Source organism: Apium graveolens, chromosome 6 (genome assembly GCF_009905375.1).
Source record: "Apium graveolens cultivar Ventura chromosome 6, ASM990537v1, whole genome shotgun sequence".
Lineage (NCBI taxonomy): Eukaryota > Viridiplantae > Streptophyta > Magnoliopsida > Apiales > Apiaceae > Apium > Apium graveolens.
Window position 1 is genome coordinate 241,022,201 of NC_133652.1, and position 72,089 is coordinate 241,094,289.

General features: G+C 36.3%; 1 protein-coding gene and 1 non-coding gene across 2 annotated transcripts; one reads left to right on the forward strand and one right to left on the reverse strand.

Annotated features, from left to right (window-relative positions):
- Nucleotides 1-26,977: 26,977 nt before the first annotated feature.
- On the forward strand, nt 26,978-27,050 carry TRNAK-UUU (transfer RNA lysine (anticodon UUU)). The gene has a single exon. It is a non-coding gene; the product is annotated as a tRNA-Lys (tRNA).
- Nucleotides 27,051-30,827: 3,777 nt separating this feature from the next.
- On the reverse strand, nt 30,828-32,185 carry LOC141668191 (transcription factor MYB48-like). Its single transcript, XM_074474927.1, has 3 exons — nt 31,987-32,185; nt 31,763-31,892; nt 30,828-31,632 (listed from the first exon to the last, which is right to left on the reverse strand). Exons 1-3 carry the CDS (start codon nt 32,099-32,101, stop codon nt 31,116-31,118), a joined length of 762 nt encoding a protein of 253 aa, XP_074331028.1. The 5' UTR covers nt 32,102-32,185; the 3' UTR covers nt 30,828-31,115.
- Nucleotides 32,186-72,089: the final 39,904 nt, after the last annotated feature.

Below are 72,089 nucleotides of genomic sequence, written 5' to 3' on the forward strand. Positions count from 1 at the left end.
AAGGTAAAGGGTGACAATGGCAAGGCTCTTGTCACAAAGCAGAAAAGCTGGACAGACACCTCAGACTCTGAAAGTGAGGAAAACTATGCATTGATGGCAAATGCTGATAAAGAAAGTGCTGAGAGCAGTTCTGAAGCTGCTGAAACAAAGGTACCTCAGACTACTTATGCTTTTCATACTGATGATATTAATGAGTTGAGAAGATATCTTAAAACCATGTTTGTTAGTTATAGAGATCAAACTTTAACATGTGAAAGATTAACTTCTGAAAATCTTGCATTTAAGAAAAGAAATGATTTCTTAGAAAAAGAGTTAGTCATATTCCATCAAACTCAGAAGGATAGAGATGATGCTTTTTATGTTAGGAATGAAGTGCTAAAATTAAATGAATCTCTAAAAACTGAGTTAGAAAAGGAAAGAGAGATTATCAGGACTTGGACTAACTCTAGAAAAACAACTCAAAATTTGCTAAGTAGTGGAAACTGGAAAGAGGGCTTAGGTTATGGAGAAGATAAGAAAGATAAAGGAACTGAAGAAATTAAGTCTGTTGATAAGCAAAAGCCAAAGTTAAAACCTGTTAAGTTTGTAACTGTAAAGTCTGAAAATGAAAAATCAGAAGTTACAAAGAAATTAACTTCTGACAAACTAAAACATGTAACACCCCCAAATCCGGGGTCGGGGATTCGGGTTGTCACGAGTTCCATTTCCCTTATCAATACTTAATCTTAACAGTCAACCAACTACTGAGTACTGTGACCCCACAATACACACACACACACCACAAGTTATAGTCTCAGAGATGAATACCAAAAAATAATACAAGTCATTTTATTCCATAATTATAAACCGTTACACCTTAAAAGGGTTTCTGAATAATTTACATATTCCTTGCCATTATTACAATTCATATTATACATAAGTCTGGTTCATCAATTGTTGAAAACCTAGCCTATTGGTAGCTCCTACCTCAGCTACGGCGGCATCAACGCTTCCAGAAAACTGCGGAACGTTTCCTAACCGCTTGCGAATTGGAAGCTTGGTCTTGTTTATCTTATCTATCTGTTATTGTGTGATGAAAGAAGAAAGCAAGGGTGAGCAACAAGCCCACCGAAATAATATGTATAATAATTAACAATATATGAGCATTCTCATAGTACTCGTGAAAGTCTTGGTCAAGAAGAAATGAACCAAGTTTGATATCTTAACGCGACCAAGTCGCAAAATATTCAATATATATGTATATATATACTTTTCAAAATCTTGGAAGTCCTCTTCCATGCATAATATACACAGAGTTCCAGTTTATAACTGTATAAAAAAATATCGTTGCAAGGTGATCTCATATATCTAACCTTGTCCCAACGTTTTTGTGAAAATCTTTGTCATGCATAAGATAATCATTGACCAGATATAAGTTGAAAAGATGAAGTTACAAGATACTCCAATATACTTATATCTTTTCCGAATATTACTTGAACTACCACCATTCAAGTTATAATTAGTTTCAAAAGTTCATCACATAGATGAGACTACAAGACAAGATTTGAAAAGATTCAATCTTTGAATATCATTATAAATAATGAAGTTACGAGATACTTCATTAAGTCCCGATATATATATACACCTATATATATACATTTTATACACTCCTTGAAAACCTCCGTTATGAAAATTATAAACAGAGTGGCCATATCCAATGAATTTGGAAAGAAAAGAATTTTGGCATAAACCTGATATCTTTCTGATCAGGCAAAGATACCAATAAGTAACCTTTTCTACTAGTAGATGGACGAATTCCCCACTGGTCATCACCCTGGTCGCAATAGGACCTTATGCTGGACTGCCACTCAGCCACTTATGCATTTTATGGACTCCCACTGAGCCACTTACACTATCATGGACGCCCACTGAGCCCATGTTGCTTATGCCGACTCGATAGATGGACTTACTTCCCGAACGTTGGGTAAGTAATCAATTTATTTACCAAAACTGCAACCTTGTTGCGAATATAAAATACACCATAGAGCCGGATCCCTCAGGTTTTGAGCGAGTATTTAAATCCCCTTTTTAAAAGGAAGATCTTAAATATAAAAATGAGTTTTGGGATCCGCTCTAACTTTTAAAAATCATTTTGAAGACTCGAAAACACTTTAAAGAGTGTTTGGAGTAATGCTGATTTAATGAAGTAAATCAGTCCCAATATATTTAGAAAATGTTTGAATATTATTATTTAAATAATATTCCCATAAAGAATAATCTTTATACAAATAATTGAAGTAGAAGTTGTAAGACTTATACTTGAAATGAGTATTAAATAACCAAAGATATACTTATACGAAAGTAATATCTTTATTTGAATATCAAAAGTAAGTTTGATTATCGAACATTATTCTTAAATAAAATAAAGAATATTATTAAATAATAAGCGGAGTCATAATACCTCGAATGAATATTATAAATAATATTCATTAAATAAAATAAAGAAGTCAATACATCCTCAAATGACTATCCAATTAATAATCATTAAATAATATAAACTGAGTCATAAGCCCTCGAATGAATATTCGAAATAATATTCAATAATAAAATAAAGGAGTCATAAGTCCTCGGATGAATATTCGAAATAATATTCAATAATAATATAAAGGAGTCATAAGTCCTCGGATGAATATTCGAAATAATATTCAATAATAAAATAAAGTTAAAGTTATCGAATAAACCTTATTCGATTAATAGTTTTGAAAACTATAACCATATATATATAAATATATATATATATATATATTATACTCGGGAACATCGACTCCCGGTTTAGAAATATGTTCACCTTTTGATCCCCTATACTAAGGGTAAATTCAAATACCGCTTATCTCTAGCATAGGTATTATGCAACTGTAAGCATTTTAACCAACAGATATATAATCCAAGAATATGAAACAGGCATGCATATATATCATATCACATGCTACAATATATCGCAAAAATTTGCTAATAACAAATATGCATTTATCGCAGGATCATGCATATACACATGTACATCACAACAACAGTATAACGGGTAGAAAACTTGCCTGAGTGCTCCCGGATAAGCTTAAGCTTAGAGTGGGTCCGATAACCTATGAACAACAACATAAGTCGGAATTAAACCCCGGTCGCTTAAGAAACTAGACTTTAACCATTTAGAGTCCTAACGTTCGCTTTCGCGCTTAACGATTTACTTAAGTCGCTCGAGTACCCTCGGCTCCACCATTTTTAATAAATTAACCATTAAGGGTTTTAAGGTGATTCTTTCGCGAGTACCTTACCAACTGCCTAATCCACTTTACATAATTGTTTCTTACCCCAATTAGTCATTTAAGGTCCTTAACCAAGATTTCAAAGTAAGGCGAGGGGTAATGGTTCGGTCGCGAAACGCCGTTACTTAAAAAGGTCGTTTCTCCTAAACCGTACATCGGAACCAAGCAATCCACATATCAAAACGAAGCTGACGACACGCTCTAGATAAAAATGGCAATGTTACAGATTGTTTGTTGAGTTTTCTTTCCTGAACACTAAGAACAAGCAGTTGAATAAAAATGGACATTACGACGGCTACGTTTACGCGATTACCAATGTTTATAGTACTCCAATTAACCACCAACCAACTCATAACCATCAATACAACAAAACTTCACCTAAATAATACCACATCAGTCCATAACCTCCAAGTTTTTCAACTCAAACAACCACAATCAAGACCTATGAACTATAATCAAGCTTCAATCACCAAAACACTTCCAAATCAAACCAAACTACTAATAATCACAATCCATGCTTCTCATTTCACAAAACCAACCATTAAACTTAATACCAAATAAATTAAAGGCTAGGGTTTGAAGTTTATACCTTCCTTGGGAGGTGTTAAGTTGCTAGGAAGCCTTAGGGAGCCTCTTACAAGCTTGATCTTTCCAAAGAAATCAAGAACACAAAGTTAGGCTTTGAAGTTTCTAAAAGTCCGATTGAAAGAACTATAGAAATGAGGGTCTTACCTTATTTATTTGGAAAAGACTTGTGAACAAGAGTTGTAGGACATCTCAATACCTTTCCAACGAGCTATAGAACACAATATTTGAGTGAGAAATGAAGGAGATACAGCAGTTTTAATGTGCCTGCTCTGTTTTGGCCGAGAGCAATGGAAATGGGGGAGGAAATGCTTTTGCTTTCTTGTGTTGGTGGAATAATGTGGTGGATAATGATGGGTTGTCTTGATATTTTGCTAGGTTAATAATAAACAAAGGAGTTAGTGGAAGATGATCTCACCATTTTCCATGTGTTGGTGATTTGTGGTGAGATGAGATCATCCCTAGTTAACTATATAATTAACTAGCCATTCCTTCCTAAGTATCACTTGGTTTCTTGTTTGATCAACCATCCACTTGCCTTGCCACTTGCAAAGGTATTTACAAGAGTCGTTATTCATTTCTTTGTCCGGTTATCACTCAATCTCGTTGATCGTTTGGTTAAATACCTTAATGGTTTTATTGATAAAATCTTCTTGGTATTTTTAATACCTAAATTAATTCTCCTTTATAATCCTTGAATTTAAAATCCTTCATTTTAATATCAATTTCTTAAATCCCTTAATGTCTGGTGGAAATCTCGGGGAAAAATAAAAGTGCTCGTTTTCGAAATCCGACGGCTTTTACATACACTTATTTTCTTTATGGAATACTAATACGATCTTAGAATTTCCATAACAGTACTCCTATATATCGTGGTCTGATAATTTTTCTTAATCAGCAAAATCACTATTCATAAGGGTTTCAAAAAAATTCCAAAAATTGGGGTTATTACAGTCTCCCCTCCTTAAAAGGATTCCGTCCCGGGGGAATCCTTAGCATTGCACTTTCTAACTCTCGAGTAAATGAATAGGGATACTCTCTTAGCATTGCACTTTCTAACTCTCGAGTAAATTTTCCCACATTGTGGTCCTACCACCAAACTCTGCCTAGCTTGATAACCCTTCTCCTAAGCACTTGTTCCTTTTAAATATATAACCCTTCCTGGTTGCTCCATATAGGTTACGTCGGGTTGCATGTCTATGTGCTCATATGCCCCTATTTGTCTGGCATCCGAATTATACTTCCTTAATATTGATATGTGGAACACGTTATGAACTTGCTACATGTTCGGGGGTAGGGCTAGCTCGTATGCTAACTTCCCAATATGTTTTAGTATATCCAAGGGTCCGACAAATTGTGGACTTAGCTTTCCTTTCTTTCCGAATCTCATCAATCCTTTCCAAGGGTTTCCAAGGGGATACCTTTAAAAACACTAGATCCCCTACTTCCTATTCTTTGTCCTTTCGTGTCAAATCAACATACTTCTTATGTCCATCTTGGGCTACTCCCAGCCGTCCTCTGATTAGATCTATTATATTCTTGGTCCTTTGGACCACTGCTGGTCCGAGCATCTTGCGCTCTACAACTTCATCCTAACATAAGGGAGATCGACATTGTCTTCCCTCAAAGATCTCATAAGACGACATCTCGATACCTGACATACGATCTATTATCGTGAGAAAACTCAATCCGCGTTAAGTGATCATTCCAAATTCTTTCAAGTCTATTGCACAGACTCTCATTATAGCTTTTAGCATTAGAGCTTTTGCTTCTCAATACCCATTCTTTTCCAGTTCGTAATCGCTACTACCTTCCGTTCCTAATATTATACTGGTTATACTTTTGCTCGTTAGCGTTCTATAACCTTTTAATAACCACGTCAACCTTAGTATCACGAATGTGTTTCCATTCCGAATACCACCATAACTTTACTACTCCTTTTTTAGCTGTTTCTATTTTCCAAAGTTTGATCAATCATATAGAAGTAAAAGAATTTGTTGAGAGATCACTATGATCATGAACACTTGTTCTATTGCATAGTTAGTACAGAAGGTGGCCAGCCTTTAGTACTTGACAAGCAATTAAACAACATGTGGTATCCTACTAGGCTTCTATCACATAGATAGATAGTCATTCGGCAATACCTCCCCTTCTGGAAGGGTTGTTCTTCTCAGCTTACATGAAATGAAATGAAGAGAAAAGAACGAACTGAAGAGAATTGTATATACGTAAAAAAATTTATTCCATAAAATATCTGGCTTGGAATCTACCTCTGAACTATAGAGGCTTGTCATAGGAGAACAAAACATATATGTATTTATATCAACATCAAGTATTATAGCATCGTATTTCATATGCCTAAATATTTTTGCTATTCCGTCCATCATTCTATGGACCCATGCTCTTCCTCGAGCTTATACACAATCACCTTTGAAACTCCCTCGATATCGAAAATCGAATCTGGGATCTCATTCTAGACATCATCGTTACTAGAATTCTATGCTTGCATCGCAACCTTCCTCGTATAGTAATACGACTCTCTATTGATAAGAAGGAATAAATATTCAATAGGTAAATAATCGACCTAGTTTTTCTATCAAAGATAACTTATACGTCAACACGACCCGATTAGTGGTACTCAATCTCAACATCCATTCCAATACAACTCTCACGGTTGTAATTAGCTCATTACTCGCAGAATCATTGCTGCATTACTATGGTCCACCACTGACCTACTGTCGTCATTCACTTTCCATGAAATCTTAATATCTAACCATACGGAGCCCATACATATCGTATCGAATTCTTCTAAGGAGGTAATATGATCACCGTTCATGATTCATGAAGAACACTCCTGAACTTGACGTACATTCATGACATGAAGCAGATAAAATTACAGAAGAGTTTCAATCAAAGCAATGATAGCAGGTTAATACCATTCTTAATCATATGCCTTAAATAGAAGATTTAACTCAAGGTTCGTCTAGTCCTTTTTGAAACATGGTTCTGGCTTATCTCAAGATAGTACCTTCTGAGATAGATAGCCCGCTCATGGCGATTACACGAATTAAACCTTTACCAACTACTATTACGGTTGGGTATTGCACAGTCATCAGAAGGAATGTCAATCTTCCAAACCATAATACAACCTTTACGGCTTCAACCATCATCACTGTATTCCTCTGGCACAAGCGCCTATAATTGTCCTCTTACACTTAAATTGTCGGCCACCTCTTTGGCCTTTCTTGATAGTAATATTTCCTTACAATCAATGTCATCTTAACCACTTTCACTAATTTTCTACCTCATTTCCCATCACTGCTTGTGTGAAGATGTTTTCCTTAAAATCTGATGAGTAAAAAAAAATTATCACCATTTTTCCATAAGTTATTGCCTCAGTCTTTAGAGGTTAATCACTGTCATGACTGACTCTCAATCATACTTAGAACATCTTTTATCTTAGGCCCTAATTGCCCTGAATAATTTCAACCTTTACTGGTTCGATCCATATTTTCTCGTGGTTTAACACGTGCCCCACTTGGCATCATTATAATTACGTCATATTTCCTTTATCAATATTTTTATTCTTGAGAATTTTGAATATTACCTTTCTCCTTGTAAAACCTCTAAGGTTATCCTTGAATCGTTCCTCCTGTATTCCCTAGATACAGGGCATATCAAGATACCATTTATTAATACCAGAATTATTGTCTATATACTTCTGAAAAAAATTTCTCCACTGATTCTTAAAGGTTGTTATTACCTTAATCCTTTCCAATCCATACTGTCAAAACTCATACTATCCCTATTAAGGGTGAAATGCCAACCTTTATGCATTCCCCTAGGATTCATTTTAAGTTACCGATGTTCTATCCTTAATTCCACCTTTAAAAGGTACCTGCATCCTTCCATGGATAAATCAAGTCATATATCCCTGATAAGGGTATCTTATTCAATCATTCCCACCTCGATAGTATATGTCTAATTTCATAATAACATCTGTATTCAAAATGGGGTCAATCAATATGGCCTCCAAAAGATAACAACGGTTATCCGCTTGTCTTGCCTAATTTGGTAACGATAACAAGGATGTTCTGGAAGATATTGGTCGTGTTCAACGTGAACTTCTTCTTAATAATTCCTTATTTACTTTTATTGTTTATCTCAACAGTCATCTTAATGTTGGGATATCTTTCATACCTGGCGTCTCCCTTTCTGGGTATCAAGCCACCGGTCTTACACTTCACATTCTTGAAGGTCACTTCCTTCATCCAATTTTCCTAATTTCTTACTTCCTTGTCTCCTCAGTCTATCCGCGTCTCATTATTTATCCTTCGAACTATCTCAAGGTTTCCTCGAATCCTCCCAACTTAAAGGGGGTACAATATATATATCTCTTATGCCTTCAACCATTAATTTTAACTCATGGTGAATCACTCTCATCCTGACGATTACATACTTTTATATTTCTATTGTTACGAGTCTTTAGGGTTTCCTCATACACAACTCCCTTATCATACCTCAAACTCTATTGCCTTTATATTCCTTTCCACTTCAGTTTCTTTTTATTTTCCTCTCTCTTGCAATCATTTCATGAACCCACTAATTATTGACTTCAAACATCACGTCGTTCTGGGATTCTAATCCTCAGAACAAATCTTGACAACTTTTAAAATCTTAGATTCATAATTCATCATACTCGTCCGCCTTTGTTCTGGCTCTAAAGTTTTTACACTATCTCTCTATCTTCCTTAGCCTTTCACCAGCGGGTGGCCTCTCTCTTAGGAGGGTAAGTGACAAAAACAGTCTTTTATGATTCATAACTCATTTAGAATCTCAAATGATTCCTATATTTCCTTTAGTCAGGCTCTTGCCTCGACTGGGTCAACCTGTTCCTTGGAACTCTGAGAGCTTAGCGACTTAAAAGTCATGAAAGAATTTCCTACCGTATTGTTTCCTCAAGGTGGTGGTTGGGGATAATAGTCTAAGTTCTTTTTAGACAGGTCCATGAATTGCCGTATAGGAGTACCGTCTCGGGTCTCCTTTCCTTACTTGACTTTCTGTTTCCTTAGTATGAAATGTTTCATCCTTCTCCCATACTTGGGGTTATCTTATATGTTAAAATCCTCATTTTCCACTTCATTATATTCTGGGTTCCTTATATCTTGATGGCGACCTCCCTGACTATCACGTTCAGGGCTTGCTCTAAATCTTATTCCTCAAACTAGCTTTCATCTAAGATTTCATCTTTAAGCTCTTGAATGTTTGGAACTCAAATTCTGTAGGAATACCTCATTATTCCCTTATCATTTTTCTCGGTATTAATCTTTTATCTAATTGTTGGCTCTCTGCCTTCATTCATCACTTTTTCTGGCACAATATGTTCTTTTTCCGATAATTTGGACTGTATTGCAATCTCCAACAGCTTTTCGGTACCGGCTCCGGTTACCTTCACTTCTATTTCCATTTTCTCAAAATCTCTTATAAACTCTCCCTAAGACATTATCATCTTGAGTCTCTCCTTTTTACTAAGGGTATCAGCCACCACATTGGCTTTCCCCGAATGATAAAGAATCTCCCACTTATAATTCTTAATTAGCTCTAACCGCCTCCTCTGGCATATGTTAAGCTCTTTCTACGGGAAAATGTACTAGAGTACTTATGGCTTAGGTAAATCTCGCACTTCTCTCCATACAAGTAGTGCCTCCAATATTTAGGGCAAAACTATTGCCACGAGCCCAAGCTCATGGGTGGGGATATCGAATTTTATATTCCCTTAATTTTCTTGACGCGTACGCGAGTACCTTGTTGTGCTGTATAAGAGCACCCTAATTCCTTATGCGAAGCGTCAATACAAATCACAAAATCTCCTTTTTCCATCCGGCAATGCTAACATAGGGGCCATCACCAATCTTTGCTTCAGTTCTTGAAAGTTATTCTCGTGTTTCTCTGTCCATTCAAACTTCTCAGCCTTACGAGTAAGCCGCGTTAAAGGGGCTACTATCTTTACAAACTTGAACGAACCTCTGATAGTGACCGGCCAATCCTACCTCTGGTAGTTGCCCTAACCATGGTCATCAATTCCTCAGTGGTCCTTTATTCATTCTTGTCAGGATCCTCCACGGGATCCTCCTCAGTAACAATCCCTTCTAGGACAACATCCTCAACCGCTACATCCTCAATATCAACATCATCTGGTCCTGCGTTAGGACGCTCTATCGGATCCACAATCCGATCTCCAATTAGTAATAAAACATCATCGCGCTGTTACTCCTCAACCTCAGGGTTCGGAGTCCCGCTACCATATACGATAACGAACTACGCTTCTATCGCTACATTTATAAGGGTTCCCATAAGGGTTTTAACTGTCGGTGCTACGTTAGGTAGCCCGACTATGAACTTGGCAAGAGTTCTTATTATCTTAGTGAACTTATTATCTTAACGTCACATCATCTCTGAGGTTTATAACTCTTAGCTCTGATACCATTCCTGTAACACCCCCAAATCCGGGGTCGGGGATTCGGGTTGTCACGAGTTCCATTTCCCTTATCAATACTTAATCTTAACAGTCAACCAACTACTGAGTACTGTGACCCCACAATACACACACACACACCACAAGTTATAGTCTCAGAGATGAATACCAAAAAATAACACAAGTCATTTTATTCCACAATTATAAACCGTTACACCTTAAAAGGGTTTCTGAATAATTTACATATTCCTTGCCATTATTACAATTCATATTATACATAAGTCTGGTTCATCAATTGTTGAAAACCTAGCCTATTGGTAGCTCCTACCTCAGCTACGGCGGCATCAACGCTTCCAGAAAACTGCGGAAAGTTTCCTAACCGCTTGCGAATTGGAAGCTTGGTCTTGTTCATCTTATCTATCTGTTGTTGTGTGATGAAAGAAGAAAGCAAGGGTGAGCAACAAGCCCACCGAAATAATATGTATAATAATTAACAATATATGAGCATTCTCATAGTACTCGTGAAAGTCTTGGTCAAGAAGAAATGAACCAAGTTTGATATATTAACGTGACCAAGTCGCAAAATATTCAGTATATATGTATATATATACTTTTCAAAATCTTGGAAGTCCTCTTCCATGCATAATATACACAGAGTTCCAGTTTATAACTGTATAAAAAAATATTGTTGCAAGGTGATCTCATATATCTAACCTTGTCCCAACGTTTTTGTGAAAATCTTTGTCATGCATAAGATAATCATTGACCAGATATAAGTTGAAAAGATGAAGTTACAAGATACTCCAATATACTTATATCTTTTCCGAATATTACTTGAACTACCACCATTCAAGTTATAATTAGTTTCAAAAGTTCATCACATAGATGAGACTACAAGACAAGATTTGAATAGATTCAATCTTTGAATATCATTATAAATAATGAAGTTACGAGATACTTCATTAAGTCCTGATATATATATACACCTATATATATACATTTCATACACTCCTTGAAAACCTCCGTTATGAAAATTATAAACAGAGTGGCCATATCCAATGAATTTGGAAAGAAAAGAATTTTGGCATAAACCTGATATCTTTCTGATCAGGCAAAGATACCAATAAGTAACATTTTCTACTAGTAGATGGACGAATTCCCCACTGGTCATCACCCTGGTCGCAATAGGACCTTATGCTGGAATGCCACTCAGCCACTTATGCATTTTATGGACTCCCACTGAGCCACTTACACTATCATGGACGCCCACTGAGCCCATGTTGCTTATGCCGACTCGATAGATGGACTTACTTCCCGAACGTTCGGTAAGTAATCAATTCATTTACCAAAACTGCAACCTTGTTGCGAATATAAAATACACCATAGAGCCGGATCCCTCAGGTTTTGAGCGAGTATTTAAATCCCCTTTTTAAAAGGAAGATCTTAAATATAAAAATGAGTTTTGGGATCCGCTCTAACTTTTAAAAATCATTTTGAAGACTCGAAAACACTTTAAAGAGTGTTTGGAGTAATGCTGATTTAATGAAGTAAATCAGTCCCAATATATTTAGAAAATGTTTGAATATTATTATTTAAATAATATTCCCATAAAGAATAATCTTTATACAAATAATTGAAGTAGAAGTTGTAAGACTTATACTTGAAATGATTATTAAATAACCAAAGATATACTTATACGAAAGTAATATCTTTATTTGAATATCAAAAGTAAGTTTGATTATCGAACATTATTCTTAAATAAAATAAAGAATATTATTAAATAATAAGCGGAGTCATAATACCTCGAATGAATATTATAAATAATATTCATTAAATAAAATAAAGGAGTCAATACATCCTCAAATGACTATCCAATTAATAATCATTAAATAATATAAACTGAGTCATAAGCCCTCGAATGAATATTCGAAATAATATTCAATAATAAAATAAAGGAGTCATAAGTCCTCGGATGAATATTCGAAATAATATTCAATAATAATATAAAGGAGTCATAAGTCCTCGGATGAATATTCGAAATAATATTCAATAATAAAATAAAGTTAAAGTTATTGAATAAACCTTATTCGATTAATAGTTTTGAAAACTATAACCATATATATATAAAAATATATATATATATATATTATACTCGGGAACATCGACTCCCGGTTTAGAAATATGTTCACCTTTTGATCCCCTATACTAAGGGTAAATTCAAATACCGCTTATCTCTAGCATAGGTATTATGCAACTGTAAGCATTTTAACCAACAGATATATAATCCAAGAATATGAAACAGGCATGCATATATACCATATCACATGCTACAATATATCGCAAGAATTTGCTAATAACAAATATGCATTTATCGCAGGATCATGCATATACACATATACATCACAACAACAGTATAACGGGTAGAAAACTTGCCTGAGTGCTCCCGGATAGGCTTAAACTTAGAGTGGGTCCGATAACCTATGAACAACAACATAAGTCAGAATTAAACCCTGGTCTCTTAAGAAACTAGACTTTAACCATTTAGAGTCCTAACGTTCGCTTTCGCGCTTAACGATTTACTTAAATCGCTCGAGTACCCTCGGCTCCACCATTTTTAATAAATTAACCATTAAGGGTTTTAAGGCGATTCTTTCGCGAGTACCTTACCAACTGCCTAATACACTTTACATAATTGTTTCTTACCCCAATTAGTCATTTAAGGTCCTTAACGAAGATTTCAAAGTAAGGCGAGGGATAATGGTTCGGTCGCGAAACGCCGTTACTTAAAAAGGTCGTTTCTCCTAAACCGTACATCGGAACCAAGCAATACACATATCAAAACGAAGCTTACGACATGCTCTAGATAAAAATGGCAATGTTATAGATTGTTTGTTAAGTTTTCTTTCCTGAACACTAAGAACAAGCAGTTGAAATGGGCATTACGACGGCTATGTTTACGCGATTACCAATATTTATAGTACTCCAATTAACCACCAACCAACTCATAACCATCAATACAACAAAACTTCACCTAAACAATACCACATCAGTCCATAACCTCCAAGTTTTTCAACTCAAACAACCACAATCAAGACCTATGAACTATAATCAAGCTTCAATTACCAAAACACTTCCAAATCAAACCAAACTACTAATAATCACAATCCATGCTTCTCATTTCACAAAACCAATCATTAAACTTAATACCAAATAAATTAAAGTCTAGTTTTTGAAGTTTATACCTTCCTTGGGAGGTGTTAAGTTGCTAGGAAGCCTTAGGGAGCCTCTTACAAGCTTGATCTTTCCAAAGAAATCAAGAACACAAAGTTAGGCTTTGAAGTTTCTAAAAGTCCGATTGAAAGAACTGTAAAAATGAGGGTCTTACCTTGCTTATTTGGAAAAGACTTGTGAACAAGAGTTGTAGGAAATCTCAATACCTTTCCAACGAGCTATAGAACACAACATTTGAGTGAGAAATGAAGGAGATACAGCAGTTTTAATGTGCCTGCTCTGTTTTGGCCGAGAGCAATGGAAATGGGGGAGGAAATGCTTTTGCTTTCTTGTGTTGGTGGAATAATGTGGTGGATAATGATGGGTTGTCTTGATATTTTTCTAGGTTAATAATAAACAAAGGAGTTAGTGGAAGATGATCTCACCATTTGCCATGTGTTGGTGATTTGTGGTGAGATGAGATCATCCCTAGTTAACTATATAATTAACTAGCCATTCCTTCCTAACTATCACTTGGTTTCTTGTTTCATCAACCATCCACTTGCCTTGCCACTTTCAAAGGTATTTACAAGAGTCGTTATTCATTTCTTTGTCCGGTTATCACTCAATCTCGTTGATCGTTTGGTTAAATACCTTAATGGTTTTATTGATAAAATCTTCTTGGTATTTTTAATACCTAAATTAATTCTCCTTTATAATCCTTGAATTTAAAATCCTTCATCTTAATATCAATTTCTTAAATCCCTTAATGTCTGGTGGAAATCTCGGGGAAAAATAAAAGTGCTCATTTTCGAAATCCGACGGCTTTTACATACACTTATTTTCTTTATGGAATACTAATACGATCTTAGAATTTCCATAACAGTACTCCTATATATCGTGGTCTGATAATTTTTCTTAATCAGCAAAATCACTATTCATAAGGGTTTCAAAAAAATTCCAAAAATTGGGGTTATTACAAAACAGGAAAAGACAACTGAAGTGAACATAGGCTTAATGACAAAGAAGCAGCTTAAGCATAAGCTGAAAGATGTCAAGAATGCAAACAAGGTAAAATCACCTAGGGAAAATAGGAATGGAAAGGAAGGTGTGAATAAAAGCAATGATTATAAATCTGTTCCTGATGCTCCTAGGAAAACATGTCATAATTGTGGAAGTTCTAACCATCTGGTTTCTTTTTGCAGGAAGAATAAGACTATTAACTCCTTACCTTCAAAATCAGGAGTTAAGAGTCAGTCTGTTAGATACAAACCACAAAATCCTTGTTTTCATTGTGGTAGTTTATGGCATTCCATTTATACTTGTAAGGAATATCATAGTTTGTACTATGATTATTATCAAATAAAACCTTCTTTGAAGAAAGTTTCCATTGTTCCTTCTAGTGTAAATTCTGATTCAAAGTCTGATAGGGTAAGTTCTGATAAGAAAAATGTTAACATAAACTCTGATGCTAAATCCGCTGCAAATGTTAACAAACTTAATAAGGCCAAAGGATCCAAGCAAGTCTGGGTCCTTAAAATTAATAATTAGTGGTCTTTGTGATTGCAGGGCAACAGGAAAAATATTCTAGTTCTGGACAGTGGATGTTCAGGACATATGACTGGAAATAAGGCCCTGCTATCAGACTTTGTGGAGAAAGCTGGCCCAAGTGTTTCTTATGGAGATGGCAACATTGGAAAAATATTGGGATCTGGCAATATCAATCTTGGAAATGTCATAATTAAACAAGTAGCTCTAGTCTCAGGACTTAAACACAACCTACTGAGTATAAGTCAAATCTGTGACAGAGGTTATCATGTTGATTTCTTTGAAGAACACTGTGAAATTGTAAGTAAATCTAAAGGCAACGTTGTTCTGAAAGGATACAGGCGTGGTAACATTTATGAAGCTAAGCTTTCAACAAGTACTGATGGTTCTGCAATCTGTCTGATGAGTAGAGCATCAATTGAAGAAAGCTGGAATTGGCATAAGAAACTCTCTCATTTAAATTTCAACAATATAAATGAACTGGTCAAGAAAGATCTTGTGAGAGGATTGCCAAACACAGTATTTGCTCCTGATGGTCTTTGTGATTCATGTCAGAAAGCCAAACAAAGAAAATCTTCATTCAAGAGCAAGACTGAATCATCAATTCTTGAGCCTTATCATCTAATACATGTTGATCTATTTGGTCCAGTAAATGTCATGTCTATTGCAAAGAAGAAGTATGCGTTGGTCATAGTGGATGAGTTCACCAGATACACATGGGTGTATTTCTTGCATACAAAAAGTGAAACTGCATCAACCTTGATTGATCATATTAAACATCTGGATAAAATGGTCAAAGATTCTGTGAAATTTTTAAGGAGTGATAATGGCACTGAGTTCAAGAATTTGATAATGGAAGAGTTCTGCAAAAGCCATGGAATAAAGCACGAATTTTCTGCTCCTGGAACTTCACAGCAAAATGGAGTTGTTGAAAGGAAGAATAGAACTCTCATTGAAGCTGCACGTACAATGCTTAAAGAAGCAAAGCTTCCAACCTATTTTTGGGCTGAAGCTGTGCAGACTGCTTGTTTTACTCAAAATGCAACACTCATTAACAAGCATGGAAAAACACCATATGAGATGGTGAAGAAAAAGAAGCCAAATCTGAAATATTTTCATGTATTTGGATGCAAGTGTCTTGTTCTCAAGACTCATCCTGAACAGCTATCAAACTTTGATCTAAAAGCTGATGAAGGAATCTTTGTTGGATATCCACTTTCCACAAAAGCCTCCAGAGTCTATAATTTGAGAACAAAAGTGGTCATGGAATCTATCAATGTCTCTTTTGATGACAAAAAGATTACTGGTCTTGAAGATTTCATTGACCATGATCAGCTGAGATTTGAAAATGAAGACTCAAATTCTGATACAGAAAATCCTAATAGTCTAAGTCCTGATACTGTAAACTCTGATGGATTAAACTCTGATGTTATTAAAACTGTGGAGACTACGTCAAAGGAAGATGCACCTATGCAGGGGGAGCATACTCAAGATCCTACCACATCTCAAGAAACATCAGAACATGCATCTGGCTCTTCAAGTTCTGATTCGTCAAGTTCTGATAAGCTAAGTTCTGATAGTGCTGAAAATCTAAATACTGAAGAATCCAACTCAGAGAGCATAGTTTCAGGGAAAGCATCAGAAAATGAAAATGAAAATAGCATGGATCATGGGGGAGCATCCAGTTCTAGAGAAAACCTTCCATCTGCGAGGAAGTGGATAAAATCACATACACCTGATTTGATAATTGGAAATCCTGATGCAGGTGTCAGAACTAGAACAGGTACTTCAAATGAATGTCTTTACAATTCTTTTCTCTCTCAGACTGAGCCAAAGAAAGTGGCACAAGCTCTTCAAGATGCTGATTGGGTGCAAGCAATGCAGGAAGAGTTGAATGAATTTGAAAGAAACAAAGTCTGGACCCTAGTGCTAAGACCAAAGAATAGATCTGTTGTTGGTACAAAGTGGGTATTCAGAAACAAAACTGACAGTGATGGCATAATTACAAGGAATAAGGCAAGGCTGGTTGCAAAAGAATATTCTCAACAAGAGGGAATTGATTATGATGAAACATTTGCACCAATTTCTAGGTTAGAAGCCATAAGGATATTCTTGGCTTATGCTGCTCACAAAAAGTTTACTGTCTTTCAAATGGATGTGAAAAGTGCTTTTCTCAATGGAGAATTGGAGGAGGAGGTATATGTTGAACAACCTCCAGGTTTTGTAGATACCAAACATCCAGATTATGTCTACAGGCTTGATAAAGCACTTTATGAACTTAAGCAAGCTCCTAGAGCATGGTATGAGACTTTAGCTCAGTTTCTTCTGGAAAGTGGATTCAGCAGAGGGACAATAGACAAAACACTGTTCTACCTCAACCATGGATAGGACTTACTTCTGGTCCAGATTTATGTTGATGATATCATTTTTGGATCTACAAATGACAAACTTTGCAAAAAGTTTGCCAAACTAATGCAGTCAAGATATCAGATGAGTATGATGGGGGAACTTAGCTATTTTCTGGGCCTTCAAGTCAAGCAGAATGAGGAAGGCACTTTTATTTGTCAAACCAAGTACACCAGAAACTTGCTGAAGAAATTTGGAATGCAAGATTGTTCAAGTGCATCCACTCCAATGGCCACTGCGACAAAACTGGATAAGGATACCGGTAAATCAGTAGATATTACTGACTACAGAGGTATGATTGGCTTTCTACTCTATCTAACTGCTAGTAGACCTGATATCATGTATGCTACCTATCTTTGTGCAAGATTTCAAGCAGATCCAAGAGAACCTCACTTAACAGCTGTAAAAAGAATCTTTAAGTATCTTAAAGGAACAGCTGCTCTGGGATTATGGTATCCTAGAGAATCAGATTTTAAACTAATAGGTTACTCAGATGCAGATTTTGCAGGTTGCAAAATTGACAGGAAAAACACAAGTGGAAGCTGCCAATTTCTTGGAGGCAGATTGGTTTCTTGGTACAACAAGAAACAAAAGTCAATTTCCACATCAACTGCAGAAGCAGAGTATATTGCTGCAGGAAGCTGTTGTGCACAGATTCTTTGGATGAAGAATCAGTTACTGGATTATGGGTTAACATATTTCAAAATCCCTATTTACTGTGATAATCAAAGTGCTATTGCTATGACAGGTAATCCAGTTCAACACTCAATGACAAAGCACATCAGCATCAGGTACCACTTCATCAGGGAACATGTGGATGACGGTACAGTGGAATTGCATTTTGTTCCCACAGATCAACAACTAGCAGATATCTTCACAAAACCACTGTGTGAAGCTACTTTTACAAGGTTGGTAAATGAACTTGGAATGGTTTTAGGTTCTTTCTCTAAATCTGCTTAGTCTTGTTCTGTGTTATCAGACTTTATGCTCAGTATTTACATAATTAATCTCATTGTGTATTCTGTGCTTAATTGATAAATGTCTTTAAGTACTGACTGTTGTCTGATATATGTTTCTAAACTCTGATAAGTGATATGTCTGTTCAAGTAACTATTCAATCCTATGAGGATAATTGTGCTAGATACTGACCTAGTAGTCTTCAATAAACAAATGATTCCATGTAAGAAGTAATTATTTCAGTGGAAACCCTATGACACTAGCAAATTCTGATAATTGAGCTTAGTTAAGTTTACTTTGTATATCTTATTACTAAGTCATAAATTAGAATAATGCTACTCATCTGTTAAGCTCTGATACTAGTAAAACTACTGAATGTACTAAGTGTTGATAAACCTCACTTATCAAAAGAAAAAGCAAAAAGATCAAAGATCAAAGAATAAAATCAGGTACTCCTTTGAGATCTAGAGTAAAAATGTGGAAGGGACGACCCAAGTGCATTGCTGGTATTAAGTAGATATGCATTAGAAAAGCAAAATATTTTCTTGGTGACTTTTCACACTTATGATTACTGGAGAAATACTCTGATAATAGCATAAATTTTGATAAACAGTCGTGACTCACTTACACTGAGAAGCCACTGTAAAATAGAATTTCAAAAGATGCATAAAATTAGCACAAAACAGTTGAGGCGGACTCAAGCATGAACTCATTCATCAGTAGGTTTCAGGACAATGACAGCTCTTTAGCAAAATTTTAGTTATGCCTTATTTCTAATATGTACTGAAGTGAATCAGACTTTACTCTTTGTCTGTTATTTAGCTTAATGCACACACTAATCACTCCATCTGAATGATGAAAATTTCTGTGGTGGTCTATGTTATTTTAGATAAACAGTCATTGTGTCATTACTGCACAAATTCTGAGGACAAGTTCTAGTTACACGTTTTGATGATTAAGTTCTGAAGTCTATAACTCAGAACTTGTATGAGGATTTACTGAGATGGGCATTCCTTTTTCGAGTTAAGAAATTATGTTCTGATGACTGTTAAGTTCTGGTATAGGTCTAAGTTCTGATTTCTCAGTCTAATCCTTTACTTGGCTTATCTGTGAATAAAATTTGATAACAGTCTCAGTTCGAACTAGAATATGTTGAAGTGGAAGATTAATAGTCAATATGATTAGGATTAATGGTATTCGTACTTGAACAGTCCACTGTTTCTTGTTTCTTGTGCGTTTTAAACCATGATTCCTCTTTCCAATGAATGTTATTCTTTTTCAAAGTCTAGGGAGACGAGGTAGAATTAATTCTACCTGTCAGCATTCAATTTCTTTGCATCTCCTGGCATTCTCTTGCCTATATAAGCAACCACTTCACATCAGCCTTCCCATCACACTTTTATCACAAACTCACTCTCGTTTTTCACTTATCATCACAAATGGCTGAATTTGGCTAGTTCTACAATTATGGTGATGAGACTGTTCATGTCTTTTTGAATGGAATTCCAACTCCATACCCTATTACCAACATTCCTCACAATCTCTGGATTCAATTTCCAGAGGTTATCAAACGTGATCTGGTGGCTGTTCGAAGAGAACTTCATCTTCATCGTCTCCGCCAGCAAGAGCGAATCATCTGACTCGCCATTCTGTTTGTCGAGAGTAGGAAGAAGAAGATGACTTAATCTCGTCTTCTTCCTATTTTTCTTCATCATCGGCTTTGTCAGGCTTCTTAGCTAGGACTAAGGCTGTTGATGTTAGGTTTAGAAGCTTAGGGAAAATCTTGTATAAGTATTGATGTAATTTCCATTTCATAATTGTATTGTCTTGATATATTAATGAAAGTTGTTTTTACTTCAAGATTTTGTCTCTGAGTTATTTTATCTTGTGTTGATAAATCCTGATTGATATTCTGATGACCATATAAATTTTGTTTTATATTAAGTTCTGATTCATTTTCAGCACTTACTTATCTAATTTATCTTGGTCATTTTCATGTGATGTATTTTCAGAATATTAATGATGCAGTGAAAAATAATTCAATCAGTGCTAACGGTTTAAATTTTGAATTAAAACTGTTTCTCTTGATACATGGAACGGTTTTTCCTTGAAACTAGGCAAATGGGTAAGTAATGATTCCTGTTTTCTCGAGCCCAGTAACTGTCCGTTATTACTGCATGTCTGACAGGTGTCCAACGGTAACATTTTTGTTCAGAGTATAAGTACAACAGAGAGAAGATTTCTTTAATCTTTTATTTTCTTCATATTTTATCTCTCTCCTTACTTTTACTCTCTTTCTCTTTATTTCTCACGTTGGTTTTTCATACAGACATTATCTCAAACACCTAACAGGCATACTTGAATCTCATTTTTTTCACATGGCACCAAAGGATTTAATCATTGATGGAGCTAAGTTTGTCCCCAACAAATATGCTGCAGTTCTTGATCACACTGAAGCTCCATCTGAATTGCACTTTGTGCAAGATCTTCTTGCACATAGTGAGGTTGGGTATGCATTAACACAGCCTGAATTCTTTTCAAGCCAACAAGTTCTGAGGTTTTGGAGGACTGGACTTTTTGATGATGGTGGTCAACGTGGAACTCCCAGTATTATCTTCCAAGTGGGTGATTCATCCTTTGTAGTCACTCCTGGTACAGTACGCAGGGCTTTACATCTTCCAGAAGATTGTACTTTCTCAATTCCAGAGGACTCAGCCCTTCGGGAGTTAATGGCTGAATTGGGATATGAAAAGAGTCTGACGAAACTTGGACAGTTGAAACGGGCTAATATCAAAAGAGAATGGAGTTTTTTCTTTGATTGTATCACCAAAGCTTTTGGGAACAAATGTTCGAATTTTGATGTTATTCCAATTATGAGTCAGCACATCGGGTATGCAATTATCAATCAAACTCATTTTGATTTTGCAACTGCTTTAATTGGTTTTATTGGGGATAGGATGACAGAGGATCGAGATGTTGTTTATTTTGCTAGATTCTGTCAACTTATTTACACTTACTGTACTGATGAACCTCATTTAGTCAGCACTCAAACCCCACCTTTTAAGGTTGCAAAATGATACTTTAATGACCTGGTAAATGCTGATACTAAGAAAAAAGTGGTTAGACCATTACAGATTCCTAAGTCTGTAAAACAGATCCTGGTAAATGCTGATCCTGATACTTATAGATATGTTTACTCTGATGTTCAACCAACTCCAAACACCCAAAATCCATCAACCTCAGTACCTACCTCTCATTCTACTCAACCTACCCTCAGAACATATCTCAAATCCTATCTCTCCACTTCACAGACTGCTCAACCTTCAACTTCAGCACCTACTGTGAAGCCTTCATCTTCCAAGCCAAAGAGGACAAAGAATGTTCCTCAAACATCTCAAAAGAGAAGGAGGATTGTATTGAGAGATGAATCTGATTCTGAGGAACAGGTTTCTGCTAGAGAACCTGTTGTATCTGAAGCTGAGAAAGAGATTTCTCAGAAGGATTCTGAAATTGGGGGTTGTAGGCTTCTCAAGAGGCTTAGACGAATGACAGTTCCTGAAACTCCCAAGGAATCCAAATCAACAAGGAAGTACAAGAAACAGAGGGCACAAAGGCCAGTTTCAGATGATGAAGAGGAAGCAGCTAAGGAAGGGGATCAGGAATCTCTGATCTCACAAGACAAGGAATTTACTCCAGTCACTTCTTCTCCATCAACTCCATCTCAGGAAGCTGTATCTGACAAGGCTAACTCACCATCTGTGTCTCTTGTTGATCCAGGCACAAGTGCTGATATTGATGTTCAACACTTGGTTGTGTCTGAAGTATTTTTTTTAGAAGCTCCAACAGCAAATAATCCTTCCACAACACCTGTTACTGATGCTGTTCAAACTCCAGAGTTATCAACAACACCTTCTCTGCATCAAGATGCTGATGATCAGACTTTAGGTGAGCATCAGGATATGGCTGTTGATCAGAACTTAGTATCAGATCAGCAATTAGAGGATGCTGAAGCCTCCATTGCTACTCACACTGTTGTCTTATCAGAAGATACTGATTCTTTAAGTTCTGATGCTGCAAATGCTGGAAATACTGGTGAAGCTGCTCCAACTGTAGATGCTGATGAAGCAGGTCCTTCAGAACATACTCCTCAACAGACTCTTCCTAAGTCTGAACTGGTACAGAAGTTTGTTACCGGGGCTGTACCAGTACCTTGGAGTGAAACTCCTGCAGGTCAGGAGTGGACTAAGGAATGGAACTCAGTTTCATGTGTTCCAACTGCAATACATCTTGCTGAGCACTTGACTAAAGCTGATGAAATGTTAAATTCTGATGATTTAAAAACCCAGCTTAGAGTCACTGCATTGAGTATTAAATATCTACAAGGTCTTCATTAAACTACTCATGCAGAGCTACATAAGATTCAGGAGAACTTTATCAAACAAGAACAAGTTTGGAAAATTGATAAGAAAAAGTTCTTTCAACCTACCATTGACAGGATTGCTTATATTGAGAACACTCGAGAGAAACAACAAGCTCAGATTGATGAAATTCTGACAAATCAAGCTTCTCAGCAATCGCAACTTACTGAAATCCAATCCTCAGTGGAATTACTTATCTCTCTTTTACTACCTGCTGATGCCAAAAAGGGGGAGAAGGTAATTAAGTCCAAATGCAACACTAACAAGACACTACAAGGAAAGGATGATGGAAATGATGATCAAGGATACTCTGGAATGGGTAGCGGTCATAGTCAAGGTAGAAGGTTTACATCAAGACAAGCTAGTCACAGGACAAGTTCTGATACTGGGAAAAGAATAAGTTCTACTGCTGGTAAAAGGATAAGTTTTGATGAACTTCTAGATCTTGATGAGGAAATGTCAAGACAGTTATTTCTTCAAGAAAATCCAGGAATGGACTTGGAAAGTTTAAAGGAAGAAGAAGCTAGACTTAAATCAGAGAAAGTCACATCTAAATCTGAAGCTTCTGGTAAAAATTCACTTCCAAAACTCAAAGGCATTGTGATCAAAGAAAGGACATATACTGAAGCAACGTTGGCTAGATCACAATCATAGATAGATCCAAGATCCAAGGGTACATAAAGGTTGGTGAACCTATCAAGGTTTATGTACCTCCTGAGGAAGAAGAAATTACTGATGAAAAGGATGATCTTGCTCTGACTTCAAGAAAAGTTCTTAAAACAACCTCTGACATGGCTCAAGTTGTTCAGAGTCAAGAAATTGTAAGTTCTGATATTCAGAAGAAGCAACTAACCTCTGACAGAGCTCAAGTTAACTTGATATCAGAAAATAGATCAAAGACACTCTTACCAGGATTCACTAAAGCAAAACAGACTCAATCTTTGAAGACTACTGCAAGTGGTTTTGAAGCAAGAGTAGTTACTGGAAAGGAAGCTAGAGATAAAACTGGATTGGGAAGTGCTGATGAAAGAAGAGTACACAACACTACCAATGATCCAACTTTCTTGAGTGAACCAGGTATTGGAGCAACTCCTGAGAGATTGAATCAACTGGAATCTGTACAGATGGTTTACCATACCTACTTGAAAGAATACATCATGTTGTATTTCATGACAGATGGTAGGGTTTATCATATAAGACAAAATGCCATTCCATTGAAGTATTTTGAAGAATTGGAGCATGTACTTTTCTTACTTCAAGTGGATGACAGAATAACAGAGACTGCTGCAAACTACTTAAAAGAACAGATTCAGAGACAGAAAAGGCTTTATTCTGTTAAGTCTGACAGCATATATGTTCCAAAGTACAGAGATCATAATGGTGATATTGTTGATATGAAGCCTAATACTGCACAGATCAGAACATATCTTGGTATTAAGGGACTTGAATTCAATCTGGAGTCTGACAAAGCTTATGTCATAAGACTAGATCAGGAGTTGAGAAAAGCAAAGATCAATGATCTCAGAGCTGCAATCTTTCAAACTGGTGAAGATACTGCAGAGCTTAAAGATGTCAAAAGGAGAATGATTGATGAACTAAGATATGCTGAGAAATATTTGTTGAAGAACTATCTCAGAACAACTCCTGACATCAGAGAGATCAGAAAATGATGAAGCTAAGTCGAAGATCTACAACTGCTTAAATACTGATATTTATACAGACTGAAGTTGTTATCAGAAGTTGAAATTGGTAAAAGCTTTAAGGACTGTAAGTTGTAGTTATCTAGTCTAATTCTCATGCATTTGTACTTAATGTTTTTGACATCATCAAATATCTGTTAAACTTGTATATTATGTTAATTTACAAGTTGGGGGAGATTGTTAGATATATTTGATAATGTCATGGCTAATATGTTTTATGTTTAGCTTTCAGATCTTACTTGAACAGGATAAATCAGTACTTAACTGTTGATCAGTACTTATACTGGAAGTCAGGACTTAAGGATATCAATACTTATGTTATCAGGAGATAATCATCAGAAGATAAATATCAAAACTTAAGTGATGAAGGACAATCAGATAAGGACAGTAGCTGATTAAAGGAAAGAAGATTAAGATAAACATAAGAAGAGATATGCATGAAGAAGGAATTCCGTAAAGAATGGAATACTTGGAAGAAAAGATATCTGATTGATATATTTTAGGAAGCAGAATTATATTCCATATCAATTAGCGATTATCTTGTAACTGTGTAGTATATAAACACAGACATAGGGTTTACACTAAAAGTGTTATCATTATTAGAGAAGATTATTCATTTTAACCCTAGCAGCTCTCGTGATATTTGTTCATCACTGAGAGGTAACAGTTGCATACTGTAACAGAGTTTATTGTTTCAATAAAGTTTGTTTTCTGTTACTTAAGTTCTTAAAGTTCGATTTGAGTGTGCTATACACTGTATTCACCCACTCGACAGTGTGTGTGTGACCTAACACACCCCTAGTGACAATGATGTTAGGTGTAGGGCTAATATTTTAGCTTGTTTTCATATTGAAAATTTTGAATTTTTGGTAGGTTTAATTATATGGTATGAGATTTTGCATGTAGTGAATTTAATTAGTAAACATTTACAATCTAGTGATATGCTTATTGATGTTGCTATTGATGAGATACAAGGATTGATTAATTTTTTTAAAGAATACAGGGAGACTGGATTATGGATGCCATGAAAATTGCTAAGGATATTGTTATAGAAATGAAAATTGATCCAATTATTCAGGTTAAACGTGTAACTCGTAGAAAGAAATATTTTGATGAAACAAATTCTCCAGAAGAATCTTTAAGAGTTAATTATTTTCTTTATTTGATAGATCAGGCAATTTGATCATTAGAAAAAAGGTTTGAGCAGTTCAGTACCTATGAAAATAATTTTGGATTTCTTTTATCTTACTAAAAGTTGAATTCCATGAATGAGAATAATTTAAAATTAGCATGCAACAATCTTGAACTTATTTTAAAGCATAAGGATACCTCTGATGTTAATTGTGAAGAATTATTTTAGGAATTAAAAAAATTAAGAACCATTTTACCAAAGGAGATAACACATGTCTTGGAGATATTGAATTATTTAAAAAGATTTGATTGTTTTCCAAATATTTTTATTGTTTACGGGATATTATTGACTATACCGGTCATAGTTGCATCTGCTGAAAGTAGTTTCTCCAAGTTAAAATTGCAGAAATCGTACTTAAGGTCATCTATGTCGCAGGAGAAATTGAATGGATTAGGATTTTATCCACCGTAAATAGTTTACTAGAAAATATTGATTATAAAAATATTATTAGTGAGTTTGCTTCAAAAAATGCTAGAAGAACAATTTTCAGATAATTAATGTCATCTATGTACTTGTTTCTTTCTTAACACCAGCATTATTTTTACACTTTTCAGTTGATTTTTATTATTGCAAGAACTTTTATATATTTTTATTTTTTTATGAAAATATTTTAAAATTATGAGAGCACATTTTTCAAAATTTACACATGACACTCTAAATGTCAGGCTGTGGCAGCATTTGGAGCATATAGAAAAGGCTTATCCACAGATATAGTAGTAACTTCAATTTCGGAGTACGAGAATCTATGAAAAGCAAGTTTATATTTCAGACAAGGTCTTTGTTCTTTCTAACATACCTCAAAACCCATTTAAACGAGTGCTCTTGCCCAAATCTTCCATTGACAAATGAATAAAAATATTGTAACATATACGATTTTTAAATATTGTGCATTCATAGTTAGAGCAACGGCAGATAGCCCAAATATGTTTTCTAGCATCTTTTTCGAATAATGTGATAACATGTTATTATGTAATATTTTTCGCGTTTTTAAATTAATGTATATCACTAAAATTGTTAAAATATTTCATTTCATTTATTTTCGAAGATTATAATATTTTAACAAGAATGATTTAATTCGGACAATCTGTTATGAACCCAAATATCAATCATATCGATGCGAAGCCAGTTGTATTATTGAGCGTTAGTCAAAATACGTTAAAAAATTAATGTTCACCAATTTAAACAACAAAGCCGTCTTAGCTCAGCTGGTAGAGCGCGTGACTTTTAATCCCGTGGTCGTGGGTTCAAGTCCCACAGACGGCGATGTGTTTTTAAACTATGTGACATCGTAAACTGATAAACATACAAGCAGTGTTCCAGAATTTTTGACCTGCCTAATCCATCCGAGTCGGGGCGTTTTACCGCCGCCTAGACCCATTTTTACAACTCTGCATACAGGTAATACATAGTTTTATTTTTTGACCGTGTGTTTTACCTACTAAACGGATATTAGAATGAAGTTTTGCTGCAAGTCCTTGTCAAAAATTCAAAATCAATAAACTACAGCTATGGTCGGTTGTACAAAATCATGTAAATTAGTCCATGGATGGACCCTTCATGCTTAAACTTTTTGTCCGTTGTGATTATCCAAGAGCCCAGATTAGTTTACATTCCACGTGTCCGTCTCAAATACTGAGGCACCTCCTTGGGGATAATGATAAGTGACCACCACTAAGCGGCAATTGATTTATCAAACAGCTTTGATTGGTAACAAAAAATAAACATTTGTAGTTAACTGCTCACTTACTATATAACAACTGCTACTAAACTACATTCGATATCACTAGGCACTGCAAGAAATATTTTGGTAGACTTTGTCGTTTTACTCTTTTGCTAAATAATTTGTCCATTTTCTTTAGAACTACATGAAAAATGCCTAGAATCGCGATAGGGAACACTGCAGAGGCTGCCCAGCCTGATGCCCTGAAAGCTGCTCTTGCCGAGTTCATATCAATGCTCATTTTTGTTTTTGCTGGCCAAGGTTCTGGCATGGGCACTCTTAATCTTGGTTCATTAATCTTGAATTCACTGATAAAATTCGATACATTGAACAGTTTTTCAGACAACGTGGAAGCAGTAGGTTGCTTGTTGCTAAAACTCCAAAATCCTAGGCAATCAAGTTTTGAACCCAAATTTTTATTCCACGCCAAAATCTTAGATAAACATATATGCGCCACATTACGACATGATATCGGTCTAAAGTCATCAATTTAGAGGGACAATATTCCTTAGGAAATCGAGCTACAGCAGCTGAGTTGACGACCTGAGGTTATTTGAGTGATGAGACAAAAGAGGGCTCTGCCTCGGAGAAATAAGAGGGAGAATATAGGCATGATGCATGCATAAGGTTTCATCAACTTTCCAGATGAAATTCAAGATGTAAGAAAAATATGCGAAAAACGTGTATTAATTATTTGTGTTTAGGTGCCACCTTGCTCGGCAACTTTTGGACTAGAGATGAAGTATGATTGTAGTGTCACATATCAGTTATATATGCTAATAAGAACTAGTATTTTGCAGTTGTGAATGTGATGCTTAAGTTAATTATACATACAACTCAAAAAATCAAACAAGTCCCTTTAAGTTCTAACACTTGAAGCTTTCTACCAAACATAGCGAAGGAAGTTTTATCAAACACTGCAGAGCTTAAACCCTGTTGCCTGTTTTCGATCCAACTCTCTCAAAATTTTATTATTGAACCAAAGCAGCAACGTTTCTGTGTATCAGTTCACCAGTTCTTGCATTAAGAACAGTCTCGGTGTATATTATAAACATTTCTAACTTCTAGGACTATGTAGGCCTACGGGTGGCCCAGCTATAGGCGAGCAAGCCTGTCGCCCTAGGAAGCATGAGTGCGGGTGCGTGTGCGGGGGTGCGTGGTACGGGGATACGAGAATTCGGAAAATCTAAAAATATGGGGATTCGGGTGGGGGGATTTGCCAAATATTAATACATTAAAAATATATATTTTATATATTTTTCAGGAGTTTCAATCAAATTAAACTAAATAATGAACTACTTAAGTTCATTATGAGTACATTATCGTTAAAAATATATATTATTATTATTTGATAATCCAATTGATGCATTTTAGCATAGGTAATTGATTAAATGTTCAAGTATATTTATTATCTTCTCTCACTCGTAGATGAGAGAAGAATCCCCAAGAATCCCCGTGCACCCTAGAATCCCCAAGAATCCGGTGCGCGGTGCGGCAAGTGAGTGAAAAATCCCTGCTTTCCAGCTCGCGCCTAAGGGCCCTTATACTTAAGGACCCCAAAAATTTCAAATTCAAGTATTTTAATGATTTATGTAGATTAGGGGCCCATAAATTGATTTTGACTAGGGCCTCCGGAATGTCAGGGTCGTCCCTGAGTAGGCTGACCATGATTATTTGTACAAAAGAGTTTTTTTTAACCAAGTATGAATATTGATCGCTTTGATGTATTCGATGTTAAGGCAGCTATTATTCCTGCTATGTTACGTCTCATGCATATATTATTGAAGCTATGATTTTATCCTCAAATTCAAGTCACTGAAAATTTAGTGCAGAGGCCTTGCATGTTACAATTGACTACAAGGAGCTCGCCAGGTCGGGAGGAAGCTGTTATCTGCTTGGCACTACATCAAAAGCATCCAAGTAGGACATTGAGAAAAAAAAGATTCAGTTTACTTCTCTTTCTTTCTAAATGAAATCCTCTACACACCAACATCAGTGTCATATTTATACATTCTAGTACAGGTTGTTGATTTCTCCTCACTATAACTTCTGTCACTCAAGCTGAAAGTACTTTTAAGGCCAGATCTCCGGTCATTGAAATGTAATCTTCAAGTATCACTAACACCAAAAATTTGAAGCATTTTAACAATTGTGATCTCCAAAATACACCTCTTCTCCAGACGCCCACGGTGATGAGTGCGTTTTGTCCACTTACTGACTAGTGCATCACATAATACACATTTAATTGGATCACAATCTTTGATTTTTTTTATTAATCAAGAATCTCTCTTATCGATCTTCAGAAGGAAACTGCAAGTGCATCCTTAGCTTTTTTGAAAATTCCGGTCCCATATCAGCTTCTTATATATATTGCTCTGCAGTCTCACTGCAACTTGTAGTAAGCATTAGCATATTCTTTTAATTTTAATTTGTCCAAAATAATTTTTTAAAATTATCTGATGATTTGTAAGTTGCCTCTTTCTCAACACCTATAACTGATCACCTGGCTTTCGTAGTCAAATTATACTTGATAGTTGCATAGTGTCCATCTAGTTTCCTTTATCTTTCCAAGTGATAAATATTCTTGATTGATTAGAATAATGCAAAGCAAGCATTAAATAAAAATATATTTTATAATGGCTATCCACTTCAGTACATATATAATTTTAGGTAGATAAAAAGTACAGAGGGCCACATTCCATAAAGTTCTTGAGCATAGAGTAGCAAAGCTGTTTACAGTACTTTCACTTGGCTTGTTGTATGAATCAACTCCAAACATTGGTTTAGAGGTTAAACTCTACCACTACTTATATAATTAATCAACCACTCATACTAATTAACTTTGGAATATACCAACCCTTTTCTTTCTAAAGAATAAAGATGGCTCACTGATTCCATGCTTATCGCGGAAAAATAGGCCATTTGATCTCTCAATCCCACAAGAGCAACTCAACAATGCTAGAGGTTTTCAAAAGTTTACCAAGTATTGGGACAGAGCATTTTTCATCACAGAATTTCAAGTAAAAACTGAAAACAAGCCATTTATGGATATATAAAATTCATGGACTGAGAGTACTGATCCAAGATAAGATACTGTCTGTAGTAATTGTGTATGATCATCACATTTGCCTCAAGCTCGACGTTTTAATTACTGATGAATCAACTACAATAAAAACATTTAAAACCACCTAAATATTTAAAACGATATTTTTAGAATGCTTTGTGCAAATTATATATCAGATTAATCATTTATTTGAAGGACGCCCTTGAGCACCTTCTGCTTTATAAGGAATTAGCTTGTAATTTGTAGGGTTAAGTAATAAGGCACAAAGCTTGATACAACTTCAAAGACATGTTGTAATACATTGATTTATACATGTGTGAATATATTATCTGCTTTTCACGAGCTTCACTTGTATCTTCCTACTGATGTGATAACAAAGGTAACATGGAGAATACTACTATGCATGAACTAGATGATTACCGTAATTATGACATAGAGCAGAATAGCAAAACCCCCAGGCTATGTACAATCGACGGGAATGGTGCTAAAACATGTCCCCTTTTATTACAGCTATGATGAACTGCTAAATTAATAAATAAACTAGTTACCCTGTGAAATGTGTGCTACCTTGTACAAACAAGGAATGAAATGGATCACTCCTAGGGAAAATCATATTACTATCTTCTTGATCCATCATCCATAGCGAGTCTGGACAATAATCCCAGATCGGAGAAGCTAATATTTCTTCACTAAATCCTCCGAATAGAGGCTTTATGTTCTCTTCTGGAGAGCAATCAATATCATTCCATATCTCATCCATTGAGTACCCTTCAGCTGCACCATCACAGTCATGAGTTTCAGTACTCTTGTTTTTGTTTACAGCATATATATCAAGTCCTACGTTGTCATAAAAGTTTCTCTCCCCGGTCTCCATGATTGGCTTTGAATCAGCTGCTAGACTTGGACTTGCTGATGATATCGACGAAGAACAGTTAGAGTATGATGGAGATGGAGGCATGGGCCTTTTCTTCTCTTGAGCTTCTTTCCTCATGTAAGTTCTCCAATAATTCTTTATCTCATTGTCTGTTCTTCCAGGTAATTTACGAGCAATTTTTGACCATCTGTGGAAAAAATTAATGATGCTTAAATAAAATACGAAACAAGAAAATTTAACATCAATCAATGTTATAAAAGAAATATAGTTATAAAGAAGAGAAATGGTTTGGTCCATGATATGCATAACTTGCGGACCTATTTCCCCATTTGGAGTGAAGCTCAACCACCAGGCGTTCTTCGTGGGGTGTCATCTTTCCTCGTTTAAGACCAGGATGAAGATAATTAACCCACCTTAACCTGCAACTCTTACCTGTTCTTTTCAAACCTACAACAAAACTATGTGGTTAATGTTGCACTTTGAAAAATTGTCCCATGCCCATATAAGCATACCTATTACTTGTCTCCCGCCACCTTCAAACCTGAAACTTTTGCTATGAAATCCCAACGGCGATCACCAAACAAGTTTACATAGAAAACCAGTTGAACATCTTCATGTTCTGTCCATGGACCTTTTCTGATTTCCTCTTGCACCATTTTTTTTCTTTCTTCACTACTTTTCTCTCTGGCCCTCCACTTGCTGTGTAATTATTCGACTTACCACTACATGAAAGCATATGGATCTGTCATGCTAATATTTATACTGGCCCTCCACCTCCTGTCCAAATAATGGTTTCAATCCTAGCCGTGCATGTTGTTTTAGTATTGGCGTATTTCCTATTGTGTTAAGGAATTTTCGTGCATATGATGTAAGCCATTATACAAAAAATATTACAGATAAGTGATTGATATGATGGTCCATCTCTCTGATTATTCAATTTTTGTAAATTTTTAAGCCATTAACCTCAAATCAAATGTGCAATTAACGTTCACGTAGTTCTCTAAGTAATTCATAAACTATTTCATTACTTGTGATTGTTCTATTATTATATACTTCATCAGAGCTAGAAATGATATATTCAATCTTGGACAGTTCATAATAAGAAGAGAAATTTTGTGATACAAGGTTATATGACTTCTGTAGGACGACTGCACTAAGACAGGCTTAAGCGTTTTTTGTCACACACTAATAAAATAAGTAAGGATTAAATGAGACAAACAAACTAATAACAGGATGATTAGCACTGTGATTGCCGATTGGCTATATTAGTAATAAGTCAGTGGTATTTGCAAGAATTTTTTAACTTTTTTTTCCAATATAAGTAAAATTGTAAATTATGTACAAGTTTTGTTGTTTGAACCAAGGAAAGGCCATAATAAAATGATATGCAAAAGAGCTAAATGAAGTAGGAACAGAAAAGGGCAAGTTGCTGAAAGATGGGAAGGCCTGAAATAGCCACTTTGGTAGTATTTTGTATTTATATATTTCAATAATTAAGCTTTAAGATGTGGAGGTAGTATTGCACCGGAGTTCATTTTAACACTATATAGGTAACTTGATTTTCGGAGTTATTCCATTCCTGATCCTAACTAAGATAGGATTTACTTGCTCTAATATTACACTAATAACATGTTAATATTTGAAGTTATACAATATCCAAATGTTAGCACACTTCATAAAGAGTATTAAGAATAAGTTGTCCTCATTAGCCCTCAGACTGAACTGCTTTTGTTATTTGCAAAGAATTTTATTGTATAAGATTATTTAGTTTCTAATAACCTAAAATTAGGTGAAACTTGAAGTTAGTAAACATTCAGTCTAGATTATAATTCATTTAGTGGATTAGTACAAACCTGGCACAAGCTAGTTTTTCTGAGACTAATCGTCTCTGATAAAATATTAACTAACAGCGCATTTTAAAATGATAAGACAGTGATTATGAGTAACGAGGCAACACTAGGAATTATTTATTTAACACTCGTGTCAACGAATTGATATTGATCTTCAGAACCTTTATTAGTAAGAGATAATAACAAGTTGATAGAAACTGATTGCCAACTACGCTCACTAAGTATTGAAATTCACATTATAAAGCAGAAATGAAAAAAAGGAAGAGTAGAAAGCACTTGTGTTATTTGTTTGGTTTTGTACATAAAAAATGAAATGGTGGAGTGAAACTCAGGATAAGAAGCACTAGAGCAACAATATGATAAAAAAGAAGATATTTGCAAATGCGAAATGACATCTAATGACCCAGAGCTACAATTTACTGGAAAGAAAGAGCAGCCTGGTCTGAGGCAGGTAATCGAGCAATTGGAATATGAAATGTGGCTCCTTGCTTTTGGGAAAGAGGGAAATGGACTAAGGGTGACTGTGTTGACACCATTCCTGGTCATTTAACTTGGCCTCATCCCGTCCCTGTCATCAGGAGCCGACAGACACTACGGACAGGGATGGCACAGGCACTTCATCCCATCCCCCCCACCAGCTGCCACAAAATACCGCCTTCTTTCTATGATTGTGCATGTTACTAACACCTCTCAGCATTGATTCTTTGAGAATTTGGTTACAAGTTTCTGGATTATGCTTATAATCAAGCTTATTCTAATGCAAAACCGTGACACTACGTCCTCCCTTGTCACGGTGGAATCATATCCGCGATCATGTAAAGGAAAATAAATTCTGCCCACAATCATCCACTTATGCTCTGCTTATATATATATATATATATATTATGCATATTCCCTCAATTATTCATCCATTACACAACTAGTTTTCCTACTCTCTGTACTAAAAACAAAACAATTCAAAGTTATTCTTTTCCAGTTGAGGTCCATCGAGGGGTACATGATTCAACATCTTAATCTAAATAGTAGTGAAAACATAGTAAATCAAAGGTACGAATCATTTGTGATGGAATCTGTACGAAGAAAGAACGGTCCGAAGCTCTCTACTTGTAGTAGTATACTATTCCGGACGGCAGAATATGGTAAATATTGCACTCATACACCATTGTGGAATATATATAGTATATTTTGCACTCGTATAGCACTCACGATGGGTTATTTGCGATACATCCAAGTTATTTTCCTCTAGTCAACCCGCAGGAGAGTAGATTCTTATAAATCTGTTTAAATTTGGGAAATGAATTGAACCAAACTTTAATAATTTCTTATCCAACCCCAGCAACTTCTCGCCAAACCGAACAATATTCAATAATATTGTCGAACGTATTTCATTAGCAGACCGAACTTTTTGTTATAGAACTCGAACTTGAGCAATTCTTGACTAAACGATCATAAACATTTTCTTGTCCTTCAGGATTATAACACATCAGACCGAACTTATCAAGTTTGCACTAAACACAAACATTTCATCGTGGGTGTTTATAACAATCTATTATTTTTGAACGATTGTTACTGATTTTATCTGATTTTAATTGTACGCGGATTTTAGTGGAGTTATTCAATAAATCTCGTAGAGTTTGATTACTGATTTTTACAAATCCATCAAAATCTCTTTGATTTTGCTAGGATTTGTAAAAATATAAAATACACTACCAAATTCATCAGAATCTACAATTTTATAAAATATAAAAAATTTCATGAAATTTTGAATACCGCTGAATTTTAATGGATTTTTAAAAATCTAAATTGAATACCACCATATTTTAATGAACTTTTTAAAATCTAAATTGAATACCTCAAATTTCAAAAGATTTTTTTCAATTCCCATTGAATACCGTCAGATTTTAAATAATTTTTTAAAATTCAAATTGAATACCCTAGGATTTTCAAAATCCAAAAAAATCCTTTACAATCCCAATTGAATACACGCGTCTAAGAGTTTGGTTCATTTAGATAATTATTGGTTCGTTTAGATAATTATATACTTCTCTCTTCCCAAAATATAAGTTTCTTTAACTTTTTACGCGTATTTTAAGATGAATAAAAACGATACTCCACAAATTATTTTTCAAATTTTTCTTTTCCTAAATAACATTATACATATGAAAATTTAAATTTAAAAAAAAATTACAAAAAATATGCAGAACTATAACTTTTATACACCTTAAATTACTCGTAAAAAGTCAAAATCACTTATATTTTGAGACGAAGAGAATATTACACTAGTATAAAATATTAAGATGACAAGATAAGATAGTAGCGGAAGAGTACATATAGTATAAATATAGTTGTTAAGGACACCTAGTCGACTAGGCGATAAAAACGGGTAAACGTCTGACCCGTCTTCGTTTCTACTGGGTAGTCGATACCTAGGGTCATCTAAGCGGCTCGGCGACACATAATCCGTCCAAAATCCACCTAGACGGTCTTATTTTGACCTGGGCCGATTTGACTTAATTCAGCCCATTCTATTTTTAGGCCCGGTCCAACCCAGTTTTAGATTTATGTTATAAGACCCACTTTCTCCGGCCTTCAACAACTAACTCTAATCAACAAAGAGCGGGGATCTATAAGGTATCATCTTCTTATCTCTTATATATACATATATATATATATATGTGTGTGTATTCTTCTCTTCTTCTTCTTTTCTTCTTTTTTTTACTCTTTTACTCTTTGGTAGTGTATGTAATGGCTGAATCTGGAAAGAGCACCGAATCAATTGATCCAAAAAATGATCCTAAACGTAAGACTAACTCGGCAGATCCCGGTTGGAAGTATGGATATTGGCCTAATCCCGAATGTAAAGAATGTAGTTCTTTACGGGAACATGTTAAATAAGGAATCGACAGACTTATGCCATACATGGCAGCTAATTATAGAGATGTAAGCAAGTGCCCCAATACAATTACTAAAATCATGAGAGAGATGCGTGAATCGTTGATTAATAATAAAAGAAACAAATCTCATATTATATATGGGTGAGGATGTTGGTGAGACTGCGTAGCTGTATGAACAGTTACGTGATAACTCAGCACGATAACAACACTAGAACATGACAGGTTAATAATACTACGTCTACACAAGAAATCAGGAAGAATGAAGACAAGGCAAATACAAAGAATCAGATGATTAGAAGAAAGCCTGAAATCTATCTACAGGTCACTGAAAGAAGTTTATTAATATGATCATGCCTCAGTGAAAAACAAATGTTAAAGACTTTCAAGGTTTCAGAATTGTTGAAGATTCAGTATACAAGTGCTACCGGAAGATTTCAGTGTATTGGCATTGATTGAAGATAGACAGTGTTCGAAATATAGGAATCTGAAGAATTAAAGACATGGTATAGACAAAGGTTAATGAAGACGTTGTCTAGAGTACCAGAAAGGATTCCAGTGAAAGTACAATTATTTATTGACGGTTAGTGTACGAAGCAATAAAGTTGAGACAAACTTAACAATGTAATCAAGGCTATAATACGAAGACCTGAATCGGGGTTAGTCATCTGTGAACCAGACCAGTTGCATTAGGCGTCAACAGCTCATGAAAGGAATCTGAGTATTATTTATAGAAGAATTGTTAAGTTGAGGAACGTACTTGGATTGAACGTTTATATGTTAAAGTACGAGAAGAGGTGCGCGGGTATACAGCTAAACAGCTCAGGGGACTGGAGAAGCTCAAAGTTTAATTGTTAAATTAAATAAATTATTTAATGGACTTTAATATAATTTATTTAATAAACTTAAAATGATTTATCTTATAAACTTTAAATAAGTTTATTTTAAAAATCTAAATTACTTTATTTATAAAAGTTATATTTAAGTTTATTTTATAAATTAATTTAATTACAATTTAAACTTAAAAGAAAAAAGAAAGAAAAAAAGAGAAAAACAAAAACAAAAAAAAGAAAGGAAAAACAAAAAAAAAAAAGAGACAAAAAGAAAGAAAAAGGAAAAAGAATAAAAGAAAAAGATGATAAAAGGTAATGAATAACAAGCAGGCAATTTAGTTTGTTTATGTTTGTTTATGTTAGTATGTAGTTGTCGCCACAGAACTCATATTCCAGTCGCCGCAGAGCTGTTTCACTTTTGGTTAAGTAGTAGTATTAGTTGTGTCACCACAGAGAAGCTACAAAATATACTAAGGCAAGAAGCTCCCTCTCCTGGTCGCCACAAGCCCCCTTGTCGCCACACACTCTTGTCGCGAAAGAAGTTGTCTCAACCTCAGCCACAAATTTTATTGGATAAAAGTCTACACTTTGCAGCAGAAGAACGAGAGCCATTCATTTGTTTTTGGGGATTCAATATTATGTTCATCTTCTCTCCCAAAAGAGAAGTAAAAATGGCAGCATTAATTTACAGAGAAGCTCAAGCTATTTGTTTATCCGTTTAACTTCTCACCGGAGTAACGTTATAATGCCCGATTTAACTCTTGTATATTCTTAGGGGCATTATAATCTTTACCCGGTAATTAAATCCTAGTACAAACAAAAGCTAGATTATTGTATAGGATTTGATTTGTAAATTTTTGTAGTAGCTATGAACATTATTGTTCTTAGATTGTAGCCGGTTAATTTATTTACCGGAGTGTAGTAACACCCTCGAGGATTTATATACGAATACATATTTCCCTGAATATCTTGTGTTCCTTATTTTTATTGTACCAAACATTATTCCTCTAAATAACACGAAACCACTAACCGAGCACTAAATATTTTATCCGCTAAAGATTCGAAAGAATTTTTAATTTAGTGATTATCGTATTCAACCCCCCCCCTTCTACGATAATTCGGGACCTAACAATTGGTATCAAAGCAGACTGATTGATACACAAATCAGGATCCTTAAAAATAATTTTTTTTATTAATTTTTCATTTACATAAATTTATTTTGTAAATTTGATTTAGAAAATTTATTTTATAAATTTAATTTAAATAAGTTTATTGTATGAACTTAATTTAAATAAATTTATTTTATAAATTTAGCTAAATTAATTTACTACTTAAATTTTAGTAAATAAAAGTTTTTAATTTAAATTTATTTTTTATTTTATTTCCAGATTTATGGTTGCTAGGTTAGGAGTTTATTGCTGCCAGAAGCGTACATTTTGCTTAGTCAAGTAAATGAATTCTCTTGTTTATTCACTATGAATTCACACTTGGCTTTTAAGTGAACATAAGGATTTAAACATGTAAATTGGCAGCCCTGTGAGGAAAGAACTTGCAGCTTCGCGTGAGCAACGGTCACGCACGCGTGCGGAAAACCGTTTCCGTTTGGCAAGTGCACGCGCGGATTTTGGCAGCTATACAAATAGTAGTCGCCACAGGCCAACTGATTTTGGCAGCTAAGGCAAGTAGTTCTACAGGAATATCGCCATAGGAGTTTATCCTCCCTGAATCAGTCGCCACAGCCTTTTGTCCTTGCAAGTCGCCACACAGATTAATTCAGGAAAAGGGAGAGACTCTGATCGCCATAGAAAGTTGTCGCCATACAGCTTCTGTTGCGATCTGTATTAATACCAATCAAGGCAGGTCGCCATAGAGTTCACTTAAACATTTTTGTTACCTAAATTTAATTTTTTTCTGATCTATTTATTTTTTCTATAAAATTTAAATTTCTTTAATTTAAATTTTTCTTAGATAATAATTTACATTTTATTTAATTTTTAAGAAAATTCAAAATTCTTGAAAATTAGATTTTATGTAAATATTTATTTTTGATTAATTTATTTTCTAAGAAATTTAAAAATATTGGAAATTTAAATTTTTCTTAAATATTAAATTAAGGGTACTCAAAGTGTTGGTAGACTCAGGATTCCTCCGGGCTTTTAAAGTGGATTTTAATCTTTTGAAGAAAACGAAAACCATGTGCTATTTAGACGGAAGTTATAGATAATAGTTTTCTTACTCCAATGGAACTGATTTCAAGACCTACAGACGAAAATTGTGGAACTTCCTCAAAGGCTTACTCCATAGGGTACCACTGGGTTTTCAGATGCAGGAATTGAATGAAATTTCTACGGGTACAGTTTTTCTCGGAGATTTTAAGACAACTCTACGATTCCAGATTATACAGTCACACAATGGTTTGTACCAATGCTATATTTATCCGGGAATCAATGAGATCATACAGGCAGGAATTGTGGAGGTCAGAGAGAACAGAAATTATGGAGGTCAGAGAGAATAGTGGGGACAGAAAAATATCTCAGTTACATGCATTAAGGTTGGAACCTCGGGACAGAATGTAAGAGTTACTGATAGATGAATCAAGGAAGCTCAGGTAGAATTACTTGAGGGACTGGACGTCAGGGCAGTGTTTTACTTGTCAGGGAAGTTTAGTCACATCAGATTAACTAGGAGTATATAAGCTATATCCAAGGATCAAGCCTACCTATTTTGAAGCAAAGACTCTTACACATTCAGTTCAAGAGGTGATTACAAGACTGAGGTTGGGACATAAACAAGATTTGGTAGCTACAGGTTTGACAAGAATATGTGTCAAGTAACTATCAGGGGTTTTGCTACAACAGAACAAGAAGCTTGACAAACAAGGATGAGTAGGATTTAGTTGAAGAGTTGAGACCAAGGTTGAATGTTTTCTTAGGGAAGCAGCCAGTCGAAACTTATAGTGCACGGGAAAGAGTTGGGATGGATCAGATGACGAGTATCATGAATATCTTGCTTTCATAGCAATCTCTGAAGATGGTCCAACTCACATATCTCAGGTTTCAAATTCTTGAACCACTGCAATATTTTGTTTTCAAATAGTCAAGCATGATAAGTTCATAGTGTTTAAATGTTTAACATTTGCACAAGCATGATAGCATCACACATAGATAATGCTGAACTAGTTCACTAGATTATTTTCTGGTAACTAGGAATGATGTTGTTAGGTCCCAATATGTTTGTAGAAGGGGGGTTGAATACAAACTATACTGTTTAATCGAATTTAGTGTGAAATAAAAATTGAAACAAAATTCAAGTTAATAAAACTATTATTAAACTTGAAAGGTGTTACAATAACGGTATCGATTACAAGGGATTAATCTCAAATTAATTATCACAAAACTAGAATAAATTCAACATGAACTTTTTTCTATTTTTGCAATAAAAAGAATCAAATGCTAAAAACAATTTGAGATTAAGTTCTAGGGATTTTGATCCGCTAGATAGTTACACAAAAACAAGAGAATGATTTCTAGTGGTTTGAATTTAACTTTAAAACTAGAAATTGATAATCTTGAAGTGCAGTAGTGAAGAGATGAAATGTTTTGTTCGGCTGCTGCTTTGTTTGTTCTTGAGTAATTGATTGTCTTTTTTTTTCTGCTTGAATGTGTGCTGCTCATATTTAATAAACCAATCAACAGAACTGATTTCTGACAAGACAATCTGTGAATTGGCATGACTTTCGGTGAGACAATCTCCTGAACTAGCATGACAATCGGTATGACTATCTCCTGAACTAGTATGACAATCGGTATGGCTATCTCCTGAACTAGCAAGACAATCCCATAGCTAGTAGAACTTTCGGTATGAAAATCAATATGAACTAGTATGACTTTCGGTATAACAATCCAGATTATCATACCAGTTCAATTCATAGTCATGCTGAATTAATATTGAATATAAATTCAAAATCAATTCTGAAAATTCATAATATTAATTCAGAATTAATTAATCAATTAATTCAATTAATCAATAAATTAATCTTTGCAGATATAATTTATTTTCTTAATTAAACTATATGACTTAATTAATTAATAGAGAATTAATACTACTCTTCAACAACAACCATTCTTCTGAAAATCACTGTCAATTATGAATCAATTCCACCACTTCAATGTTGACACTCGATGTACTGTCTGGTTCATGAGTGACTAACTTTCATGACGTTTCTTCATGTCTTGACTTTGATAACTTGATTTTCTTCAGATTAAATCCTTGTAATTATCTGATACCCTGACAAGATCTCTGTCACTTGATTAAATCCCCAATCTTGATTTATATCACTGAGGTTTAATCAATTTCTTGAACTTCTTCTAGTGAAGTAATTCCCCAAGTCTGTAGATGAACCTTGTTTCTGAATCCTTTGACAGATGTTACTTTGAGAGATCTCTTTGACGATAGAAACACTATTTACTTGTTACATTCTTATTTGTGTTGAGTTAAATCCTCGAATAAACAAATAGGCTATGACATATGCCTTTCAATCTCCCCCTATTTGTTTGTTAGACAATAACAACAAATACCTAGAGGATAACTCAACTAATAAATAAGAAAAAGATGTAAACAGAAATGCAAAGTAAATAGCAGAAAAGTTCTGGATTAAATTTAACATGTTCCAGATTCCAAATAGATGTTCCTCTAGACTGAACATATCTTCAAGTAGTTTCATCTTCTTTTGTACAACCACATTTCTTGTTGAGAAGCGCATATCTCTCTTGCTTCTCCCCTTATGAGAATCAACTGCTTAAAGAAGATCACCTTTGTTTACCACATCTCCCGTATAATAGAATCCGCAGATAAAAACCAATGGTATTCCCCTTTTGGAAAACAGCTTCTTCCCTTACTAAAAAATCACCTTGTGTTTACCACCTCTCTCGTACAATAGGATCCGTAGTTACAAACAACAATGGTGTGGTGTAGTGTACATATGCTTTATCTTTTTCCTCTTCCCTGCTATTTATCCCCCTTAGTCGAGGAATCCTCCAAACTATAACTTAAGCTTTTATCTCCCCCTTAGAGAAGGAATGTATGCCGTTGTCTGAAGGAGTTCTCATATTTCACTTGGTTGGAAAAGAAATAACAAGTAGTTTCTCTTTCTTCCTCACTGTGAGTGTGTGATTCTGTTTAGTGTACCTCACATGTGTTTTACTCTTCTCTCCACTTATGTTTACACTCATTCTCACAAGTGTATCACTCCTCTCATAGCTCCAAAATTCAGTTGTACCTGCAAGAAAAATCACCTTAGCCATCCTTAAGGAGGTCACAGGTGGTGTAATGGGAGTTCGTAAATCCCATCCTTGTTAAACTCGTCAGATAAATCTGAGTCATAATCTACAATTTGCTAGTTTCCCTTTTAGGGTTCCAGATTTGAATTCTGGGAAGGTAAACAATGATCCAACGAATTCAGCATAAAGATCAAAGTTCCCTTCTAATGTCTGTGAAGACATTTCCTTGTGACTCATCAGGTAATATCTGAATCATTGTCAATAAGTTGCCGATCTGCGCCTATGTCAAATCCATTATCCGCAGATGCATCCAGGGGATTTAAGCCTGGGGAGGTAGACACTGACCACTGACATATGGCTTTTGGATCAATATCCTCTCCTAACACCTGTACAGGCAATTGGTCCATTAAAGAACCTTGAACAATCGAATCTGACCTTAAAATGGTCGAAACTCTTGTTTCCGTCAACTCATCCTTTGTGTGTGTAATATTTCGTTGTGCATCAAGAATTGTTTATGTTTGAGGTGGTGACACTACATCGGATGCCTTGGCCGACAGGCAAATTTCAATAGACGCACTATGTTGAGAGGATGAATCTATTAACTGTTTTTGTGCCTTTTCAGCCATTACATCTTTTTGAGAAGATGTATGGGAGCTATCAGTTGTCTCGGTTTAAATACTACTCATCTTTATAGGAGACAGAGCTGCTGGGTTGACTTCAGAACCTTCCTTATGTGGTGCATTAAGGCACTATCTCCCTCACGCTCATTCATACTCCATTTTAGTGGTAAGAGAGTGTTGGTTGGTTCTGTTTCTGTGTTTGTCTTTACAGTCTGGGATAGAAGTTGTGGGTTTTCAACCTCATGACTGTCAATGAAAGAAGATCATTGGAGGCTGAACTTGTATCACAGAACATATGGCAATAGAGATAAAATGTACTTAAGATCTATAATGAATGAAAATTATACATTTAATCTTTTGAGAGAAATGATGTACAATAGTGATTTCAAAAGATTTTAATGAAATAAGAAATCACTAATGTAGAAAGAAGTTTGATTTTCTCCTAAAACTCACTGCATATATAAAACAATATGTTTGTACCTAGTGATAAGAGAGTTATTAATATGACGACGCTACTAGTTCATATTAAACTGTAACTTCAGTTAGAGTGCCATACCATGTCCTTGACGATTGCTTGAGTAGTATACTAGTTCATACCAACTTGAAGTGAGATTGTGAAGAAGAGATTGCATAGTCCAATAGATCTGCAACTGCAAAGTCCATGAACTGTGGGGCACTGACTTCCTCTTTTGACTCACCAACCAGGAGTACACTTGTACACATCTTACTAGAGTCCAATTCCAAGTGTAATGTGCATCAGGTGCCTGATATGTCGTAATATTCTCAAGTCTCGTCACTGGTGCTATATGTTAGATACTGCTTCCTGATAATAATCTAAAACAATATACATATTTTCAATGATAACATTTCCAGCTTACAAACAGCCATATCCCTCAGTTAAACCTTTGCTATTATCTCCAAAGGTAACCAGTGGGCCAACTTTCTCAACCACATTTGATAGCAGGGCTCTATCTCCGGTCATATGTCTTGACGATCCTCTGTCAAGAATCCACACTACCGGTTCCACCTATTTACTGCCCTGCACTACAAATGGATTAGACCTTCTTCGAAACCCAAACTTGGTTGGGTTCGGCATACTTGTAGAATTGGCCTTTATTAAGCAAAACAACTTTCTTAACTTTTATATTCTCAACTTTCTCAATGACTGAACATTTGACCATGTAAACAGCCTTAACAAATTTCTGTTTAGGCTTAGGCACAAATGTCTCCTTTCTAGTCTTAGAAGGACTAACAGTCTTAGACCTATCATGCTTCCTATTATTCACATGCTGACGAGGAGTAGTCTTATAACTATAAACATGCTTACCATTAAAATAAGCATACATCAAATTGAAAGCACAAGACATACAATCAGGAACACCACATACTTTATGAGAGGGATTAACAACAGGAAAATTATGCATGGTAGACATGGAATTTTTGTTATCCAACTCATGTGTGTCTGAGTTAGTCTCAATTGCTTTCACTACTTTGACTGGAACTTTTGACACACTTGGCTTGGAAACAACCTTCTCATTAGCACGATCTTCAGCACGTATTTCTTCTTGAATAATAAAGGAGGTCTCATCAAATGGTTCAGCAATTGATCCTTTATAGAGGGGTTTATCAACACCCTTAAGCACATGTGGTACTTCCCTACCATTAGCACAGACATGAGGAGGGGAGTTTATGCCTAATTCTCCAATAGCAGCATTGTAATCAAAACCTATTCCAGATGTTTGATTAACAACTTGCTTATTATAGAACTCTTTAGCCTTCGAACAAGAATTAAAGTAAGCTTTAACCTTAGTCTCAAGACCGGTGATCTTGTCTTTGAGAATAGTTTCGAGTTGTCTATAACAGTTAACTCTATTCTCTAGAAAAGATACTTGTTCTTTTAATTTGTCTTGATTAATGTGCACAAGTCTTAATTCATTGACCTCTTTCTCAAGGTCTTTGATCTGCTGACTTAACAGTTCATTATCACGACGAGCACAATCTAAGAAACCTCCTAGATGATAAACTAATTCAGTATCAGTAAACTTTACCTCTTTTCTTGATGATGAAGTATTTCCATCAATAGCCATAAGAGCAAGATTCCCTTCTTCTTCATCTTCATTATCAGTATCATCCCAGCTTCTTCCCTTTTCCAGATAAGCCCTTTCAGAGTTACTCTTCTGATTTGAATCATAAGAGTTCTTCCTTACTTGCTTTGGCTTCCTGCATTATGTGGCAAAGTGTCCCAACTCATTGCAGTTATAGCATCTAATGGTGCTCCGATCAACCATCCCTATTTTGTATCCACCACTGCTAGTGTTAGAGGATGAAGATCCACCTTTCTGGAATTTGTTGTAGTTGGACTTGTACTTGAACTTGGGATTTCTCTTGAATCTGACATTGGAGAATCTCTTGACAATCTGGGCCATTGACTCATCTTCCAATTGCTCCAGCTCTTCCAAGGAGTAAAAATCATCACCTGATTGATTTGTAGTAGGAAGATCATATTCTGCTACTATCACATTTTCTTCAGCCTTGGAAGACTGTACCATTCTCTCTGACTGTTGAGATTGATGTTGTTGTTGTTAACCTTCAGCTACTAGAGCAGTAGACGTGCTGACCACTCTACCTTTCCCGTAGACTTCAATCTGCTGAATCTGCTCCAACTCATAGGTTTTTAACACACCATAGAGTCTATCCAAAGAAATCTCACTCAGATCTCTAGCTTCTCTTATGGCAGTGATTCTATGTTCAAGATGACTTGGCAGTGTTAAAAGGAACTTTTTGTTAATCTCCCTGATTGAATAATATTTTCCATTTATGTTCAGGTTGTTGATCAATACATTGTACCTCTCGAACACTTCAATAATTCCTTCTCCTGGATTGGATTTAAAATATTCATACTCAGAGGTTAGGATCTCTAACTTGTTCTCCATAACTTCCTATGTACCTTCATTAATCACCTCAATAGTTTCCCAGATGTGTTTGGAATTTTTACAGTTCATCACATGTCTATTCATCAAGGGATCAAGGGAATCAACTAAAATTAATTGAAGGCTGGCATCCAAGGAGGCTTCTTCTTTTTCAGAAGGAGAGAAATCCTCAGGCTCTTTTGCATAGGTTCTACCTTTGGTAATTACAACATTATCTTCTATAACCTCTGGTTCAATAACCATCGGAATTTTTGGACCCTTCTTTAACAAGTTCAGATATTTGGGATTTGCAACTTGTAAAAACAAGAGTATCTTCTTCTTCCACATAATATAATTTTCTTTATCAAATAGTGGAATTTTAACGGTTCCAACTTTTTGTGAAGTCACTATGAAATTTTGAATAAATAAAAATTCAAGGAGTTGAAAAATCACAAAAGTCTAGGATCTTGATTTGTTCGTTAATTAGAAGGCTCTGATACCAATTGTTAGGTCCCAATATGTTTGTAGAAGGGGGGGTTGAATACAAATTATACAGTTTAATCGAATTTAGTGTCGAATAAAAATTGAAACAAAATTCAAGTTGAATAAAACTATTATTAAACTTGAAAGGTGTTACAACAACGGTATCGATTACAAGGGATTAATCTCAAATTAATTATCACAAAACTAGAATAAATTCGACATGAACTTTTTCTATTTTTGCAATAAAAAGAATCAAATGCTAAAAATAATTTGAGATTAAGTTCTACGGATTTTGATCCGCTAGATAGTTACACAAGAACAAGAGAATGATTTCTAGTGGTTTGAATTTAACTTTAAAACTAGAAATTGATAATCTTGAAGTGCAGTAGTGAAGAGATGAAATGTTTTGTTCGGCTGTTGCTTTGTTTGTTCTTGAGTAATTGATTATCTTCTTTTTTTTCTGCTTGAATGTCTGCTGCTCATATTTAATAAACCAATCAATAGAATTGATTTGAACTGGCAAGACAATCTGTGAATTGGCATGACTTTCGGTGAGACAATCTCCTGAACTAGCATGACAATCGGTATGACTATCTCCTGAACTAGCATGACAATCGGTATGACTATCTCCTGAACTAGCAAGGCAATCTCATAGCTAGTAGAACTTTCAGTATGACAATCAATATGAACTAGTATGACTTTCGGTATGACAATCCAGATTGTCATACCAGTTCAATTCATTGTCATGCTGAATTAATATTGAATATAAATTCAAAATCAATTCTGAAAATTCATAATATTAATTCAGAATTAATTAATCAATTAATCAATAAATTAATCTTTGCAGATATAATTTATTTTCTTAATTAAACTATATGACTTAATTAAATAATAAAGAATTAATACTACTCTTCAACAGCAACCATTCTTCTGAAAATCACTGTCAATTATGAATCAATTCCACCACTTCAATGTTGACACTCGATGTACTGTCTGGTTCATGAGTGACTAACTTTCGTGACGTTTCTTCATTCTTAACTTTGATAACTTGATTTTCTTCAGATTAAATCCTTGTAATTATCTGATACCCTGACAAGATCTCTGTCACTTGATTAAATCCACAATCTTGATTTATATCACTGAGGCTTGATCAATTTCTTGAACTTCTTCCAGTGAAGTAATTCCCCAAGTCTGTAGATGAACCTTGTTTCTGAATCATTTGACAGATGTTACTTTGAGAGATCTCTTTGACGATAGAACCACTATTTACTTGTTACATTCTTATTTTTGTTGAGTTAAAACCTCGAATAAACAAATAGGCTATGACATATGCCTTTCAGATGTTTAACTTGTGCATATTACTTTAAATGATCTTAAATATGTGTTTGAATATTTGTTGAACATGATTAATTGCTTTAGTGAGATATATGTTTTCCAGCATATAAGACCTTTGTTTATGCTTACTCTATGTATCCTAGTACAATGTGATTTATTCATTTGATTTGAATTGTTTGTTAAGATTTAATAGTTTATATTTGGATTGAGATAGCTAGATGAGATACATCAATAGGATTGGACTAGATAGAATTAGTGATTTACTTGGTAATTCTGTTTGTTCCATATCATGTCTATCTTGCTTAGTTCTTATGTGTAATGTTTCTGAATGAATGTCATGTATTCTTAACTCAATGCTTGCTTATGCTTATGCCATGAATGTATCTCTTAGTACTTGCATTAATTTTAGTAAAAGCATGTTTAGAATTACAATAGGGCAAAGACTGCTAGTCCTCCTTATATAAGGTTGGAACCAATTTTCCCCTAACCTAGAGAAAAATTTGTCAAGGGTATTAAAATGGAGAAAATGGTCAGTCAAAGATAAGAATTAACATGATAAGGTTGCAACTGTTGTTATCTCCGTTTATAATAATATCTCTAATCCATGTGGACCCAAACTGATAAGTTGGGTACCAAGAACTGTTAATCCATTTGTGAGTGCAGGACATAACAGGTTAATTGATTCATATGTATTCTTGGTAATTCATACTCAAGGTATATGATCAAAGAAAGAGCTTCACAATCAAATGTGATATACATAAGCTATTCCGTCAATAATCTTTGGAGATGACAGCAAAGGTTTTCATTACAGGACAAGCTATACAGAAAAGGGATGTCATCATGGATTCAACAATTGCTATTACTGATAACAACTAATCATTGGAGTCACTGATAACAATTGAAGCAACTTCTTGCTGGAGAATCAAGGCACAAATCCTTTTATCAGACAGTTCTGCGTCAAAGGACAAAATGTCAATTCAATGAAGGATTAGTGTCTCATATGGAGCAGGAAGATTGAGAACCTTGCTCCGGTTAAGAGTAAGGAAAGGATATGCTCGTGGCTAGACTCTCAAGAAAGGTGAAGTCAATGGTTTCCACTATAAAGCTTCATTTGACAAAAGTTTAGCTATGACATTAGAAGCTCTCACCCTTGAACATCAACTCAAGGAACTCTTTTGTAAAAAGTTGTTAGTGAGAGGACTGCCTCATCTGGAATTCAGAAGATGATAAATGTGAGGCATATCAGAAAGAGAAGTCAAAGACAACATCACATCAAAGTAAAGATATACCTTAGTGATGGTGGTTGACTACTCTTATCAAACAAAGTTGTTGTTCGTACGTTCTCAAGACAAGACATCACAGATGATGATTGATCGCATCAAAGAAGATCAAGCTGGAAGCAACTGTAAAAGAAATGATCTTGTCATCAGATAATGGGACTGAATTCAAGAAGCAGTTTTGATTAATATCTGTAATATCAAGAATATTTTGAGACATATTCAGCATTGGAAGCTCCGTGTTAGAATGGAGTGGTACAACGGAAGAACCGAAACTTGATTAAAGCTACAAGGGAAATATCAAGCTAATCAAGACTTTCTAAATACCAAAGGGCTGAAGCAGTCAATACAGTTTACAACAAGTAAGATCAAACCTTGATCGGGATGTATACATAAAGACCACTAATGAATTAATGGCCAACAGAAGTAAACACTGGATAACCTCAAAGTGTTTGGAGAGAATGTTCTACAGTTAGGATATTTTTCATGGCTACTCAGTGGATTTTACAACCTACAGGGCATTTGTGGTTGATCAACATAAGATGATTGAAAGTCTAAGTGCACAGTTCAACAACTCCATGCTCCAAGCTGTTACAGGAGAAATTAATGGTATTGATGATTCATATCTAAGCAGTGGAATGGTTGTGTATAATACAACTCATTATTTCAATGAAGCCAGTCAGCAAGGATAAGGATTTTCAGGAAATCCCAGCAACAGCTTAGGGGGAGCAAAATGAAGGATCAACTAGTCAGACACAACACCATATTGAATATTAGAGAACACTAAATAACATATCTGTTGAGACGAAGGGTTTGATGTCAATATTATTCCCAGATTCTAGTTCTTAAGTGATCCAGATGGTGGAGTAATGATTAGCAGGGCTACTGAGTGTGAATGATTATTTCTCTAGTTTTCTATCTGAAGAAGAAACTAAGAAAGTTACAGAAGCTCTGATAGATCCGGATTGATTGGGTGATTGCAAAGCAAGATGAGCTCAATCAGTCAGCAAGCAGATTATAGGGAAGTTGGTATCCAAACCAAATGACAATATTGTAATTGGTACAAGGATAAATAGAAGTCAAATTGGATGACAATGGCATTGTTACGAGGGACAAGGCCAAACTGGATGCTAGGTTATTATCAGGAAGCAGTATCTAACAGATAGCACCAGTGACGAGACTTGAGGATATTACGACATATCAGGCACCTAATGTACATTACACTTGAAATTGGACTCTAGTAGATGTGTACAAGTGCACTCCTAGTTGGTGAGTCAAAAGAGGAAGTCAATGTATATCTCTTCTTCACAAGCTCACTTCAGGTTGGTATGAACTAGTATACTACTCAAGCAATCGTCAAGGACATGGTATGGCACTCTAACTGAAGTTGTAGTTAAATATGAAATAGTAGAGTCGTCATATTAATAACTCTCGTATCACTAGGCACAAACATATTGTTTTATATGTGCAGTGATATAATGATAATGTTATATGTTGGTCTACTAACAAAGACTTGTGCAAGATTATTTGCTAGGTAATTGCAAAGTAGGTATGGAGGAGCATGTTGGAAAGTTGCAATTCTTTTTGAGATTACTTTAAGCAAGCCATTAGAATAATTCTTTTAGGAGCTCAAGCAAGCCAAAAGAACAATTCTTTTAGGAGCACAAATAAACCAAAAGAATGATGGCAATACAAGTAAGTTAAGTATCTTTTGAAGATACAAAATTTGGAAGATTCTGAACATGCCAAGACTACTTACCAACGAAAACCACTAAAGCTTGATCACTGCAACTCAGGTATAATGATAAGCTATAGAGGTATAACAAGCTCACTCTTTTACTCAAATGCTAATTGACAACATGTAATGTTTTCAAGATGCCAATGTGCAAGGTTCCAAGTGGATCCTAGAGAATCCAATCTTATAGCTATTAACAATATTATTAGATATCTTAAGGGACTATCAACTCTTGGAGTAAAGTACCCTAAAGATATTATGCTTAACATGTTTGGCTATATAGATATAGATTATGCAGGTTGTAAGAAAGACAGGAGAAGCATCTCTGAAGCTGTCAACTTAAGTGACAGGAGAAGCATCTCAGGAAGCTGTCAACTTCGTGGAAGAAGATTGATTTCTTGTTTTGATAAGAAACAACCTCAAGTCCAACAACTCTGTGGAACACTCTATGACAAGACACTTTCACACCAGGTATCATTTATTTAGAGAGCATGTCTTTTAGTCAAAGAGTTACTGACATAAACATTTATTAAATCACTTGATAAAGTTAATTTTTCAAGACTGGTTTGTAAGTGTGGGATATCATTCATTGCACATTAGTTGAAAATCCCATCTATAAGGAATTATTAATATAAGTTCACAAGTATTAAATCTTCAATATTTAACGGACTTGTGAATTTATCAGTAATCCAGTACCTCGTACTTAGTGCTATTATCTTGTAATCATGAGTACAATGTCATATAGATTTGTGGTAGTTAAGTATTATAGCATTAAGTTTGAATATTATTTTAATTGATTTAAATTATGACTATAGACAATTCCATTCTATATCAGTCTCATAACTTAAATTATATTAAAATAGTATGCAACATAGTTATTTGTATCTTGTACGAATAATTGTGATACTTTTAGTACTAGTGATATTATTTAGAATTTTTGTTCTAAGTAATCAATGCTTATTTCTAAAATCACTAATATTGAAAGTTGAAGTATTTTCTAAGTTATGTGTATAAAACTCTCAACATTTTATATGCTTAGAAAGTATTTCTAAGATTTCTAATTATCCAGAGAATGATTGCCATGTATATAAGTCATGTATCATATTGGTGATTATTCAAGGATAATTATGAAAATATTTAAGTGCTATTATCCAACTCATATATATTTAGTATTTATTTATTTAATATTTATTTTGGGTTGTTTGGATTATGGAATTTGAAGCAATTCAATGATGTTATTTGCTTCATAATTCAAACTAACTTAAAATAAATAAGCAGCATGATTGATTATAACTAAATTTGTCAACAATTGATATCTAGTGTATTGATTGTAACTTATGTGTTATGAGTTAATTATGAGATTTTGGTTTTAGTGAATTTAGCAATGCTTATATCTCTAAAATTCACTGAAATCAGAATATGATTGTAGCATGAATAGTTGTATGCTAATTTTTGACTTATATCAGTTAATGATATTTAGTTAAGAGTTCAAGTATGAACTAATTGTGAAGTATTACTATTTGTGACATTACTTAGAACTCCTCTAAGTAATCAATGCTTATCCTCAGTCACTTATACTAATATAAAAGTGAAAAATTTCTCTTAAGTACAACTATGGTTAAAATATTTGATTGTTTTATTAGAAGTAACCATATGTTGTCAAGTTAGAATAATTTTTATACTTATTTGCAAATTCCTAAACACTTTGATAATAGATGCAATACTTGATGGATCAAAGTATATGGAACTTAGAATATTTTTCTAAGATTGCATACAAGTCAATGTTGGTTAATGTTTCTATATTTATTGAACCAATATTATTTGAGATATTACAGTTGTTAGGAGTTGACAATTGTATGATATATGAAATTGAATGTTGATGTCTTTTTGATAGATAATTGATATTTAATTCATTGATATCTTATTTAAATATTTAAAATAGGATGCAACATAATTATTGATATTCAAAGTACTTGACAAGTACAATGATATATTGTTAATATTTTGTTGCAGATAATTGTGAGATTTTAAGTTCTAGTGGATTTATATGAGTTGCTATATCTAACAGATTCACTACAATTTGAAATTAGCAGCATAGTTAGTCTTATTAAGATTATTTATCAATAAATAATATTGTTGATTATAATTTTATAAAGATATATTATGCAGCTTTTGACATGAATGAGAATCGCTTAGCCCTAAGTGATCAATGCCTTTACAAAAACTCACTCATATTGAAAGACAAAATCTTTCTTTCTCTTCTTAATACTGCTAGGTCATTAGTCTGTGTCTTATCAAATCATTTATCTTTTTAGGCATAAAAACAGACTTGTGCACTCGAACAGTTTTAAGAGAAAAATCCAACTTCTTTCTACAAATAGTGATTGCTTATTTCATTAAAATCTTTTGAAATCACTATTGTACATCATTTTTCTCAAAAGATTAAATGCATAATTTTCATTCATTATAGATCTTAAGTGCATTTTATCTCTATATTGCCATATGCTCTGTGATACAGGTTCAGCCTCCAATGGCATTCTTTCATTGATAGTCATGAGGTTGAAAACCCACAACTTCTATCCCAGACTGTAAAGACAAACATAAAAACAAAACCAACCAACACTCTCTTACCCCTAAAATGAAGTATGAATGAGCGTGAAGGAGAAAGTGCCTTAGTGCACTACATAAGGAAGGCTCTGAAGTTAACCCAGCAGCTCTGTCTCCTACAAAGATGAGTAGTATTTAAACAAAGACAACTGCTAGCCCCATACATCTTCTCAAAAAGATGTAATGGCTGAAAAGGCATGAAACAATTACTAGATTCATCATCTCAACAGGGTGCGTTTATTGAAATTCGCCTGTCGGCTAGGGTATCCGATGTAGTGTCACCACCTCAAATATAAATAATTTTTGATGCACAAGGAACGGTTACACACACAAAGGAAGAGTTGACGGAAACAAGAGTTTCGACCATTTTACGGTCAGATTCGATTGTTCAAGGTTCTTTAATGGACCAATTGCCTTTACAGGTGTTAGTAGAGGATACTGATCCAATAGCCATATGTCAGTGGTCAGTGTCTACCTCCCCAGGACTAATAAACCTGGATGTATATGCGGATAGTGGATCTGACATAGGCGCAGATTGGCAACTTGTTGACAATGATTCAGATATTACCTGATGAGTCACAAGGAAATGTCTTCACAGACATTAAAAGGGAACTTTGATCTTTATGCTAAATTATTTGGATCATTGTTTACCTTCCTAGAGTTCAAATCTGGAACCCTAAAAGGGAAACTAGCAACTTGTAGATTATGACTCAGATTCATCTGACGAGTCTAACAAGGATGGGGATTTGCGAACTGCCATTGCACCACCTGTGACCTCCTTAAGGATGGCTAAGGTGATTTTCCTTGCAGGTACAACTGGATTTTGGAGCTATAAGAGGAGTGATACACTTGTGAGAATGAGTGTAAACACGAGTGGAGAGAAGAGTGAAACACTTGTGAGGTACATGAAACAGAATCACACACTCACAGTGAGGAAGAAAGAGAAACACCATATCCCATTCCCTATCCCTTAACATGGTTCTTGATACTCCGGGTCTCAAATCTGTTTATGATTGAAATCTAACTCTTAGGGACCTAACATTAACAGATTGGATTAGAATACTTCGGGACCTAACAAGTTGGGAGTTAATAATTGGTAACAATTGGTGATCTCATAGTTGGGAGGTATAAGGACTTGGGAATATTGGTTAACATGATGATCAACAGTGAAGCCATTTTACAGAAATTCAAGGGACATGGTTGATCAGACTATGACTTGTTATTTCTTTTCCAACCAAGTAACATATGAGAACTCATTCAGACAACAACATACATTCCTTCTCTAAGGAGGAGATAAAAGCTTATATAATAGTTTGGAGGATTCCTCAACTAAGGGGGAGAAATATCAGGGAGGAGGAAAAAGGTAAAGCATATGTACACTACACCGCACCATTGTTGCATATGTACACTACACCGCACCATTGTTGTTTGTAACTACGGATCCTATTGTACGGAAGAGGTGGTAAAACACAAGGTGATTTCCTAGTAATCAGAAGAAGTGGTTTGGTTCATCACTATTCTTCATAAGGGGAGAAACTGTTTTCCAAAAGGGGAGTACCATTAGTTTTTATCTGCGGATCCTATTGTAGGGAGAGGTGGTAAACAAAAGTGATCTCCTTTAAGCAGTTGATTCTCATAGGGGGAGAAGCAAGAGAGATATGTGCTTCTCAACAGGAAAGGTGGTTGTACAAAAGAAGCTGCTGATGATTACTTCAAGACTGAGAAGTATTATCTGGCAGAAAGTTGAAGAACCAAGGAAATGAAGATGAAACTACTTGAAGATCAGTTCAGTGATAAAGGAACAAGCATCTTTCATTTCAGTTACTCAAGAAATCTGGAAATGCGGTATTTGATCCAGTAAACTAGTAGCATTATTTACAAGTCCTGGTACATTACTTTTTCTAGTTGTTAGTTGAGTTATCCTCTCTATTTAATTTGTTTGTTAAGTTTAACAATCAAATAGGGGGAGATTGTTGGTGAGACTGCGTAGCTGTATGAACAGTTATGTGATAACTCAACACGATAACAATACTAGAACAGGACAGGTTAATAATACTACGTCTACACAAGAAATCGGGAAGAATGAAGACAAGGCAAATACAAAGAATCAAAAGATTAAAAGAAAGCCTGAAATCTGTCTACAGGTCACTGAAAGAAGTTCATTAATATGATCATGCCTCAGTGAAGAACAAATGTTAAAGACTTCCAGGGTTTCAGAAATGTTGAAGATTCAGTATACAAGTGCTACCGGAAGATTTCAGTGTATTGGCATTGATTGAAGATAGACAGTGTTCGAAGCATAGGAATCTGAAGAATTGAAGACATGGTATAGACAAAGGTTAATGAAGACGTTGTCTAGAGTACCAGAAAGGATTTCAGTGAAAGTACAATTATTTATTAACAGTCAGTGTACGAAGCAATAAAGTTGAGGCAAACTTAACAATCTAATCAAGGCTATAATACGAAGACCTGAATCGGGGTTAGTCGTCTGTGAACCAGACCAGTTGCACTAGGCGTCAACAGCTCATGAAAGGAATCTGAGTATTATTTATATAAGAATTTTTAAGTTAAGGAACGTACTTGGATTGAACGTTTATATGTTAAAGTACGAGAAGAGGTGCGCGGGGTATACAGCTACACAGCATAGGGGACTGGCGAAACTCAAAGTTTAATTATTAAATTAAATAAATTATTTAATGGACTTTAATATAATTTATTTAATAAACTTAAAATAATTTATCTTATAAACCTTAAATAAGTTTATTTTATAAATCTAAATTAGTTTATTTATATAAGTTATATTTAAGTTTATTTTATAAATTAATTTAATTACAATTTAAACTTAAAAAGAAAAAGAAAGAAAAAAAAAGAGAAAAAGAAAATACAAAAAGAAAAGAAAAGAAAGGAAAAACAAAAAAAAAGAAAAAGATAAAAGAAAGAAAAAGGAAAAAGAATAAAAGAAAAAGATGATAAAAGGTAACGAATAACAAGCAGGCAATTTAGTTTGTTTATGTTAGTATGTAGTTTTCGCCACATAACCCATATTCCAGTCGCCACAGAGTTGTTTCACTTTTGGTTAAGTAGTAGTATTAATTGTGTCGCCACGGAGAAGCTACAAAATATACTAAGGCAAGAAGCTCCCTCTCCTGGTCGCCACAGAGCGCCCATGTCGCCACACACTCTTGTCGCCAAAGAAGTTGTCTCAACCTCCGCAACAAGTTTTATTGGATAAAAGTCTACACTTTGTAGAAGAAGAACGAGAGCCATTCATTTGTTTTTGGGGATTCAATTTTATGTTCATCTTCTCTCCCAAAAGAGAAGTGGAAATGGCAGCATTGATTTACAGAGAAGATCAAGCTATTTGTTTATCCGTTTAACTTCTCACCAGAGTAACGTTATAATGCTCGATTTAACTCTTGCATATTCTTAGGGGCATTATAATCTTTACCCGGTAATTAAATCATAGTACAAACAAAAGCTAGATTATTGTATAGGATTTGAATTGTAAATCTTTGTAGTAGTTAGGAACTTTATTGTTCTTAGATTGTAGCCGGTTAATTTATTTACCGGAGTGTAGCAATACCCTCGAGGATTTATATACGAATATATATTTCTCCAAATATCTTGTGTTCCTTATTTTTAATGTACCAAACACTATTCCTCTCAAGAACACGAAACCACTAACCGAGCACTAAATATTTTATCCGCTAAAGATTTGAAAGAATTTTTAATTTAGTGATTATTGTTATATACAAAATTTGGCATTGAGTTGATTCGGGTCAAATGCGGATTACATACGGTCAAACCCGATGCTGCGTTGTGGAAGGATAGGACGCGTCCTGACACATAGGACGCGCATATATTTAAGTTGGTGCCTTATATTTTGGTAATAGTAAGCTTGGATATGGACGCGCCCACTTTTGGTTGACGCGTCAACATTAGGAAAATTACCTGGTAAATGTGATCTTGTGGCAATGAAAGAGGTAGGACGCGCTTGTCTCCACTGGGACGCGTCCTGTGGTTTTGCATGCTATAAGGAATAATTGATGAGGAAACAGGGTTGGATTTATGAAGGTGAGGACGCGCCCAAAGGGTTAGGACGCGTCCTATTTTTTGGTCTATATACTTTTGATGAGTTTAGGGCAGAGCTTGCATGGGGATGAGCAATGGAAGTTATTTTTACTAATGTATTTGTTGCAGGTACTCTTTGAAGAATTCTCTCCTTGAGACGGTCAAGGAGGGGGATGTCCGTGAAAAGCTTGAAGGCCTCCAGGGGTATGCCTGATGATTGAAGGCCTCCTCCTGTATTCAACGGGTGTCCTCGTTGGGGATGCGGGGTTAATTTTGGTGTGTGCTTTGGGAGCTCTGTTCTTGTATTCAACGGGTGTCCTCGTTGGAGAACTTTGGAGTCATCCTGCACTTTGCACTCAAGAGCTTGGGATCATCTGTCCTGCTATCTGGTGGGTTATCCTCATTCGGGGGACAGGGACGCGTCTGGCACTTGGGGTGAACCGTGGCTATACCTGCGTTCATAAATCAAGGGAGATAGTTGTAGCGGAGTGTTATCCTTGCGCAGGAAAAAGGTGCACTATCCGTGAAGTCCTACAATTACGGACGAGCCTTGGGCCTTCGCGGTTGGGCCTCATAGTTGGACATTCCTAAAGCTAGCAGAAGACGGACTTTGGATGGGCTTTTATTGGACCTAGGGATGAGAAGTCTAAGTCCATTAGACTTCCTGTTCTACGAGAACTACGTCAGGCTTGATCCCTATATAAAGGGTACGTAGGCACATTGAGAGAGTAAGAAGTTGAGAGCTGATAAGAGAGCCACCACTTACTCTGATCAATCTCAGCCTAAAACAACCACAATCAACCACACACCGCTTAAGTTTTCGGCAAAGAACCACCGTCACAGATCTTAGTTCCAGCGAGAAGCCTCAATCTTTGTTGTTACCAGATTCCTCCGTCAACTAGTAATAATGCAGAACAATGACGAAATTCCGCGACGCGGTCAAGATGAACCTCGCGTACGGAAAAATATTCAGAACCAAAATGGTAACATGCCACCGCCGCAGCCTCAGGGCGAGGGGCGGCGAGATCCTTCGCCACATCCGGGGGGTAATCAAGGGGAATTTCAGCAAGTCACAGAGCAACCCCAACAGCCTAATGTTCAAACCATTCCTGGGGTAGGGGCATTTAATGTGAACGACCTCAAGAGGTTGCTCAACCATCTTGAGGGAGGAAGAGTAATGGCGACTGCGCAAGCTCCTTCTCCTTTTGCTGCAGTTGTGAGGGAAGAGTAATGACTTGCGTTTCCACGGGAACTCTGATCCTGTGGAGTTCTTGGGACGTTTTAACATTGAAATGGACGTATATCAAGTATCTGATTTGGCTCGATGCCGTCTCTTGGCAGCCACTTTCAGAGAAGGCGCTCAGCAGTGGTTCCAAAAACTTGGTCCAGGTGTAATTACATCCTGGGAACAGATGAAAACTTTGTTTTTGACACAATTCCAAGCCGCAGTGAAGTACACACCACCTGTTACCACACTGGCTAATGTTAAACAAAAGGAAGGAGAAAGTTTGACTTCATATTTCAAGAGGTTTAATGCAGAATCCACTTTGGTGAGGGGTGCAACTGATGAGACGCTGAAAATACTGCTTATAGCTGGGTTGCGTGTGGGGACGGATTTCTGGAAGCACCTGCAAGGGAAGGACCCAGTGTCACTAGCTGATGTGCTTGCGCAGGCGGAGTCGTTCAAAGCAATCGAGCAGTCGCTTGCAGAAACAAAAAAGAATGACAATACCCATAACTCCAAGGGGCGATCCAAGAGAAGGGACAGATCATTAAGCCCAGATTATCAGCGAAATGCCAGAAGCCCTAACAGGGTGAACACTGTGAGCTCGCGGAGAGAATGGAGCCCACCGTCGAACTACGAGAGAAAGGTCAGCAATTATACCCCACTGGCGGCGTCCATTGACCATATCTTTGAGGTAAATAAGGATAGAGGAATCTTCAAGAAGCCCGACCGTCTAACTTCATGGCAGAGTAGAGACAAAAAGAAGTATTGTGACTACCATGAGTCTACTGGTCATGACACCCATGAGTGTCGTCACCTTCGGGATGAGATTGAGGAATTGATCAAGGCTGGATACCTAGGAGAATGGATTGACAAGGTGAAGCGACGCAAGGGACTTGATGACAAGGGTAAGGATGAAAGACAGCCCCCGCGGGCGGAGGATGTTGAAAAAACAGCAGAGGTCAAGTTTCAGAGGGCTGGCAGTATCAGGGCAATTTTTGGAGGACACCCTTTTGTTGGTGATAGTAATCGAGCACTGGAGAGAAACGCGAGAGAGGCGCGACATCCGCCACTCACCAACATCCATAGCTCGGAAGATAGACCCCCGAAGGTCTTTAAGGGAGAGTCCGCTGATATTACGTTCAAGGAAAAAGAATCTAGGTGGGTGCGTCATCCTCACAACGATGCGCTGGTGATTACCATGCTTATTGGGGCAATGAACGTACATCAACACTTCTTGGATAATGGGAGTTCTATAAATATCTTGTACTACAGCACCTACAAAAAGCTGGGTTTCCCAGATAGCGACATGTATTTCGAAGATGCGCACGTCTATGGCTTTACTGGGGAAGCAGTGAGAGTTATGGGTTCGGTCAGGCTTCCCGTCACGCTCGGGGAAGGAGCTTTGTTGGTTACTTAAATCATAGATTTCAAGGTGCTAGATCAGGATTCCGCGCACAATGTGCTGGTCGGCAGACCTTGGTTGCGAGCGTTCAGGGTGATAACCTCGATACACCACTTGATGATAAAGTTCTCAACGCCAAACGGAGTTGGCAGTCTAAGAGGGTCACAGTATGAGTCACGCGATTGCTATCACAAGGCTGTTAAAGAATTTCGTAGAAGAAGGTATGAAGGGAAAGGTCTCCCATTTGAGGATGTAGAAGATATTCATACGAAACCAAGTGGAGAGGTCCATGCCCACTATTTGGTTGAAGCTCCCGAGAAGGTAGAAACCTATGTCTCTGGGAACTCTTTTTTGACGCGGGGATGTGTTTCGAGGATCCATAGTGTGGAGGAAGTGGTGGTGAACCATACCGAGGCGATCATACAGAAAGAAGTTAACGGGGAAAAGTTGGAAGGAAGAAGTGAGATTTTGCAAGGTCTCGGGAATAACTTCAAGGTGGATGCTCCTCAAAAGAAGGACGTGCCCTTGAATGAAATTGAGGTTGATGCTCCTCCAAACGAGGACGCGCCCTCAGATACAACAGTGGAAGTCGAAGACCCCCGAGACTTTGATTTCGATTTTGATCCCAGGATCCCTATGCCCGCCGAAAAGACGGGACTGGCAGAAGACAATATCTATTCCAGTTGATAAAAATGATCCGAGCAAGGTTTTGAAAGTGGGATCCCAGTTGGATGATGAGATGAGAGGAAGTCTTGCCCGCTTTCTAATTGCAAATCTTGATGTCTTCGCATGGAGTCATTCAGATATGATAGGAATCGACCCAGAAGTAATGTGTCACCGTTTGAATATCCTCCCGAATTGCAAGGGCATACGTCAGAAATGCCGCCCAGTAAGTGGAGAAAGGGCGATAGCATTAAAAGAAGAAGTAGACCGGTTGTTGGAGGTGGGGTTGATCAAAGAGTCTTTCTACCCCGAATGGCTTGCAAATCCGGTACTGGTGAAGAAACCGAATGGGAAGTGGGGGACATGTGTGGATTTCACATATTTAAATAAGGCCTGTCCAAAGGATAGCTTCCCGCTGCCAAGAATCGATCAGTTGGTTGACGCAACGGTGGGGCATGGGTTGCTGAGTTTTATGGATGCATACTCCGGTTACAATCAAATTTCGATGTATGGCCCCGATCAAGAACATACATCCTTCATTACTGACAGGGGGTTATACTGTTACATAGGAATACCGTTTGGATTGATTAATGCTGGCACGACCTACCAGCGGTTGGTAAACATGATGTTCAAGGATCAAATCGGGAGAACTATGGAAGTGTATGTGGATGATATGCTGGTAAAGTCCGAGGTGGCGAGTGACCATATCAAGCACTTGATGGAGATGTTTAACATTCTAAGGAGGTTTCGTATGAAATTAAATCCGCAAAAATGTGTGTTCGGCGTGGAGTCGGGCAAGTTTCTCGGGTTCATTGTCAACCACAGGGGAATTGAGGCCAACCCCGCAAAGATCAAGGCATTGATGGATATGAAGGCACCCACCAATGTGAAACAAGTGCAGAGTTTGGCTGGGAGAATCGCCGCGTTAAATCGATTTGTTTCCAAGTCGTCCGATAGATGCAAGGAATTTTTCAAGGCGATTAAATTAGCTGGGAAAGACTTTGTATGGACGTCAAAATGTGAAGAGGTTTTCAAAAGAATCAAGGAGCAACTGGGAAACCCTCCCATGTTGTCAAAACCGTTGGATGGGGAGTCTCTAATACTGTACCTCGCAGTGTCTGAATATTCGATCAGTGCAGTTCTGGTAAGAGAAGAAGATGGGCAGCAATCACTAGTGTACTACGTGAGCAAGCGGTTACACGACGCTGAAACTCGCTACACAAGCATGGAGAAACTGGTTTACGCCCTGATTCTTGCGTCAAGAAAATTGTGGCCGTATTTTCAAGCCCATAGAGTTGAAGTTCGTACAGCGTATCCGCTGCGACAGGTCCTGCATAAACCAGAGTCATCAGGCAGAATGCTAAAATGGGCTGTGGAGTTGGGACAGTTTGATTTGGAATATGTACCTCGAACAGCGATAAAAGGGCAAGCCTTAGCCGATTTCTTGTTGGAATTTGATTCTGAAATTGATGATAAAGCTTTGGTAATGCTACATCCACCTCGTGCTGAGGAGTCTTTGGAGGAGTTTCCGCATCCTTGGTGGATCTTGCATGTGGATGGGGCGGTTAACAATGGAGGAGCAGGTGCGGGTATAGTACTTGTGTCTCCGGAAGGCCACCATCTGATGAGCGCCATTCATTTCAAGTTTTATGCAACCAATAATGATGCGGAGTATGAGGCGCTGATTAATGGCCTGAAAATCGCTTTGGAAATGGGGGTGCGAAACTTAATTGCAAGAAGTGACTCAGAGTTGGTAGTGAATCAGGTGAACGGGGGATTTCAAGCGCGAGGCCCACGAACAGAATTATACTTGAGATGTACACAGCGCCTGATTGGAATGTTCAAAGAAGTTAGATTGGAATGTATTCCGCGGGAGAAGAACAGTAATGTGGATGCTCTGGCAAAAATGGGGTCGCAACAAGAGGCTGTGTTGTTAGGATCCATCCCCCTTGAAATCCAGGAGATTCCTAGTATCCCAGAGATAGAAACTATGCGAGTGGATGAGGCTCCCAAGGAAACATGGATGACGCCTATTCTAGCTTACATTCGCAAGGGAATACTCCCCGAGGATAAGTTTATGGCTCGCCGACTCCGCTATCAGGCTGCAAGATATGTGATATACGACGAAGTCCTGTACAAGAGAGGGTTCAACCAACCTCTGCTTAGGTGTGTTGAAGAAGAAGAAGGAAATTACATCCTAAGAGAGGTACATGAAGGAATCTGTGGCAATTACTCGGGGGGTAGCTCGTTGGCAATGAAAGTTTTGCGCCAAGGGTATTATTGGCCCACAATGAGAGAAGATGCTATAAATTTCGTCAAGGCATGTGATCACTGCCAGCGCTTTGCAAACTACTCGTCTATGCCGGCGACACTCTTGACGCCTATGGCAAGCCCATGGCCGTTCGCCATGTGGGGAATTGATCTTATCGGAGAATTGCCAAAAGCTAAAGGCGACGTCAAGTATGCAGTGGTTGTGGTCGATTACTTTACTAAATGGGTGGAAGCTATGCCACTGGCTACTATCACTGCAAAGAAAATCAGGGATTTTGTTTTCAACTCAATCGTATGTAGGTTTGGAATCCCTTACAAGCTTGTCTCCGACAATGGAAAGAGGTTTGATAGCAAGGAATTGCGACAGCTATGTGAGGAGTTGAAAATCAAGAAGGAGTTTGCGGCGGTCTATCATCCTCAAAGTAATGGACAAACAGAAGTTGTTAACAAAATAATAAAGCATACCCTCAAAACCAAGCTGGAGGAACGCAAAGGGAATTGGCCTGAAGAACTCCCGAAGGTGATGTGGTCATACAACACTACGCCACGATCTACTACGGGAGAAATTCCGTTCATGCTGACTTACGACTACAAAGCTATGGTCCCCGTGGAAGTTGGATCGGGATCACTTCGCAGAGATTGTTACAGAAAAGAAGATGCTGAGGTTAATCAAAGGCTTCATTTAGATCTCTTAGAGGAGACGAGGGAAAATTCTCAGCTAAGGCTAGCGGCATATCAACAACGCGCCGCAAGTTATTATAACAAGAAGGTAAAAGGACAATTGCTGAAGGTGGGAGATTTGGTACTTAGAAAAGTGATGTCCAATACAAAGAACCCCCGACATGGAGTGTTTGGAGCTAATTGGGAAGGACCATACAGAATAAAGTCCATCTTGTGGAAGGGGACTTATCACCTTGAAGATATGGAAGGGAAGCTGGTTCCGCGAGCTTGGAATGCGGAACATCTCCGAAAGTATTACCAGTAAGGCGCGGCTTTGGCCCCTTACATATTTCTTTTATTATTTTGGGTTATGTCTGGATTATAGGCTAGAATTAAATAAATTCCTCCTAGCCTAGGGGGGTAGTGCATGTACTACTTACTTTGGAACTAGTTGAAGGGTCATTTTTTAGAAATAATTTCCCCACAGAGCATAGTAGCCGTGGGACTGGTGCACTTTTGACACCAGAGCGCATTATAAATAAAATTTTGAAACTTTCCAAAAGGATATTTGCTTGGTTTCATGACGCGTCCTAAACATAGGGCGCGCTCTAAGTAAGGGCTTTATATGAATGATAACTGAAGTAGTGGTTGTCAAAAGGAATAATGAAACTCAAGTAAAATGGAACTAGGAAGTGTACTATTTTCAAGGATGCACCCAAGTTATCTTGGTTGATGCTCCTTTAGATTGAATGTTACTGTAATTTTGACAACATAATTGAAAAAGAAAAAGTCCTTGTTAAGGACGCGTCCTGCTTGAAGGATGATGTATTTTGGATCGAAGGTGAGGTGCGTCAAAACCATAAGACGCGCCTAATTGAGCCTTGTGCCTTGATTAAATACGCAGGTATAACGTGGTGCTATGCTCATATGTTTTGCAAACAAAAATATTCATTAAATAAATAAAAGACGCGTCCAGTCAAGGAGGACGTGCCCAGGATGGTTACTTGCTTAACTGGTGATAGTCAAAAGAGACGTGTCCTAAGACTAGGACGCGTCCATGTGAATGGAAAAATAGGATGCTAAGTAAAAATATGCATGGATAAGGCAAAGAGGTTTTTATAAAAAGTGCAGGCAAATGAAGTTCAAACATAGATACTACAACTTGCAAGGCTTCAAGGGGCCCACACCCTTAAAATAGTTCAAGTACATAAAAGATAAAGGACGCGTCCTAAGCAGGAGGCGCGTCTTGTGGCTTGTCTTGGTCTTCCGCAAGGGGGGGGCTGAGTCTGAAGTGGAGCAGGATCAGGGGACGCGTCCTCTTCCTCTAAGCCCAGAAAAATCCTTTTGTTCTTGATGGAGTCTACGGCCCTGACCCTGAAATTATTTACCCATATCTGGGTATCTGCATCAAACTTTGAAAATGTATACTCTGGATCGTTGGCAATGAACCCAGAGCACCATTCTTCACACCCAGCCTGGAAGCCATATTGGTAAACTACCTTCTTCTCCTCTGTCCATCCATGCAGTCTATCATCATTTAGGGTGTCAAGCTCCAGCTGCATAGTGGAATTCAGCGTAATGACACTGTCCATTTGCTTTTCTATTGAGGAGACGTTGCCTTCCAACACAACTTTTTCTGTTTCTAGACGCGTCCTCTCCCCCTCCAGACGTTTGATCTCAGCATCTTTTTCTTGGACAAGCAGGGTAATGTATCTCTCCAGGGATTTAACTTTGTCTTCGGCCTGGCTCTTTGCAGTGTCTGTAGCAGCAAGACGCGCCCTAAGCCTGGCGGCCATATTAGCACTCTGCCTGGCATGCAGGTAAAGTTCAGCTGCAGCCCTCACCATGGCCTCCTCTGTTTGCTGCTCTGTTCTAAAAGTCCAACCTCTGACTTCATCCTCTGTGAAATCCCCAACAGAGGACGCGCCCAGGTATCTGAGAACGAAAGACTGGTCATCAGGAACTACCTTTTGACGCTTCGAGGGCGCGTCCTCCACCTTCTCGTGAATGTCAAACACAGTAGTGTCGATTATCTTTGGTGGAGGAGAAGGAGTTGCAACAGGAGGTGGGGTTTTTGCCTTTGGATCAACCTTTGTAGGGGGCAGTTTTTTGGCCCTTAGCTTTTTGGAGGCCCCAATTGCGAATCCTTTGGGAAGAGAGGCCATATCTGCGATATAAACATGAAAAGTGATTAGTTATGTACAGGAAGACGCGTCCTGAAAGTAAGACGCGTCCATATTATGATGCTACAAACATGAAAAGATGGCAATCAAAATAAGTAAGTGTGTAAAGATATAACAAGGAAAGTGAAAGACATGAATAATGCATATGTGTGTCATGCAAAGAATGACGCGCCCTATACATATAGCGCGCCTTGCCTAGGGACATATTGGCTATGACAGATTATGGAAAAACATAAGCCGTGGGAATATAAAACAGGCAGGACGCGCCCTTAGTAGATGTATGTGCGTGATATATTTTTGATTTTTATGAAGGTTGACATTTTACAAATGGGGAGCTAATGTTTGTAGCTGTGGACGCGTCCAAAAACTTATGACGCGTCCTCCCTCACTTAAACTTACCTTGTTCTAAGTTGAATTGCTTACTAATATCGATTTCGATCACCTCCGCGGCACTAAGGCCCCTGGTTTTTTCTGAGGTTGTAAGAACGGGTTTGCCGTTGTGAAACTCACGAAACTTGTAGATAGAGCCAATCCGGGAAGACAACGCGCCCACCAGCTTAAGGTTGTCTTCTGTAATCATGTCCTTGAGGTTAAAATGCTTCTCTGCATATTGGAGAACCTTGTATGCCCTCTTTTTCCTTTTCCCTGATAGTTCTTTCTGGACTCTTTTGTCTAGAGATAAAGGATAGTAAGAATTTGTTAAAGGAAAAGAGAGGACGCGTCATATCATGAGGACGCGTCCAGTGTATGAAATCATGTTTTGCGAGTCACTTACTTGGTTCTAGGTTGAAACGAACACGGGATCTCTTGACGTCATAGATATAGAAGAAGGGTTATTTCCAATCCCTTTCATGGTTGATCTTGCCCTCATTAAATCCCTTGTTGTTCAGCCACTTGTTGACAACGAAGAAGTGATAACCAGGAATTGATTTTCTTATGCTGAAAAAGAAGCTGAATTCCTTCATAGAGGGCGCGCCCAGTCTAAGGTTGTGGAACATCATGTACAAAGCCAAGCCAGATTGTATGAGTTTGGAGACAGTTGGATCGGAGCAACGCCATACCACTTCAGGATCTTCTTAATGTATGGGTGCAAGGGCGCGCCCACACCTAGAGAAATCAATTTTGGTGTAAGCACCATTCTGGGGATCCTTTGGTTCCCGATGTTGAAGATGTGTGGTCTCATGGTCTGAAGAGGGCGCGCCCAAATGCCTTTCATGTCGTAGTATTTCATGTGCCATTGGATTTCCAGGTCAGTCGCAGTAGAATCAAGGGCTACGCATGCCAGCTTACCTTCTTTTTTCCTTATAGCATTTTTCTCTACTTCAGTAAGGGTACCGAGCCTCGCCCAGTTACAATCTACTTCTACATCTGAAGGTTCCCAATGCTCTAGGGGAGAATCAGACTTCTGAGGAGATACGGGGTATGTCTCAGGGTCAGGAACCCTTCTTTCGAACTCACTTACGCTGTGAGGGGACGCGTCCCCAGAATGAGCCGCGTCCTGAGAAGTTGACGCGTCCCATGTGTTTGACGCGTCCATATCTGAAACAGCTGTTCCTCGGGGATTTTGGCTTGTGGTAGGAACAATTTTATCGTCTGTCCAATCTTCGATGGCGGCCCTAGTATGGAGAACTGGAGTTCTTTGCCTTTTAACTCCCTTATTTTCCATTCTTGAGCTTATGGGAACATGGTCCATGGAATCGGAGCTAGAATCAGACATTATTGAGTTTTTTGATTTAAGGGAACCAAAGACGCGTCTTTCTGCTCTAAGGAAGGAATTCGTCCTGTGGATTTCGGGAAAATCGGGTTTAAAAGAGATCAGGTGTGCGGAATAGATTCCAATACGTTTGTTGAGAGCCTTAAATGGGTGAAATGGTGAGGAAGAAGACGCGTCCTCCAGCTGCAAAATAAGGAATAAACATTTGAGGACGCGTCCAAAAAAAAAGAGATGGTGGATGAATGAACCGTAAGGAAGATGCTAGTGATACTTGAGGACGCGTCCTAAGAACCTATCTTATGAAATTCACTATCAATACGCGTCCTAGTAAGGTGTTGCCCTTATACGACCTTTAGTTAAAACGGCTTAAACATATGCCTTTAACAAAGGAGAATAAGACGCGCCTTGACGGGAAGACGCGTCCTACATGGTTATGATGCGGAGGAATATTAATCGACTGTTAGCAATTTGGGGGAAAATATGATAAAATCCTAGAAACATGTAGTTGGGAGATCAGGGAAGCTAAACATGTTATATTTGCCTATACATACATATATATACATACAAACGAACATGAAGAGCAGTTGATATGAACATGAGATATACGAATGGTTTCTTGCTCATTAAAACCAATGTATTTGGCCAAATAAAGAAATAAGAAGAGATTTGTGTACCTTTTGAGTTGAGGAGTGGATTGAGCTAAAGAAATCAGGAAATGGCCGGCTAAATCGTTGAGGTTTCGAGCTCAAAGTTTAGAGGCGGCGGTGATGGTGGTTTTCTGAGAAGGTGAAGGATGAAAATGACGGTTACGCCTATGGGTATTTATAGGGAAAGATATAGCTGACATGGAGGACGGCTGTATGTTGCGAGTACAGAGTAAAGGCAAGACGCGTCCTCTGCTTTGGACGCGTCCTGTGAACCAAATTTCATTGCTTGGATTGTAGGATAAAAATTCCAATTTTGTTCGTAACTGCAAGTGGAATTTGGGGGGTAGTTATTATATCCAAAATTTGGCATTGAGTTGATTCGGGTCAAATGCGGATTACATACGGTCAAACCCGATGCTGCGTTGTGGAAGGATAGGACGCGTCCTGACACATAGGACGCGCGTATATTTAAGTTGGTGCCTTATATTTTGGTAATAGTAAGCTTGGATATGGACGCACCCACTTTTGGTTGACGCGACAACATTAGGAAAATTACCTGGTAAATGTGATCTTGTGGCAATGAAAGAGGTAGGACGCGCTTGTCTCCACTGGGACGCGTCCTGTGGTTTTGCATGCTATAAGGAACAATTGATGAGGAAACAGGGTTGGATTTATGAAGGTGAGGACGCGCCCAAAGGGTTAGGACGCGTCCTATTTTTTGGTCTATATACTTTTGATGAGTTTAGGGCAGAGCTTGCATGGGGATGAGCAATGGAAGTTATTTTTACTAATGTATTTGTTGCAGGTACTCTTTGAAGAATTCCCTCCTTGAGACGATCAAGGAGGGGGATGTCCGTAAAAAGCTTGAAGGCCTCCAGGGGTATGCCTGATGATTGAAGGCCTCCTCCTGTATTCAACGGGTGTCCTCGTTGGGGATGCGGGGTTAATTTTGGTGTGTGCTTTGGGAGCTTTGTTCTTGTATTCAACGGGTGTCCTCGTTGGAGAACTTTGGAGTCATCCTGCATTTTGCACTCAAGAGCTTGGGATCACCTGTCCTGCTATCTGGTGGGTTATCCTCATTCGGGGGACAGAGACGCGTCTGGCACTTGGGGTGAACCGTGGCTATACCTGCGTTCGTAAATCAAGGGAGATAGTTGTAGCGGAGTGTTATCCTTGCGCAGGGAGATGCACTATCCGTGAAGTCCTACGATTACGGACGAGCCTTGGGCCTTCGCGGTTGGTCCTCATAGTTGGACATTCCTAAAGCTAGCGGAAGACGGACTTTGGATAGGCTTTTATTGGACCTAGGGATGAGAAGTCTAAGTCCATTAGACTTCCTGTTCTACGAGAACTACGTCAGGCTTGATCCCTATATAAAGGGTACGTAGGCACATTGAGAGAGTAAGAAGTTGAGAGCTGATAAGAGAGCCACCACTTACTCTGATCAATCTCAGCCTAAAACAACCACAATCAACCACACACCGCTTAAGTTTCCGGCAAAGAACCACCGTCACAGATCTTAGTTCCGGCGAGAAGCTTCAATCTTTGTTGTTACCAGATTCCTCCGTCAACAATTATCGTATTCAACCCCCCCCCCCCTCCCCGTCTACGATAATTCGGGACCTAACAGAGGAAGATAGTGATAATGATGTTAATATTGCGCTTTCCGGTCACACGACTTTGAATGTGAGGAAGAAGAGTTTGATGACATAATTCCAGATGATAACGATGATGAAGATATTGAAGATTATTATGGTGAAATACCAAATTTAAGACAATTGCAACCTGGAAATAAAAATCTCCCTCATCTTGATGATTTTATCTAGTTTAGCTAAAGTAGTTGCTTGATTTGTATGCATCAGACTTATTTTCTTTTACCTATTCTATAAGATTTCACTTTTATATTACTAGTTTAAAACCCGTGCGATGCACGGATCTCACGGATATTTTTTAATATTATATAATTTTTAAAAAAAAATTGAATTCAATTCTTAATTTTGTTCATTTAAAACTTTATATGATATGAATTCATAATAATTATATTAGTAGACGTGTATGTTCATAACTTTTTCGAACATTTAAACTTATTTAAAGTGATAGCATTGGTAAGGGGGAAATGTTATTATAACGAAATTATTATTTTATTGAGGGTTAAAATATAATGTCTACATTATGTCGGGATCTTAAAAAAATATTATTTTTAGCATGGTGTATACTTAATTGATTAACTATAATTCTATAAAAGATATTTGAAAAAGACAATATTACTGATTGAACGGTATAATTTTATTGATAATTCGATATGTATATTTATGTTTAAATTAAAATTTGATTTTTTAGTTCACATCAATAGGATACGAATTATACTTATTCTAATATTTATTTGATTTATCTCGGATCAGTGGTTTACATTATTTTATTTTAACCCGATGCCCAATACACCGACCAAATCAAACTAATTATTTTTAGTTTAATTTTAATTTTTTTAGAGTCTAGATCAATAAGATAATTTTGTTTTAGACTGAATAATTAGTATATATAATTTTATTTTTGTTAGTCGAATTGTATTTTTATTTTAGTTTTGTGTTAGTCTGCATCAATTATATAACGTATTTTTTTATCCTGGATAAATAAAATATATTTTTTGTTTATCCAAGTTCATTATATAATTTTTTTAGGAGTATTGATAATATTATTATTTTATCTTAACCTGATTCACATGATATATCAACTAAATCTTAATAATTATATTTAGTTTGCTTAAATTTAATTTAGCCTCAAGTAACAAATTAGAATAATATAGAAGTTGATATGAATTAAAATCTCTTCTATATATAATAGGAGAACAGGGGTATAATTTTATGAGATCAAAAAGTCTCATTAAAAAGACTAAATTACCCCTATTTTTAATATTTATATAAAAATTGTGGTTTGCAGGAATCGAATTTAAGTTATTTCATTCAACTATACAACCTCTTACCACTACACCATATTGTCATATGTGCTTTTTATCATACACATAATATGTAAGTGTGCTAAATAAATATTTCATTTAACTTTAAAGATACTTACTTGAATTCCGCAAAAAAAGGATAGTTAGTTGAATATTTGTACAGTTAATTTTAAAGAATTGAATTCCAGCTATAAAATTAGACATAGTATATAAATGGATTATTATCTTATTTATTAATCATTTTTTAGTTTTAAAATATATCTCATATACTTTTAACATATTTTTTATTATAAAAAGTAATTAAAATGTACATATATAATTTATTTTAAAAAAAATATTGAAAATAGAATCGCTTATATATAAATAATCTATATTGATTATTGGTATTACATATTTGGATAAGTTCGAATTATAATGAATCAATGTATTTTAGAACTTGACCTATTGTTCAAAAAATTCTCAAAATTTGATTACATGACTTGGCCGAAAACATCATTACATTATACATTTAGTAAATTTAAATTACAAGTTTGGCGAGAATATCTTACTAATAATGTGAAATTTGTTAATATCTTATGTTAATATAAATTAATGTGTTTGAGTTGTTTATAAAATTAAGTCAATTGATTATTTATATTAAAATTACCAACTTCACTAGTAACGCATTATTATTTTTGGGATTTGTCCCAATTTTAAGAATATTTAAAATATTTAAAATGAGATCTCACTAGATTTGTTAAAACTACGATGATATATTAAATCGATTTATTTTTTATTTTTCAATTTAAAAAAACTAACTTTTTAAAAAGAATTATTTTAGATCAGCCATATTCATTGATCAAGATAATATTGTACAAATATTTTGAATTATTTTAATATTTTGAATTATTCGAATAAAAGTTATATATATACTATATTGTAGCATTTGATTCAATGCATTTTATATTATTTAAGGAAAAAACATATATTGTTCAATAATTTGAAGGAATCAACCAGTTCAACTGATATTTATAAAACTTTATCGAACTGAAAA

What these genes read in the sequence shown, in the direction of transcription:
- LOC141668191 (XM_074474927.1), bottom strand. Translation starts at nt 32,101, where the DNA reads ATGGTGCAAGAGGAAATCAGAAAAGGTCCATGGACAGAACATGAAGAT. An exon ending in TTTCATAGCAAAAGTTTCAG is followed by an intron (nt 31,893 to 31,986) that starts GTTTGAAGGTGG and finishes GTTTTGTTGTAG; the next exon opens with GTTTGAAAAGAACAGGTAAG. An exon ending in CACTCCAAATGGGGAAATAG is followed by an intron (nt 31,633 to 31,762) that starts GTCCGCAAGTTA and finishes TTTTTTCCACAG; the next exon opens with ATGGTCAAAAATTGCTCGTA.